General features: G+C 35.7%; 1 protein-coding gene across 1 annotated transcript; it reads right to left on the bottom strand.

The window, feature by feature from the left end:
- Window positions 1-4,560: 4,560 nt before the first annotated feature.
- LOC129277434 (xenotropic and polytropic retrovirus receptor 1 homolog) lies at window positions 4,561-33,598 on the bottom strand. The gene is made up of 16 exons (XM_054913613.2): window positions 33,551-33,598; window positions 30,855-30,956; window positions 25,613-25,854; window positions 24,526-24,675; window positions 22,626-22,706; window positions 21,774-21,852; window positions 20,972-21,159; window positions 17,224-17,403; window positions 16,014-16,164; window positions 14,220-14,417; window positions 13,453-13,625; window positions 12,309-12,448; window positions 11,392-11,512; window positions 10,854-10,942; window positions 5,925-10,598; window positions 4,561-5,764 (listed from the first exon to the last, which is right to left on the bottom strand). The coding sequence occupies exons 1-15, from the start codon at window positions 33,588-33,590 to the stop codon at window positions 10,370-10,372; spliced, it is 2,163 nt and encodes a 720-aa protein (XP_054769588.2). The 5' UTR covers window positions 33,591-33,598; the 3' UTR covers window positions 4,561-5,764; window positions 5,925-10,369.
- Between the last annotated feature and the right edge of the window lie 27,350 nt (window positions 33,599-60,948).

Genomic DNA, 60,948 nt, shown 5'->3' with positions numbered 1-60,948 from the left:
GGAATTATTATTATTATTATTATTATTTATTCGGCAATTCACACAAAATATAACAATGTAAATATGAGTACACAAACAATTATAAATGCAAAATCTTACTGGCGGTCCTCTGAATGCATCAGTTGGCTGCCGGGGAAGAGGAAAGCAAACTTAATCACTGTAACCGTAATGGTCCCTCTTCCCGACCAACTGGTGCACATAGAAGACCTGTAAGATATAGCATGAAGGTAAATAAAATGTAAAATGTAAAACATTTCATAAACATTAGAGCAAGAGGAAAGTATTGTGATGGAACAAGTGTGGGTGGGTGTGTGTTTGAGAGGAGAGATGGGGAAGGAACTGGAGTGAGAGGAAAATATTGTGATGGAACAAGTGTGGGTGTATGTGTGTGTGTTTGAGAGGAGAGATGGGGAAGGAACCGAAGTGACAGGAAATGTTGTAATGGAACAAGGGTGTGTGTGTGTGTGTTTGAGAGGAGAGATGGGGAAGGAACTTGAGAGAGGAAAACCTTTTGATGGAACAAGTGTGTGTGTGTGTTTGAGAGGAGAGATGGGGAAGGAACTGGAGTGAGAGGAAAATATTGTGATTGAACAAGTGTGGGTGTGTGTTTGAGAGGAGAGATGGGGAAGGAACCGGAGAGGTAAATATTTTGATTGAACAAGTGTGGGTGGGTTTGTGTGTTTGAGAGGAGAGATGGGGAAGGAACCGGAGAGGTAAATATTGTGATTGAACAAGTGTGGGTGGGTGAGTGTTTGAGAGGAGAGATGGGGAAGGAACCGAAGTGAGAGGAAATATTGTAATGGAACACGTGTGGGTAGGTGAGTGTTTGAGAGGAGAGATGGGGAAGGAACCGAAGTGAGAGAAAAATATTGTGATTGAACAAGTGTGGGTGTGTGTGTGTTTGAGAAGAGATATGGGGATGGAACCGGAGTGAGAGGAAAATATTGTGATTGAACAAGTGTGGGTGTGTGTGTGTTTGAGAAGAGATATGGGGATGGAACCGGAGTGAGAGGAAAATATTGTGATTGAACAAGTGTGGGTGTGTGTGTGTTTGAGAAGAGATATGGGGATGGAACCGGAGTGAGAGGAAAATATTGTGATTGAACAAGTGTGGGTGTGTGTTTGAGAGGAGAGATAGGGGAAAGAACTGGAGAGGAAATATTGTGATGTAACAAGGGTGTGTGTGTGTTTGAGAGGAGAGATGGGGAAGGGAACTTGAGTGAGAGGAAAATATTGTGATTGAAAAAGTGTGGGTGTGTGTTTGAGAGGAGAGATAGGGGAAAGAACTGGAGAGGAAATATTGTGATGTAACAAGGGTGCGTGTGTGTTTGAGAGGAGAGATGGGGAAGGAACTTGAGTGAGAGGAAAATATTGTGATGGACCAAGTGTGTGTGTGTTTGAGAGGAGAGATGGGGAAGGAACCGGAGTGAGAGGAAAATATTGTGATGGAACAAGGGTGTGTGTGTGTGTTTGAGAGGAGAGATGGGGAAGGGAACTTGAGTGAGAGGAAAATATTGTGATGGAACAAGTGTGGGTGTGTGTTGTTTGAGAGGAGAGATGGGGGAAGGAACTGGAGAGGAAAAAATTGTGATGGAACAAGTTTAAGTGGGTGTGCGTGTGTTTGAGAGCAAAGATGGGGGAAGGAATTAGAGCAAGAGGAAAGTATTGTGATGGAACAAGTGTGGGTGGGTCGTTGTTTGAGAGAGAGGAGGGAGGGATTGAAATGAGCGGAAAATGTAAATATCACTGAAGGTGATTAATAACCCGGCCCTATGGCGTTACCTTGGCAATGGACTTTCGAACGCAATTTGAAAATGAATCTTGCATGTTCTTGCCCCAAAATGAGTATTTGTGCCAACTTTCATGAGCAATGGCTAAAAACTGGGGAAGTACTAGTAGTTTGATCAACAAAAAATTTTCCTGGATTTTTTTGCAAAAATATGTGGCTACCATGGCAATGCCATTTCAGACAAATGCAACAAGAGTGTTTCTAAGGCGAGCACATAATACGCCCGCCTGTAACAAGGAAAATGGAGTTATTGGTCAAGAAAAATTGAAGGTGGCGACTTCACCTTTGACCTTCCTACCTCAAAATCAATAGAATTGCTGGAATCTAGGCTAGTATCATACACACCAAATTATATGATCCTAGGTTAAGTTCAACTAAAGTTATCGCATTTACAACGACTTCATAAGGTTAAGATGAAAACATGTCAGTGTGACCTTGACCTTTGGATCTCAAAATCAATACGCTTCCTGGGATCCATGCTAGTATCATACACACCAAATTATATGAGCCTAGGTTAAGTTAAACTTAAGTTATCGTGTTTACAAGGACTTCAGAAGGGTAAGACAGAGCTGCCAACCTCCATTTACCAAAAAACATACTGATCCATAATTAAAATCATATTTTGAAGGAAAAAAAACACATTTTGGTACAAAAATTGATAAATTACACATATGAAGCATGCTAATCAAATTTAACAAAAAACATATTTTGCAATAAAAAATCATATTTTGTCACTTTTGCATATGAAAAAAAACATATTAGTTGGCAGTTTTGGTAAGATGAAAACATGTCACTGTGACCTTGACGTTTTGACCTCAAATTCAATAGGCTTCCTGGGATCCATACTATATCATACACACCAAATTATATGAGCCTAGGTTAAGTCAAACTGAAGTTATCGCATTTACAAATAAAAGTTAACGGATGGACAGACAGACAGACAGACACCAAGCGTGATACCATAATACTTTGCGTCTAGGACGGGCATATAAAAAAATGTGTCTTGCACATCTTTATCTAAAAACCGATGTGTGTGCCGAATTTCATGAGAATTGGATGAAAACTGATGAAGTAGTTCGAATTGCAATGTTTTTTACCTAAATTTTGCCATAAATATATTGTTACCATGGCAACACAATATCTGACACATAAAAAATTGAGTCTTGTAAAGACCTGAAATACATCAACCTCCACAAAGAAATAATGGGGAAAATGCAAAGAAATTTTCAAAATACTTCTTTTATTCTTGAAAATAAGTTGAAGGCATTTTGTATCTCTGCATCTTCCAGCAATAACACATGTATATCGAATCATGCCAATTAATATCAATATAAAAACAATATATTATTGATAAAAACCTCATTGCATACAATCTAAAATTTGTAACATGTACTAATAAATGAGATCCACATATCTTTACAACAGTTAGAGATATCGGTATTTAGATACAAATTTGCAGAGGCTTTCAAAAGATATGATTCAGCCCCAAGAACCAAATCCTAACTGAAAGATAAAAAAAGTACCAAATCCTATCAGGCAATCAATCAAAATTATAAAATGAATAAAATAAACTAGACATTTAATTGGTTTATTTTGATATAGCTCCTGCATATCTGTTGACCAGCAAACTAATGGAAATATATCACATTTCATAAATGATTTTTGGAAACAATTCTTGAAAAGTCAAATAGTTTCAGTTTGGACCTACAACGAAAGAAAAATACAATATCCTACTTTTCTCATGAACAAGAAAACTTAGGTAAAGAGGGCAGGTCCAATACATCCTAAACTTGTTCAATAAAGTAATAGCACACATTATACTATACAACTAAAGTTACAACAAAAAATACACGCAATATACCTATGTAGAGAATTGATTACATTTTAATTCTTCACCTTTATGCACATTTCTTAAAGTATATACCATTCCTCTGTACCTCTGAATAAGTAACTAGATAGAACCTTAAACTGCATATCATTATTATTACTATACCTGTTAATAGGTACAGAGGCCCATAAAAAACATCTTGATGTTAATGGTAAAGTTTGGTTAGGGTAATGTGATTGCAGAAAAAGAAAGGTTTCAAAATCATATTGAAACAGATATTAATGCAGCAAATAATTTCCATTAGCTGTAAGGTCAATCAACTTACAAAATCTGCTAAAAATTGGATAGAAAATTGCACTAAATTTACCATAAACTTTTTTATTTTTTTCTTCAGGAAGTATCGTAAAAAATACTATTCATTGCAGATCAGAAATTACATTCTTGCAAGAGCAAAAAAAAAGCAAACTCATCTCTAAAATCTTCATGCTGCATGATATCAGCAATGCATGTAGTTGCTGAAACCAAGACAGGATTGCATTTAGTGGAAAAATACCCTTTGTCCATTTTCTATAATTTGATTAATTAAGTTTAACAAAAAGTTTGAAAGTGTTAAATCAACATGTAAAATAAATGCACGCACATTTTTAGTTGAGGAAATTTAAGATAAAGAAAAAGAATTGCAATGCAATGAAAGCACAATAGTATTATACAAACAAAATAAATACCAAAACAAATGTTTGTGTGTATCATCATATCAGGTACTATATAGCATTGTCGAAAATTTTCTCCCATTTTAGAAATCATCAATAATAGATTGATCAATGACAATAATAGTATAATCTTTTAGTGTCGGTTTCCACAAAACCTGAGGCTCATATGGGGCTTGTTCCAAAATAAAGTTTTTTCAGGCTCTTTCTGATGTTGTGATTTTTATTTGTTTGAAGTACATAAAATCAATACAGCCAGTGTACATCAAACAAATTGAAGTTTAATTTGCCATTTTCTTTCATTCAAAAAGTCAACATCACTTCTTTTATTAGGAGACTGAGGGAGAAAAATATATTTTACAGGAAGCTGTGAAAATAACAAAATACCAATAGAAAATTCTGTGTAATAAATGATGTAAAAGGTTCTGTATTTTTTGGCAAATTAAATTGAAAATCTTTAGAAGTCAACAATTACAAAAGCTGCACTACACAAGCAGTTCATCAGATGATATTCTGTAACAAGAAAAGTGATTCATATCAACAAATTTTAAGCTTCAATCATTTATTAGAGAAAATAAACTGCTGTATGATTAATTTTTCCTGACATTGATGCATATGGAGAAATTCTTCAATGTTACATAATACCTCTTACACAGTTGCATGTCATGTGCTGGAATGTTGGAAGTTTTATTTCTTTATCTATACCAAAATAAATATTGCAATGCAGTTATACGTTTGTTTCATTCTGCATTATTTGAGTCTCACACATTGCAAAAATTGTCAGTCTAAAGGCAAACTTTTACTTGGAAAAAGAGAAAAACACATTTTAGAGTTTGGTCATACTTGAGAAATAAACTGACAGAATTTTTATTTGTGTAAAATTTGAATTAAGCAGAGACAACAGTACATTACCTTTACTACAGAACTAACTCAAAAACTAATGCAATCTCAGTCTGAATCTAAAGGGACTCAAAACCAATTTGAAATGGGCTAAAAAAGTCTTACCGTGACTCAAAACAGGCCAAAATGACTCGAATATGATCCAAGTCTAACCTATTATGTAATACATGTGCACAATAGCAGTATAACGGAAGAGTGAACTGTGACATGACATTTGCTCCTGCGACAACTGCTTTGGGCTTAATTTTGTCAAAGATGTACAGTAGGATTGGGGTTGCAATAGGGTTTTATGCTAGGTTTGGGGTATAGTGCTAAACCCCTAATTGAAGTTGGTCAGTCAACTGGTGTGTGGAATTTAGAGCAGAGCAATTGTCGCCAGAGCAAATGTTATGGAGCCCTGTGAACACCCATAGCCCTACAAAGTGGTTTTACATTAAAAAAATCTTTGGTAATTCTGAATAAGTGGATATAAAATACATTAGGATACTTCAAGATTGGTGTTGACCTTATGGAGTTGATATTAGGCTGATTTTACATCAACTTATACCTTGGTCACATTTGTTCTACGGCGGCCGTACGGCGTGTTGAAAACAGCCGTTTTAACATTTGTTTGTACCAGCTACATATAGGTGGTTTTAGTAAAAATAAATAAAACGGCTGTATTCGACTCGCCGTACGGCCGCCGTAGAGCAAATGTGACCGTGGTATTAGTTCCACATAAAACAAGTTGGTCAGGGGTGATTCTCACCAGGTATTGAGCTACTAAAACGGTTACTTGCACATGTATCTCAATTGATTTGGAAAAGAGCTAAATGAGCTGTTTTCTTTTCATTTGACTGGACAATGTATCAAGCAATATTCTGTCTGAATCAGAGTTTTTTTTATCTCAAAACATAAATTCACTTCATTGTGTCACACAAAAACTATCCCATTGGACAGAGTCACTGTAGCCAGGAGAGCATTTCATGAAAAATTAAAGTCAGTGATCTTCACTGACAACTGTTATTACCTACTGAAATCTGTGTCATTGATTGGCTAAGAACAAATTAATCAGTGACAATCACAGACAAGAAGCTCCATGAAACACTCTCCCAAACATTTACCACTGAGATTCAGTATTATCTCCCAGCAGCAATTATGCAAAATATAACAACATTTTTAGATGCAGTTCTACAAGCAAAGTTGTACCATATGCAGCAGGGAGATACATTTTGCACTGAAAAAAGACGGACATTGGTTTAGTGCTGTTGAGGTACTCAAGTTAACATTACTATTAAGTTACTTTAACACATCTTAAAAGACATGCTTCACATGTGTATGTGTGTGTTAGAGGGGGGGGGGGGGACGAGGGGAACTCGTTTTGTACAATGAGGTAGCTAGCTTGCAACAAGTAAACACAGAGGCTATCTACATGTAAGTTACTAATTATTTGAACAAAACAAATAAGCTGCACTGGAATTTGATTGAGGTTTACATCCCATGATATAACTTTTCTCTGGTATGCAATTACAAAAAAGAATTGCATACAGTCTACCATAACATAATTAAGCTACAAGGAACATTTTCAAATATTGTAGTGACTGTCTAAGAAACATTTTCAAATGTTCTATTGACCATCTAGCAAAGAAACAAAATCAGAGGGATGTTTAGGCAATATCATTAATCATGAAGAATTACAGTGCCCTTGACTGCATAATGCTTTTGAGAACCAGTAATTATGAAAAAAATAATTCACTGCCAAAATGCCAAAACACATCTGGCCTTTTTTCAGAAAAAGAAAATAATCAGTTACATGTTTTTTTTTTTTATACATAAAATGGCTGTTCATGCAATAAGGAAATTTTCAAAGTCTACTCCATATAACACTCTCTAACTTGGCAGTAATTATGCTGGTACCCATTTCTCAAGAAAAGTTGCAAAAATAAATTATGAGATAATTGCTTTATAAAAATCTTCTTTCTTGAAACTATAAATTAAAAGTCTATGATATTCAAAATCTGGGAAGGGCATTATGACAGTTGACATTTTCATGGATTATTCTTTTTTCTACTATTATTGGTGTGGTGAAGATGATTTGTCATGCAGCTCAAGATGTGCATGTGGTGTTTTTAGGTTTCCCTGGACCACAGTAGCTGTTTCAAGATAATATGGAACACTAAGGCCAGACTGAGCCACAGAGCATAATAAGGAAACAGATTTAGTTCATTAAAAACAAAAACAATCTTTTATCGCAGGGATGTAATCTCTGAGGGAACTCCATTACATTCCAAAAATTCATGAAAATTGAGCAAAATCATTATGGACATCTTAAATAATTAAAATAACAGCTTGATTTATGTATCCATTTTTCATACGATACAGATAATTACCTGGCTTTACACTAAGCTGCTGGTTGATTCCGGCGCCCGGTGCATTCAGTAAGGAGGTATTAAAAAATATATAAAATTGTTACAATTCTGGTAAAAAGGGTAACTTTGTGAAGCTGGTGGCATTGTTAATAGCTCTGCAACTCACAGGGAGCTTACAACTTTTTTCATAAATTTCTTGGATCTGGCAGGCACTCTAAATATTAAATACAACTGTAATTATATCAAAAAAATTTGTCTTTATATTTATGTTTCATCAACCATTACATACATTACAACATGGAAGAACAGGCACATTTGCTTTGACAATATTCCTTGGAAAATTATCAACTGAAGCTGCCTAATAATAATCACACACAACTTCACAAAAACACAGAAAAATCACACAATTAACATAAAATACCCATTCACCATTACGGATAGTGTTTGCTGTTTAAATTTGCTTAAAACATTTCAATCTTTTTCTTATTCTATAACTTGAGCACCATTTGAAAATTCTATTTACAGATTTTACAGTTATAAAATTATGAACATAGGATATTTCACACAGTTGTGGCTACTAGAAATAATTCTGATAAAATTCACGGACAACAAAAATCTTTACATACTTCTCGGTCAAGACTCAAGACTATTAGAACCTCGCTTTCATGACTTCGTACCCAACATTTAGTTTAGAAATAATGTTACCCATTAACAGGTCCCTATATCTTAAAATATTCACCTCTGATCATGGTGCAAATATGCAATTTTCATTCAGAGGCTGAAAAAATCTCAGCAAAATGCTTATTTCAATTTGGCATTTCTTTACATTTTTTTACGTACATTGTTTTGGGGGCCCCGTCTTACGAAGAGTTATGATTGATCCAATCAACCACGACTATAGAAAGCCAGCAACGTCAACATCCAAAATACATGTTTGTTCAAAATATTTCCTAGACATCATGTAAATTCATACAATCAGTTTTGGGGGCAATTCAATATGCTTCTCTTTGTTTTCAAAGGACATTGTGCAAACTTCCTGAGGAAAAATTATGACATTGATGGATTTCCATATACTTGAGGATGATCAGATAAATCATTACTCTTTGTAAGACGGGGCCCAGGCTCCCAAAAGCAGCCATGTTAGAGGACAAACAATTACACCTGTGCATTAAAACTGTGATAAAATCATCATTTAAATGGTTTAATACACAGGAGTCAATGTTATATTCCTTCATTTTAAACCATCATGAGGTCATCTGGGAACCCTCTATTTATAAAAAGTGGAACTGATTATTACCAACTTTTTGAAACACTTGTTCTGGAAGGTTTATCCAAATCATTATCTAACTGATTAATGCTTCACTCAATCATCAGTGATGATGAGAAACTTACAACATCACCGACATCATCAATTGAACTGTGCTTTACCCTAATCCATAGGATCTAAAATATCATTGCATTAAATGTTCCAATCCCAACAAGGCAGTTTGCACTTGCTCATCTGAGCTTCTCACTGAGAAGGATGTATACTCATTGATGTCCCACAGGGATGCTTATTTGCACCTTTGCTTATCAGAGCCAATTGGTTGATAACGCATTATGAGGTATACATGCAAACCAGGTTTTATGGTTTATGTGTTGTTTCAACACTTAATCATGAATACATTTATTAAAAATCCTAGTCAAGGGGTTATCATATGCCTTAAAGGAAATACTGACATAGCAACATGGTTAATTTACTCTTTGAATTATGGTTCTTTCTTTCATTAAAAACCCCAACCGTTCTCTTCCCAATTCACATCCTTACTAAGCTTTAACCCTGAACAAGTCAATAAAAGAGCTCAAAGTAGTTTACAGCATGAATGCATAATATTCAGTTCCTGTTGAGCAGCTAAGGTGTACCTAAGCATCCCTGTGGGATATCCTTAAATCAACTATTGCATAGAATATGACACATAATATGACTCATTGGACCTTCCTTACCAACTCCATGCCCACCTTCATCCCCATGATCTCACATTGCACAATATCAATTACGAAAGTGATTCAATAACCTGAGGGTACTGTTTCCAGCCTTATTAAAGCTGCCGTTAAAAAAGAATGAGTGAGTGTTATCCAGTGTGTAGTGTTTGTAATAAGGTATTTTCACCAGTAATGATTGCTTTATCAAAAGTATTGGATTACATATCTGATTTTAAAAATTCAAGTTATGGGTGAGGTTAAGGTATAAGAGTGTGTTTGGTCGAAGACTTGTACTTGGTTAGGCCTGGGGTAACGTTTTTTTATTCATTATATTGAGTAGATGGACCTTATGGATAGAATTGGTCTCCATCATTTTTGCTATGATACCGGTCCCAACACATCCCAAGTAGTAATAGAGTACCAATTTTATGATGTCACAGGTCTTGTTTTGCATTTCAGCATTTTGACACCATATCTCAGCAGAGCATGATGAAAAACATCCCAAATGTGGTGGGAATTGGTCCTTCAGGGCAAAATATGTGGCCGTGTAAAGACTACTTAGTTCTATTGATGAATATCAGCGTGAATTTGCCGGGTTCCAAACAGTTGTCACCCAGGTGAATTCACAAAGATTTAAATGGGGTCTATGGGTATTCATTTGGCAAATACATACCTTGTACTACCAAGCTTTTCCATCATGCTCTCCCAAAATATGGTCATAAAAATGCTGAAGTGAGCAAAGATAAAGTAAATTTGATAGAGTGAGAGTCAGCTTGCCACATAAAGCATAAAATCCCAAAACATGTCACATAAATCCTAAATTCAGCAAAGCAAATCATACAAGCATATCCCTGTGGTTAGTATTCTCACTGCTATTTTCATCATCGTCATCATTACTGCCCTCTTCGTACAAACCAACCTGGGCTATACTGGTCTTCGATGCTCGGCTGTCGTTGTCACCTATCTGGAAACGAACAACAGAGGGCCGCTTTGGAATGCACTCGGGACTGGATGAAAGGAGGGGCACTGAAAGACCGACGTGATTGTTCTCCACTCCGTCACAACTAGAGACAAAATATAAAACAAAAAAATAGATTATTCAAATAACAAATCATCTCTCAAACGTCTGACAGGTGGTGTAGAACATCTGACTTTCCCCATCACGGCAATAGCACATGTAGAATCTACAAACTCATTTACATGTACATCAAATTACATATTCACTGCACCATTCAAAGAAGACAACCTCGTTGCCAATTTGAAGTAAAACAAATGTTCAAATAAAAACTGGAAACAAAAATCAATGGTTTAGGACTCACCTTCTTACACTTATTCTCCTGCGTACCTCGCTGGGAGGTTTGTGTTTGCATAGAGGCACAAATTCTTCATTATCCATCATCTCCTCAACCTGTATACCAAAGAAAAGAAACAAAAACAAAAACGTAAAATACTACATTGATTTCTGTTCAGGTACCCATTCAACACAGAACATCACAAATACATGTGTATGATTTTTGTTTACAAAAAGCTGCTGAAAAAAGACTGAGTACCTACTAAAGACATGTACATTAAAGCAACACTTATCCTACTCCACACATGTTTTAAAGGATGCCACGATGGATTGATCTGTGTCATGCATTATTTGGGTAATACAAAATGTATTACATAACATTGATCACATTTTTCTTCAATATACATGTTGAAAAAATGTAATTTATTCTAAGTCATAAATAGTTGCACGACATGGGGAGGGGGTGCTGTGATTTTAACAACCCTATTTCAAAGTCCAGAGACTAATCCACTGGGCCACAACACTCCACATATCATATGCTAACAATGGGAGTTTGTTAAACATACCTTCATGGGGTTGTTCTCATCTTCCTTCGCTGGTTTGATTGAGATATCCCGAACTGCTCTGAACTGACCACAGTTGTTGAGATGCTCGTTTTCCAACCGGAAGAAGTTCCATATAAATCTCCTACATATAAAGAAAAGATCAAAAGGCATTAAAAAAACATTATAAAAATGCTATAAAATCAATAAATTTGGGCATTGTACCCTATATGATATAACATGTTTGTTACTGGAAATGGTATTTTCATCTTTGATTCACATACAAATAGCTTTTATCTGCTAAATTCAACTTTCTAACTGTAGGATCAGTAACCAATAAACTTTTAGCCTTTGATGATCAATCAATCATGCAGGGGTGTGAGTGGTCACAAATAAAAAGATCTGAAAAAAGCTGAAGAGTGTTGAAAAAGTCTGAAATAGAAAGAGCTCCCATACTATTTGTACAGAGGAAGGCCAAAAATAAGCTGAAATTAAGCTGAAAATCAAAACAAAAAAATCTGAAATCAGATAAAAATCTGAACTCTCACACCCCTGATCATGACAAGATATATTGTTGAAAAAAATATATATATTTACAGTATATGTTTACATTTATATATGGGGAAAAAAGGAATTGCATTAATGAGAAATTGAAATAGGCGAGAAACAGAAATGAATTCTAGTTCAAAATTGAATTTTCTTATCAGATTTTGACTTAAATTGTGGATGAATATAGCTATGAAGAAAATTATACAAATATATTACAACCAAAGTATAATTCAATTCTAAAAATTTCACATTAAAGCCAAATTAGACCACAAATCACATAAAATATGAAGAAATAATACATTTTCACATGGAAGTCCATCATATAAACAATATATGCAACAACTAGCTCTCTTGTGAGTTGAGAAACATCTTGATTAACACCATCATCATACCTTATAACTTCTAAGAAACATAAAATGGTGGAAATGATGAGTCCATTACGACCTCGGCCGATGTCCATCTGACCCATCGTATTATTGACAGACCAGATGAAGCGAAGCACCAAGTCTTCTACCATTGCAAAATAATACACCTACAAAGATCAGAGAAGGAAATGCTTACGTTCCAACACACAATAATTCTTAACGATATTAATTGATTAATATTTGGTATACAGTACATGTAGTATTTCCAATTAATGTGATCTGACAAATAGAGTGATAGGCATTATTTACCAAACACAATATACACATGATATGCATTATTTACCAAACACAACAGGGAATATTCATACGCCCCCCTCCCCCTGCCCTTGATTTTGTGACTACAAAAACATAATTGGTGGTATTTTGATAGCCATGGTTTAGTTAAACCTGGATTAACGTAAACCACACTTTTATGGACTGCCAGTTGTCAACTCATTCACCAATTAAAAATTATTTTTAAACAGAAGTAAAAAATTTAATTGAGTTATGAAATGGGAAGAATAGGACAATAAAAAATGTAAATTTTCATGAATTGATACATTATAGTTGCCATAAATATAGAAGAAATATTATGAAGCCCAGTATTCTATAAAAGTGTGGTTTAATTTTCTAGTTTAGACAATGGTTCAGCCTAGGTATAATCATCAGAATACCAATGAATAAAACTTGAATTAGTAAACATATTGACTTTGTGAATTGTTTTGTTGTTTGGCTATTAAAAAAATGTTCAGGTCAGCTCATACGAAGCTGTATTTCAGAATTGAATATGGCAATGTTAACAACCACAAACTTTCTAAAAACAGTCACCTAATTTCTGGGCCCTGTTGCATGCAAGTTACCATTATTGGAACTTTGCCATGCAATGGTAACTTGCATGGAATCCTTGATTCTGATTTGCTGTTGATCAGCGTTACCACGGTAGTTACCATTGGATGACAAAGTTACCATAAAAATAACGTTTATGCAACAAGGCCCTGTAGAGAAATCTCTCTAAGCCAAGGAAGGTTGCCACTCATGTCATGACTCTAAAATCAAGATTCCTTAGCTTTCTTACAAACATTTTATCATGACATATTATAAAAGCCCGGCAACAATCTGTAGCTTGCCTCACCTTTTCTGGATAAACAATTTCATCCCTAAGTAATTTATTGTAGGATTTCTTCTCTAAGAGCCCCCAGTCCATTTTGATATCCCACGTAAGGGTGTAACAGGAGCTACAGAAAGCACTGAAGATCCATAAACAGTATAATGGATCCTGGTAAAAATGCTCATGTAGTTCTTGATCTGGAAATCAAGGAAAAACAAGAAGCAAAATGACATTTATTGTTCTATTTAAATAAGGCAATAAGGTCTACAAATTTTCAAGCAAATTCAAATATTGGCAAGAAAATTATCATTATTGATCATCCTTGTTTTTTTCAAGTCACAAAAAGGACAATGATATCATAATAATTTCAATATGAATGATTAAAAATATTATTAGTCTTCACTTATCCATAGGTAAAAAATGTATTGTTAAGGTACCGCTGGTAAGTATGAAGTCGTAATTTACTTTGACAGAATTTGGCATATTCTTGTCCCACATGGTAACTTTCATGATATCAGATCTATTTTGACATCGATTGAAACTATCTTTCCCTTTCACGAAAGAAGAGAATGTTCTTCTTTTTTTTAATAGTTTCTAACAAAACAAATGCAGTGTTTAAGACAACATGGAAAATAAATTGCTATTTGATGGATCAAAACAATGAAAAGTGTGAAATTTCAGCAACTTTTGAATTTTTTGTTTGTTTATACAGTGAGACAGTTGTAAAAATAAAATGTTGAAGCAGTGGTTTGAACAGTGTTTGAGAGTATTGACTCAGCCCTCATACTGACCCCGTCTTATATGCACTAGCGCTGAGAAGAGGACCACGAAAAATGTGGTTGAATATTTCCCTGCGTTGACGAGGTGGGGGAATGCTTTCTTGGAGTCACGGTAACGGCGTAAACACTGCGCGAACCGGAACCACGCAGGAAGGCACGCCACTACTGCCCGTATTGCGTGAGAGTAGGAAGATAAACAGGATAATTTACCTGCAAGATAAAGAAACAGAAAAACTACATATTGCTACCAGCATTTAAGAGTGGATATAATCATAACAAGAGATGAAAATAAAAAAAGTTTGATACCTACTGTAAGTTGGGTAGCCGAAGCGAACAAGACTTTGAAAGAAATTCTTCAAAATCAAGCTAAACTGTGATCAGATCATCAAAGATCTAGCTCTCCCGGGTTCTGACATAGTTTACATTGCCAAAGATAATGAAATGATGAGTGTATACAGTAGCTGAAAATTGGGTGACACGACATCTGCTCCTGCGACAATTGCTCCGGTCTTAATATCTCAGAAGGCATAGGATTAGAGTTAGGATTGTGATAGAGTTTTTGGTTCAGAATATTGTAATGATTACGATTAGGGTTTATTTAGTTTTGGACGTTAGGTTTTATGTTTTGCTTAATGTGTAGATTTTCCATTGGAGCAATTGTCGCCGGAGCAAATGTCATGGAACCGAAAATTGATCTAAGTTTAAAGGGGGAGCGAACTGACAAACACTGTGTGTGTGGTCTCTCATTGACTATGTGTTATGAATAACTAGTCTAATAAAATATACATTTTGAGATAATCAATTAAACAGAAAATGAATTCGCCTATAATTTTATTCATTCAGAGAAACTAAAATGTTTTTGAGAGGAAAGTACTTGTTTTTATACTTGGTAACACAATTAGTGTGGTATGAAGGTAATGAGTGGTGAATTAGTGTGTTATCATTCAAGTGTGCTGATATTACAAGACTACACAGCTCAGAATGCATTATGCTGGCCTGGGGCCCGTTGCAGAAAGTGTTGCGATCAAACGCAACAAAAAAAATCCTGCGCAACTTGATTTTCAGCCAATGAAGCACCCGTATTTGGGACTTGCGCTTGATATTTTGACTCTTTCTGCAACAGGCCCCTGATGTGAGTAGTAGAGGACTTGAGAAGGGGCTATTATAAGACTGCTAGTCGTTGCTGCTTTAAAATATCAAAAACAGTTAGGCACATGAGGAAATGTGCATGAATTTCAGCATGGATAAATGCTTGACTAATGACAGAGTGGCTCACTTATCTTGGTACATGTATTTACTGTACAAAACAATCATTTACTTTCCACAAAATCATTTTGCATATGTATACAGACAAACACCTGCTGATCATTTAGTTGGATTCTGTCACAGTGGCTTTTAAGATTGTGGAATTATTTAATAATGATGAAAATTATGAAGGAACTTCTTAGTTTATTTTTCAAATATTATTGAGTTCCAAAAAAACTATAACCAAATACATTTTTTATTCAGCACTCCAAAGATGGTATCATCCTATTAGGGCCCTGCTGCATAAAAATTACAAGAAAATGCTAAATTTTAGGAAATGGAGCCGCTGGAATTAATTATAAATATACAGGCTCTTATAATCAATACTATATAATACTCAATAATTTGATCTATCTGTGTGTGTTTTTGGTTTTGCTTTTTAATTGTGGTTTTTTCTTCTTTCTCTTTTTATTTTGCTGTTGTTGCTGTTGTGCTTTTATAATTTCTCCCCTTTGAAAAACAAAAGGGAGCAGAAAATTGCAACGGATTGATGATACTTACATTGCCCATCACCAACCCAGCTGACTTCACAAGAATAGTAACATATAAGAAACTCCATGTCTAAAAGCACACACGTGAGACTATTAAGCTGATCGGCTAGCCAGAAGTCTGCAAAGCCTACAGCATGGAATGGAGCTATTGCTATATGACCCTAGATATAAGAAGGGGGAGATAGTTAAGGAGACAGGAAGACCAGGGAAGAGGGAGTGGGAAAGGGGGGAGAGCAGGGATCAAGAAGAGAGGAGAGGAGAAAGACAGAGAAGAAGAAAACAAAAATAGAATATAACAATAAAATTATAAATAAAGTTATACTTAAATTGTACAATTATTATTGTTTTACTCGTTTTTGCTTTCTTTCTATCTTAAACTTTAATTGCAGAAACCCGGAATATAAACAAATCACTCATTTCAACTAAACATATACAAGAAACGCATAATAGTACAGAACATCAAGTAGTGACTGTGAGAATGCATCTTGCAATGATATCCATTGCTGTTTATTCAGTGTGTGATTTCAAGTTCAGTGTTTTTGTTGAAGGGGAATTCAGGAGACCATTTCATGATAATTGGTCACAACTGCCAAATAATCATTATCTGACAGATTCCATAACTGTCAGGCACCTGTTTTTTTTTCAACCCATTAAAATGGATAGTTGTTGGAATTGACTATTTCTTAAAGTATGGTTGTTGATGAAATACCCACAGATTGAATTTCCAACTTCTACTGTGATTTTAGAAAAATGACTTATCACACTACAGAATGTTCAACACCTAGTGAAAATTCATCCTAGGACTTGCTTCATTTTAAGTTTGGTGCAGTGCAGATACTGAAAATTATCCTGACACCAAAATTTGTAATCACCCCAATAAATAACTGAAACATAGTAATAATTTAAAATGTGAAGTTAGGGGTACACTGTAGTAGAGAATCAAACAGAAGACGGGAGAGAGCTGAAATTAGCCACACACACAGATATGTCACTAACATTTTGGGGGCTAGAAGTGAGGGAAAGGGGGAAATGAAAGACAAGAAAAATATAAAGGGTAGGAGAGAATAAAACCAAAAAAAAGATGATGTATTCACAGAGATTTGACTAACAGGGTGGGAAAAGAGAAAGAAGGTAAAAGAGAGGTGATGGAAATGGAGGTGCAGAAGAGAATCTACATGTAACAATAAAAGTGAAAAAGGGTTAGAATTGGCAGAACTCACTAGAATTCTAAGGAGCCAAAACCGTGCCCTGTAGTTGAGCGTCCTGGTGGGGTTGATAAGAAATAGTAGCATGGAACCTGCCAGGATGAGTGGGTTGATGTATGGAGGGATGCTGGTCATGCCGCAGCAGATGAATGCTAAGATACTGATGATCCAAAACACCAGGAATAGAAGAGCAACCTAAAACATAATCAGATGTGACACACTGACGTATTAGACTCATTACTGTCAAATGATAAAACCATCACTGACAACTGATACAAAAGTAAAAAATCATATTAGTGGTCCCTTTTTAACAGAAAATAAGAGCTGAAAAAGATGACATAAAAAGTAAGAGTTTCTTCTGACATGTATGTCCGGCAAAAAGATGCATATTCTGTCACAAACACTAATACTCCCAAGGGAGCGGATGAAGTACATATTGGGTGGGAATGGATGAAATCCGAGGCCTGTTACATAACACTTTTGTCATTAAAAAAACAACTCTGGCAAACAAAATTAAACAGAGACAAACTGATGGTGAGACAAATTAAATATTTGATTTACAGGTCTTATATATAATAATTGTAAGGATTCAGAAAGGCTTTCATAACGATTACATTGAAGAATCATCAGGAAGTAAGACCTGATAGATGTGGGGGGATAAAAACAACCAGATGTAACAAGAAACTCAATGGGCACTAGTGTATTCCATTAGTAAGCCCCTTTAATTTCATTTAAAAATAAAATGTTGGTACTTCCAATTCAATGTCCAATACATGTTGTGCAAAATCAAGCAAGCTTAACCCCCCCCCTAAACAAAATTGAAAATGCCAAACTGCAATCCCTCTAAGCCCCCCCCCCCCCCACACACACACTCACACACTCACTTGGAGAAACTTCAAGGTTTATTAAATGAATGAAAGATTGTGTATTTCAACTTTACACCACAATAGCAACAAGACACAAAGATCATCGCAAGTGTGAATGAACTCTTCAAAACATTATGTCAACTGAGCAAACACAGTAACAATCAAATCTACGATTAGGCGATAAGGTCTATTTGCACAACATAAAAAAGAACAATAACGCGTCTGGTGAATGACCTGCTATATTTGCGTAACAAAAATGATTGGCAGGTGTCTGTCATATCAGCAACCAGACAATTCATCAAGGATCATAGTCTGATTAATTACGAAATCAATCATATCTCTGTGCTTGATCTTATCTAACATTGTAACTTTAGAAAGGATAAACAACATTATATATGATTGACATGTGCTTGGGTTTTCACAGTTGCCTGTTAAGGCCTATTTAAAGTTTTGGTGAATCCCCTTGAAGTGCATGTCACCATTCCAAATCACTACTAGACGTTATGTGTATGTGTGTATGCCCCGCAACATATGAGAATTTAATTTTGTTTGGGTGCCCAATCAAAATAAAATATTTACATGTTTTTTTTTCCTTTTTGATACAGTATATTTTTTTTGAACATGGAATGGTTGAAAAGTTCAGGATATGATAATTGTATCTTTTTATATCAAATATTTCAATTGCTTTGATAAGTGATTACAAGGCCCTTTATTTAAAAAACATTACCAAGAGAAGGTGTCATATTGTCCAAATTCAGACGTAAGGTAATAAACTGATATATTGACTAACATTTTTTTTTGGGGGGGGGGGTTATTTTTGAAGTTTTTATTAATTTTCATAATTTCATGACATAACAAAAATAATACAAAATCACAAGATTGTGCTACATTGAAGAACAACAATCAAAGGTAAATCACTACAATCAAAAGTAAATCAAACAAACAAACAAAAAACTGATACAGAATATTAGAGACTCAAAGATAACTCTGGTGGTTTTGATTTAATATAAATTACAAGAATTACAATATATTCTCAACAGGGGACAATTTCATATAGTGTATACTTTCTTTCTGCCATTGTTTCACAATAACCAATTCAATACGTCTGATACTGGAAAAAATGCTCAACTAAAGTAACCAATTAATTTTTGCATCTCTGGATATAAATGTATCTCTTGAATAAAATGATTAGGTGATTTAATAACATTTTATGTGGTCCTTTCCAATCTTTTATGAATCCAAACATCATCCTTTTTCCAGTAATCTTCATATTTAACTAGCAAATTTACACAAATCTTATTTACAAAAGCTAGCATTAAGTCTTAAGTTTAGTAACCTTAGAATCATAGAAAAGATATCACCAAAACTTACTTTTGTCACAAGAGAACATTGTTTATATCTGTGTATATGTGAGGGAGGTTTCAACTGAATAAAGTAGTAGGGGAAGGCGGGGTAAGTTGAGCATAGGGGCAAGTTGAGCCACCGCCCCCAGGCCAATAATGAATGAGTCAGACATTATGGTGGTGTCATGTATTGATGACCCATTACATAACCATTAACCCCACCACATTGTTTTCAACTTTGAAACAAAAAGTATATTTTTAGAGGGAAAAATACAGATTTCAGCCAAAAAAGTAAAAAAGGGTGTGATATAGATAAGTGTTTTTTACACACACACTTCTTTACATATAACAAAGCATAAGAACAACATTGTCAGTCCAGGTATGGATCTTCATTCTTGTCACAGTCTTTTACATGGTGGATACATAAGAAATGTGTGGATGCGAAATTATCGCATTAAGTTTGGACTGGGGTAAGTTGAGCCAGCAAACATGGGGCAAGTTGAGCCATGGTAATTCTTATGGTAATGTAAATAAAAACACAATCAAACCTTAAAAAGCCATCGATATGCAGGCAGAAAAGAGCAAATTCACATGACAGTTCTTTTACTTTTAGAGAATGTTGGTATTTTTAGAGAATTAGCAAGTGAAAAGACTTTAAATAAAAAATTGACATGCTGGTTCTTCCCGCATACATTTTGTACATAGTTTTTGTGGCTCAACTTACCCTCGAAGGTGGCACAACTTACCCCATAGATGGGGCAAGTTGTGCCACTTGACATCGTTTTTTTCAAAGGTCACAACGACTTTCAGTGTGGGGGTAGAAAGTTGTATATAGGTGAAAAAGATTTTCCAAGAATCATATTTAAAGGCAAGGTACTTATTTATACAATATTATTAGTCATATCAATTCTATCATGCAAAATGCAAAAAGTGTCACAACTTACCCCGCCTTCCCCTACTACTATATCCAAACTTTGATCCTTGAATAATACCATTAATGTATATCAATATTTGGCAAACCAAATAATCATAAATACCACATCTTAATTGCATTTGTACAAATAAGATGAACGTTTAATTTGCATGCTTTTAGGCAAAGTAAATATTTCCAGTGACAATAACGAGAGACTCTCGATCATATAAACTATTTTAAAATACACTCTGTACATATTCAACACTGCCAATTACATACAAGTAACTTATATACAAGTTCAGTGACATACCCACATGAGTTTTATTCAAATACATACAACCAGGGGATTTTGTCTCTTATCACAAACTTCGGTGGAGGGGGAACACCACTTTCTCAAAAAATAAGTTTTCATTTATGAAAACAGGCAGAGGGGGTAGGCCTACATGTACAGCGGGTGATTTCAACTTCAGTGTTAGGTTAATTTTAATGCAAGTGATAATTTTTATAAACTCAGAATAGGTTTCAGAGGCAGTTGAAGCAATCCAAGTTGTGCTTTGACACCAAAACCAAACTTGAACTCACCTAATGGATCAACATTTAACTCCTCAATTTTTTTTTAAACCTTACTAAATGTATCTCACCTCTAAGAGCTGCTCATGAGAGAGATTATTCCGAGGGTCCAACTCGAAGATGAGCACATGGTTGACCCCGACCTTCCTCCAGCCGTAAGTGTTGATACCGAGAAGGAAGATCATGAGGATAATGAGGAACATTCCACGGTACATCCTGACCGCCGGCATGTTGTCGACTTTGCTCTCAATGAGGAGGCCTAAAAGATGATGATAAATGTTTTTTATTCATGTGACTGGTTGTTCGTTCATTTTGTTCTAGATATCCTTCGTAATATTTCTGCAATCAGTGTTCATTTTTATTTAATGTAACTTTTACATGAATGTTGATGTTTGGCATCATGGATAATCTGCTCTTTGTAATAGACAGTTGTATTGTCAATTCTATCCTCTCTCACGGTAGATCATCCAGATATGACTGCAAATGTGCTTTCACAATATCTTAAATTTTGATGAATCTTGTTATGTTATATACTGTACGTGGTAGCCCTTGGTTTTGTCTAAATGTATGTATATTACTACTTTTTAAATCAATGGGATTTATGAAAAATAAGACCTTTTTTCTTCTTTTTAGCAGAAAAATAGGGAGATTTTAATCACTGACAAGAAAGGCAGTGTTTTCCTTAGGAGTGTGTGCTAATATTATTAAGAAAGATGAGAAATAATAAAAACAAAATCTTTGTATTGTCAAAAATATATTGTATCCGCTAAATTCAGAATCATTTGGAGGTCTGGGCAATGTTTTATCACTATGCTAATTTTGCAATCTCTTTCCAGATTTCCTACGGCCCTTTTTTTCCTGAGGTATACTGACCTGCAACAGCAGCAACAAAGCACAGAACAGTGAAGATACCCAGGAACAAACCAACTCTGAAAGTGGTCCAATTTATATTCTGCAAAAATAAAAAGAAAACTGTTGAGGCTACAAAAAACCAGATGGGTTGTGGCAAACTAATGCAAATTTGATACTAAAATAATGGATATGTGAGTCGTAAGTGATGCCTTCATCATCGCAAGAATGAGAATATGTTACACTTCTAGCTCCTAAAATTTGCAAATAAGCGTTATGACCTCTGTGACCTTCGGTAATGTGACCCCAAATCTAATCATATCATAATCATTCCCATATGGGTCAAGTTTGAAATGATCCCTCTAACAGGTCTCCAATTATTGCGAGAAAGTGATTGTATCCACTTCGTACAGTGCTCAAAACACTAATTGTCATTATTACTTTGACTTTTCGATTGACCATAATCTGGTACATACAGTTTTAAACTAAAGTACAATGTGGACAAGTTTCTTGCTGGACGAAACTAAAGTCATAGTTGGGATGCAAACCCACAAACCCTATTGAAAGACATGTTTATGAGGTTGTTCAGAGACAATGGACAACCCAAAATATATTTTTCCCATCAAACTTTAGAGCAGAAGTATGAATTGATTAAATGATTGGTGAGTTTTTAATGACACTATCAACACATGTGTGTCATATAGTAAAACAGTTGTTCTGAGAAGAATTACATTATACACTAAAACTTTCCTCTTTTTTTTATTATTATTACAAATATCAGCCATATCAAAATGACAAATAATTTAACATATTAACTCGTTCATGGGGATGACTTCCTTCTCTTTACGAAAGGTGGACATACTGGTATGATTTTACCTTTGCTCCGAGTGGTGGCACCCTTAATTTGCTCATAGCCTTCTGTCTGTTACCTGCCTCAAGTTCATTGATGTATAACGTCTGGAAAATTAAGTGGGGAAAAGTCTTTGAGTCACAGCAACCCTATAAAAAAAGTTTTCCTTCTTCTTTGCGACAATTTAATTACCATAAAAGTTTGTAAGGGTATTGTAATGTTAGAAACTATAACATTTTAAAGATCAAATGCCAAATGATCCCAAACATTCCCAAAAAAAATTTAAGTGGTACATTTATGTTGATCAAAAGTGTTATAAATTTAAAGCTTTGTTCAAACATGGCACGAAGATCTGAGGAAATAAGCTCAAGAGCGTTTGCAGCGTTTAGACTCCCACATTAAGTGCATCAACACTGCAATGAAGAATGTTTTGTTAAAAATTGTCGAAGCAAAGTTTGAAATGACATTTTGAACTAAATTTTCATATTGATAAATCAATAGCTTTTTACAGCCTGGAATTCAACAATTGCAAATATTTTTAAAGCTCATCCAACTGCAACCCCATTTTTTACTTGAACTGTATTTTTGCATCAGTAAAATCATCTTATTTGAAGTTCAGAGTAATACTTTAAAAATTCTGTCTCTTTGCAAGCTGTTTTTGGGAGTAAAATCCAAATCAGCTTTAATTTTCAAGCAATGGCAAAATTGTTCAAATGTCAGAACAAGTTAGAATTGAATTCTATTCTATTCCTATAGGGAGGCTTGCTAATAGCCAGAAATTTTTATTTTACCGGTAATATTCATATTAAAATAAAGATTTTTTAGGTTGGGATGTTCAAAATCAGATTGCAAACGTATTGTACAGTGTGTGCTTGGCTTTGCTATTTGTTATGTACTTTGTCCAATATAGCTCACAAAGTACACAGAGAGTAGTTACATACAATATAGTCTCTGGACAGGACGAATAGAAGGTACATGTAAACACTAAAAAATTTTCAGGTTATCAAAGGCCCCGTTTTCAAAGGAGATTAAGATAAGGACAGCTTATTTTGTTTGTTAGCACAGGCAAACGAACTGGTTAATGAGAGGAATTAGCAATATAGGGACATCATCTGTCCAACCTTGCCCTCATGCTTACAGAAGATGCCCTCACACAAAGTTTAGCAATCAATGGTATTGCTCATTTTTTACGACTGATTGCACACAATGATTAATGTAATCCATTGTTAATTTCAGCCCTTATATCAAACATTACACTTAAATGCTTTTCACACTGCACATATTTTCCTTAACCCCGGGGAAATTGGTGGAGGGGGGGGGGTTCTTAGCCCCACCAATTTCCCGGGGTTAAGCTTCGCCCACTTTGATTTCACACTACGTTTTAGCAAAGTGGGCTAGCACAGTAAATAGTACGGTACTATCTGGCCCTGCAAAAAAGCAGGGTTAGCTGGCTTATTGCGGTGATAAGAGATGCAGTGTGAAACGAAACCGGGCTAAGGAAATGTGAGGCTAAGCATTAGCCAATCACAGAAGTCGAAACTGCACTTTTATCACGCTCTGTGTGGCAAAATCATCAATATTCATGAGCTGTGCGATAGTCCGGGGTTAAGGCGTCAAATAGTATGGGGTTAAGAAAGACAGTGTGAATCCAAAAAAGATACTATGGGGTTAAGGATAGTCCGGGGTTAAGGATAGTATGGGGTTAAGGAAATGAAGTGTGAAAAGCATATGTGTTAATGGACCTCTGTTTCATAGATGATATTGTTGATTTGTTTAGCAGTGTAGAATTGTGAATGTTGTACTCTGTTGAGGTGGAAGTTCACACCACTCCTCTTCCTTAGCATCTTGTCATTATCAATTACTTAAAATCAAACCTTAGATCAAACGCTATTAAACCTTTCGTTTAAAGGGCCCTGGACTACATACCTCTGTTTCATAGATGATATTATTGATTTGTTTGGCAGTGTGGAATGGTGAGTGTTGTACTCTGTTGAGGTGGAAGTTCTCACCACTCTTGTTTTTGAGCATCTTGTCATGTTTCTTGAGGATCTTACGGAAACCTGTGAAGTTGAGTTCCTGCATGGAATACAATCAAAGAAGAAATATAAAATATATATCATGAGTTACCTTAACTCCTTGGAGAATGAGCCAGCACATATGCGGGTTTGAGTCTATGGAAAACTTGTGTTATAGCAAAATCATTCAGTCTTCAACAGGATAATACAGGGGGAAAAAAACACATCCTCATTCCACATAGATTTGAATGAAATAAAATGCACACTTATGCATATTTTGTGTTTTTCAGCAAAATAACTCAACAATAAATGAATGAATTGAATTGAATTGAACACTCATTGAAAGAAATACATATAAATCTAAAGCAATAGACAAAGTTCAATGAATTCTCAAGTTTCGCAAACTTTCACAAAAATTCATAACACATACATGTAGTGAGCAAGTGTAACTCTCTAATTTTGTTTCAAAAAGATCATCTATTAAGGCCACCGCACACCTTACGACTGTTCGCGATCCAATTTTGGAACAAATCGCATTTTGCTTATTTTCTGAAAATGTGAATGGGACATATCATTTTATTTGAGGTTGAAATCAATTGAAAGAATACTAATATAACCATTTTGAAAGATTGCAAGCTTTTATTTTTTAGTAAAGGCCAAATTAGTTTCAAATCGTGGTCAATCGTACGACTGCTATGACGTCATTACGACTAGATATTGAATTCGCTTTTATTCTAAAGAGGATGATAGCATAGTCACAGATTTGAACATAGGTATTCGTACGATGATTTAGAACATTACACAGTAAGATATTCCAAGTCTCAATATTAGCATCAAATTCTACTACATTTTATTCTGAAATCGAGTCGCCGACCAGTCGTAAGGTGTGCGGTGGCCTTTAGAAATTAATAACAATTTCCATTCCAAGTGACAAATCATTATGCCCCAATATATCATCTTTCCAATAACAAATCCTTTACTGAGCTATTTTACAATACCTGGTAGTTCTGTAGGAGTATGAGGCTAAGGTAGAACTCTGTGAAAGCCAGCTTCAGATCTGTTATCTTACGCTTATGGGACTTGATGACCCTGGTTTCACTGTCCAGTTGCTCAGGGATGAAGAAGGAGCTCCGCCGTCGGAGGGAGGCCCGTCGGAGATCCTTGGCACTGGGTTTGCTGTCCACCTGGCGGAGCTCGTCGCATAGTTGGGCAAAGTTGCGCGATGCCTCAGCTGCTTTTTCTATTAAAAAAAGGAAATGAAAATATGTTTTGATATTGTGATGGAGATCCCATTATGAACACTGTACATTGTACGTGTACAAATTTCATTTATTGCATCCATTTCGTTCCTGCAAACTTTCATTCATTCATTAGCTTTTCATGTTTACATATTGTACACTGTGAAAGGCCTAATAAATATATATACCGGTACATGTAAATGACAAAATGTTCACTGGAATTCATGTAAGAACCAACCAGCAACTGGCAAGATGAAGCATTCACCTTCCAGAAAGAACTTTATTGCCTCCCCCCTTTAAAAAAAAAAAAAATAAATAAAAATTATTAATAATAATAATTATAATAATAGTAATTTTAATAACAATAACAATAGTAATAATAATAGACAAATGAATTAATTAATGAATAGTTGAATACATGTAAATACAATCAGAACCACACACAAAAAAACATACACCCCTGTATGCAAGAACTGATCAACATAGCCAAGATACATTCAATAATAAGGCCCGTATTCTGAAGTCGGGTTTAACTTAAACTCAGGTTTAAAGTTGTGGTTTAAGTATGGACAGCCAATTGTTACATAAATCACTAACGGTAGAGATATCATATTTCAGCTCATTTGGCTCTCAAATCATTCATAATTGTCTAGGAGGTATATAGATTATTGTCTTCACCATCGATGAATCAGGAAAGAGCACAGTAAACATAAGAAACGTACAACTTAATAAAAAAATGATACTTTTGGCTTCCCATACTTAAACCGCAACTTTAAACCTGAGTCTAAGTTAAACCTGACTTCAGAATACGGGCCATTGAGTTTGTTTTTGAAAAAAAATGTTTCTAGAAAGGAATTTTAGAAAGATACATGTACATGTCGCTTTAAGGTGAGGATAAATGTTGTCTTGAAATTGAAATTACAGTATTGCATGATTAATGGAGATGAATTATCAGAAAGTGGATATTTTTGTAATGAAATACACAGTAAATATTGGAAAAATCTATTATCATAACTAGGAAATATTTTAGTTCTTCTGACATTTTTAGTACTGCGGTGCTCAAAAAGTTTACTAGTGAACCCCACCAGAATATGAATATATTTAAATAAAGTTTTATCATGTTTTAGTTATTTAATTGTGAAGTCTGGTGATAAAATATCATATTCAATAAAGTTTGTTTCTCTGGGCTTGCCGAACATTGGTTGTTGTCTACATTCAACACTCAGCATGAAGGAATGCATTTTGTGGTGAGGTTCGCAGAATTTTGAGCACAACTGCAACATGTAGTTCACAATGCAACATTGTATTAAGTTTCACTCATTCATAATTGATTGATTAATTACTGCTGAAATTGAGTGTTCACTGTTCAATCATTGATTGCAACTTGTGCATCTTTGATGCCGGCATTATCCAGTACATGAGGTGACCATGTGAATTTCACTCGGAAACAAATTAATGCAATCATTTTCTCTGTTAAAGACAAAAAGAGGAAACTCAAAATTCATCATTGTTATACCCTGAACGTTATTTACATGCACTTTCAAACTTCCTTTTCTATCTAAATATTGAGTGACATTCAGACCACTTAAACCTACTGTACTCACAATAATAAAATACAAGAATTTGCCTGAACTATACATTAAGGTAACCCCCCCCCCAAAAAAAAAAATATATATATATATACCTGTATATACATCCATATATAAAAAATAAAAAAATTATGAGAATTTAATGTGAATGAAAATCGTATCTTTTCATATAAAAAATCATATACTGTATAATGAAAGGTACGTACATGGAGGCTATATTTGCAAGCAAAGTTTGCCTGCATAAATTGCAATCTTTATTCATTTGATTGATTATTACAACATATACACGTACATCTATGTTTGTTTGATAGTAAACACATCATTCAAGGAAAGCTTTATTTGACTTGTTGCTAGACTATAATATTTGATAAAAAGGTACATGTATCTCTCTGTAAAATGCAGCATTATTCAAATACTACAATTTATCATGTAAGCTGTCACTAAAATGTATAAAGTGAACACAATACATGTGCACAAAAGTTTGGCCTAAATTATTACTGTAAACATTCGTTTCCTACATGTTAAGGTGTGAATGATCTTTCTGCTTCATACTATAAGTATAGATCTGTTTTCAATCAAATTTCCCTAGTGTTCATGAACCATTAATGGCATAACAACACTGTCAGGTTCTCACAGTAGTATTAATTGTCAAGTGATGATATACAATTGTGTGTACACGTCTCTCATTCTATTCTGTCTGATACGTACATGTATCAACTGACAGAATCATAACAAGGGGTAGATTGCATGAAAGGTTGTTGGCCTGACTTGACTCAGCCTACATACTGTACAAGCTCAACAGTGAGTCACAAATTTGAGGGGGAAGGATATGGTGTAGGAGTTTGGGGGCCCATGGATCCCCCCAAAATTTCACACCTAAGAAAAAAGGGGGGGGGGGAAATAGAAATGAAAACGAAAGAAAAGGACAAAGTGTGAAATATGAAACTATTTTGAAAATATGTCAAAATATATTTTTGAGATGAGATTTTTGTAATAAAAAATGTCAAAAATTTGGGCTCATTCTCTTCACTCATTCGCAGCTTTTTATAAATTTTACCCTAAGTCTTAGTCCATGTCTTGCCCCTTTAAAGTTTTTTGTCTCATTACACTACTGGTATATAGAGTAAAGAGCAAACAAGAACAAAATGACCAAGACAAGCCAGTATTAAAGCTTTGACCTTTTTATAATGAAAATCTACTTTTGTGGTAGATTTTGAAATATTTTTATTCACTATTTCCTTTTATTATTTTTATCTCTCTCTCTCTCTCTCTTTCTTCTTTCCCTTTACATGACCTTCTTTTTTCCTCTTTTTTTAAGGGGGGGGGGGGGGGGTGGGCAATGCTCAAGCTACCCTCTAATAGTGTATGTCTGTATAATAAGTGAAGAATTATAAAACACTTCACAGAACACAAAAAGATCAATACACTTTACAATTTCAGTAATGTACATGTATGTAGAGAATCTTCCATGTACACTGTAGTGGAACAGTGTTATCTGACAAAAAAAACACTGTTATTTTAGTACAGGTGTATCTACTGTATGAATATTCAATTTTGAAATTAAATTTTCACCACTGCTGTATGTGCACAGTGATTCTTCTCAGTATATTCAAATAATGTTTTTGATACAGTATGAAGCTCAATTTTTTCATTCATTTCTTTATTCATATATATATATTTTTTTTTAAATTATATTTCTGTTTATATATTCATTAATTTAATCATTTACTTATTTATTTATTTATTCATTCATTTATGTATTTACTGATTTTATTTATCTATTTATTTACTTTATTTTTATTTATGTATTTTTAGGGGGGAGGGATAGGTGTCTCTCTAATTCGTACTATGAACCCCTCCCCTGCCCCCTCCCTGCCTATTTACATGTACATGTACCTACCCATACTGTAGCATGTATTCTTGAGGTTAATCAAATTAGAGTAAATCTGGTGTGTGATAATAAAATGTGCTCAGCCCACGATGTAATTCAAACCTATTTTGTTATGATATGATTAATTCCATTGCCATGGTAATGGACCTTCGAGATCCTTCATAATATTTAGACACACACGAACTCCATTTGTGTCATAATATGGTAGTGAGATGGCTGCTTCGAAATATTTTTGGCAACATGATTTTTGTTAATGTTAAACATCAAAAACAAACATTTGAGTGAAATACAAACATTTGAGCATTATTAACTTTTGAGTGAAATAATTTGTTATGAAAGAAAAAATCTCACCTAGTTGACAGCTAATTTCACACTACTCCTTGTTACAGTAGTGTAATATTGACTTTATATTACACAGTATGTATGTACTTATGAGCAACATACAACATGGTCAATTACTATAAATTAAGATTGCCTTTAATGAACATGTAAAGCATGATCCTCATTTCTCAATCAATGATTGGAGGGTTTTATCTTCCAAAAATGCCAACAAATCAAACAATTTAATCTTGACCCAGACAGAAAACCCAACACATGGTACAATTGTAGGCAACGCATTTGCAATCTTAATGAATTGACAATTTGTATGTTGAAGTTTCTGTGTAATCCTAATATTAATATCTAAAGCATTTTGAGGTGCCGATTATCTAGTTGCCTATTCAATGGCAATTTTAAATTAAGTTCCATCTGGGTCTTGAAGGCGATGGAATCTCTCAAATTATATCATCACTTGGGCTCTATGAATAAAGATATATTCTGAGTAATGCTACTTCACATACTTTATTAGTTTCTGGCTTGTGTCTTCACTCTTGACCCAAATAGAGCACAAGGAACGTTTCCTGCAATGACTTGTCACTAATAAATAGCTCAAGGAAACATTGTACATGATTGGCTGAAAGCAAAGTTTTGTCACCAACAGTGTGCACAACAAGGAGATTGTATGTTGAGTCATAATACAACACAATATTTTTTTCAAAACTTTTCATGCACCCTGCTATGGCAGCACTATCGTACCTACGGGGGGGGGGGGGGGGGGGGGGCAGAGGGGGCAGTCTGCCCCCCCTGACGAGCGACAACCCATGCAAAGGACGTATCCCTGCCCCCCCTGACGAGCTTGAAGACCTTTATTGTCCCCCTGACGAGATTTTTTTTTTTTTTTTTTTTGCTTGTCAAATTTTTTTCTGGTACGAAATCCTTCATTTGTGATTGAAGACCTTTTTTTTTCTTTTTTTTTTTCTTGTCAAATTTTGGCGGACGGTTTTGCCCCCCCCCTGTGAAAAATCCTAGGTACGCCACTGTATGGCAGTCATAATGCCTGCAGTATGAAAGTTTTGCACCAAGATGACAAGAAGATTTCATCAAGTTGAATTTCCCCTTTTTTTTGGAGGGGAGGGAGACAAAAAAAAATTACGAATCTTGTCTTGTCTTTTCTTTTCTTTTTTTTTATTTACTCTGGACTTACCTGAGAAAAAAGTATTGATTTTAGAGAGCTCCTTCTCACAGAATTGAAAGTACTTCTCTTCAAACTGGACAAAGTGACGATCCACCTGAGCCTCCCCCGATACTGATTTTAAAGATTGAAATGAAATGAGATCAAATGAGATTAATAACCGATGTATATAATAAAGAATTTTGGGGATATATAGAAGATGTTGATGATGATTGCTATGAGGAAGGTGATGACATTAATGGGAAGGGTAATACATACATGTACATGATGATGGTAACAACAATGTTGATGACAATATTGATGATGATGATGATAATGATGATTAAGATGATGATGATGATAATGATGATGATAATTATGATGATGATGATGATTATGATAATTATGATGATGATGATGATGATGATGATGACAATATTGATGATGATGATTATGATGATGATGATTGCATGTGGTGGTGGTGATTATGATGATGATGATAATATTGATGATGATGATGATGCTGATGATGACAATATTGATGATAATCGTGATGATGATGATGATGATAATGATGATAATGACAATATTGATGATGATGATGATGATGGTAATTATGATGATGATAGTCATCATCAACATCCTCCTAATCATCATCATCAAACATGGTCACAACAAGCAGACTATTTGACTTTCATGAATAGAAAATTTAGCAATACAGATTGGGGAAACAATGTCATATCAATTGAGTAAAAGTATTCAAATTGTTGAAAATTGTTTCCTAATATTCAATTCAGTCTCTAAAATAAAAGTTTAAAAACAAACACTCCATGAGAAAGGATTTTATGAAAACTTATTTAAAACCATTATTCCTGCATATGTTCATGCGCAGTTATAGGTCTCTTCCTCTTTTTTCTGTAAGCTCTATCATTTCATGTACATCTTCTTTTCTCCCCCTTACCTTTCCTACGAGGAATTACAAATCACCTTTGTCATTTCCTGGGGAGGAATTGCCAAATTTCCTGAAATTGTTATTATGGGAGACACATGTCCAGGTATTATGGAGATGATTTAATGTTTATACAGGTATTCCATGACATTCAAGCAACAGGGAACAATTCCCTGATACAGCGTTATCTCAGTGCACACTATTCAGCAACTTTTTTTAAAACCTAACAGGTACCGACCATGCCAACTTTGTAACTGTTGGCTAATTTTGTAGAGGAAAGAGTCAAACAAGTATTTTCATACTTGCATTATGCATTGCACCATTCCTGCTTGAAAAACTTGAAACAATTTGGAAAGATCTATTTTGTAATGCTTTTAATGCATGTATTTCACATTGTAACAACTAAAAGGAAACGATGTTTAGATTTTTATACCAATATTTCACTCATTTTTATCAAAATTTCTGTATGTGGTGGAAGACATTTATATCATTTTACAAAACTATGTCATCTTTTATATTTTAAGTAAATGTTTTCAGGTTTGAGCAGGATGGATTCTTGGGACGAGCAATCACTCACCGCCCCCCCCCCCCCCGCATACTTTTTTTTTTATCCGTATGCTTAATGAGTACAAGGTGCCAGGGGTGACTGCTGGGTGGGTGAGTTCAGTTGTTTGACTTAGTGTCTTTATGGTCGTTGGATGAATGAGGAGCGTGGTATGAATGTGAGTGTGTTTTGTTTTGAAAGTGATTGTTAGCCGGCCCTATTAATGCATAGCTCCGGTGAAGTTAGCTGACCCTACAAAGTTCCACCTGAGCGATGGATTTGAATAACCAATTCCATTGCTCAGGTTGAATGGTGTTGTGGGATTAGCAATCCTTGGCTGGAGCTGTGCATTGGACTTGACTGCTCGCTCGTCCCCAGACACCCTCCTGTCTTTCGTTTTTGTTCCTGTTTAAAACTAAGTTTTTTATTGTTTGAATTAAGATGTTTATCAATAAGCATCCTTCCACCACCACATGTGTTTATATTTTTTTATTACTTCATCTTTTCCTTTTAGTATACATAATATATTAAGTTGCATTATATTTTCGTCATCATTTCAAGTTTGATGTTTTTAAATCTGTACACTCTATGTATATATATGCCTGTAAATTGTACGCAATTCAGCCTTTTGGCTGCAAAGTGCAATAATTTCAATAAAACCTTTTCAATTTCAATGATTTTTTTTTTAGAAAAGAAAAGTATAGAATTACTATTAAGCACTGCAAACTAGTTAAAAAATTGATATTAAAACCAATCAAAAATGTGGGTCATTATTACAGTTTATATGGTATGTTTCATTTAATAGTACTCAATGCCATGGTGTTGGTCTGACTTGTAAATTTAAAACACATTTACAAGTATTTCATTTCCTCCACATCATATCCGTTATACAAGGGGTGGAGAGTTACAAAAAAATTAAACGGCTTTAATATAAAGTTTGAAATTAGGCATCAGCAGGGCTTGACATTAGCAGGGCAAAGTGGCCCTGGGCAACCACAAATGAGACTCTGGCCACCAAAATTCTGTAAAAGCCCACACATATTTGGTGGCCCTGTTTGGCTACCAAAGTTTTGATAAATTGTAATGTTTTCTATTGTTTTACTGCAACCAAATTTGCTTTGTGGGCCACCAAAATTATAAAATTGATGATTTTGGTTGACTGATAGGGCCACCAAGAAAAAAGTTAGTGTGGAGCCTTGGACTATCAGTGAGGTGTTTTAAAGACTAGATACTTACTATCTGCTTCTGGGGCTGCTCTCTGGGCATCGTACAGCATGTTCTTGAGTTCCTATTCAAGACACGCAGAGAAAAAAGAGTTAAAAGTTACACTGAAGCTTTAGGTATACTTATATTACATTATTTCTTTAGTGATGTCTTTTGCCAATTTAAATTTTATCCACTTACATGTACATTACATACAGTGTAGACAGTAAATTGATCAAATAATTGAACGTATCTTTTCATTCATTAATTCTATTTCATATTTTTATTTCAAACAATGAAATATGGATTTTCTTCATTTTTTTCATTTTAACTTTAAGTACAATGTAGTTCTAGTACTCAATCATTATATTTTATTGACTACTACATATATACTTATTTCCAACCTGTATAGATTATTCATTTATACAGTATGTAGGCCTAGATCTATCAATATCTAATAATTCTATAGATGTACTTACTCATTGTTTATTTCATTCATTATTCTTCATCTACATAATTCATTCCTCCATTCATTTATTCATTGAATTGTTTTCAAAGAAATTTTTTTTGCACTCTGATCAAATATTCTATGTTATTTTTTTCCATTTTTCTTATAAATCATCGACTCATTCTTTGCAGTAAGAACCAACCAATGACCCAAATAATATATTACAGTGTGTAAATAAATTATCATACTGCGTCACCACAAAATGTGGACAGTTTATAAAATGGGCAAATTTCAATCATTCCAACACAAAAGGGGGGATTCCTTGACCAATGAATAATCCCTGAAGAATCTATAAAGGCTTTGATCTTGGACAAATAAACACAGAATGGCATCACACGTGCAGATCATGTGACTCCCATGCCCTGTTCCATCCACTGGTTATTTGACAGCGCCCTGCAAATATTGGAGCAACCACTTTTCTCCAGAAGATGACCTTGCTAAGATACAAGGTGAATTTCTTTAGACAGCTCTACCCACACTCTCCCTTTTTATGAAGTGTGTTGATACTTTCAATAATGGAAGGGAGGAGCTGAAAGAAACACATGTATTTTATATGTGTAAATGGACCAATATAGTTATACTGATGAATCGAAATAATTCTTAATGAATTTGACATTCTTCATAAAATAGGGAATGACAGGTGCATGAACACTCGTTATTCTTTTACAGTATGAACACAAACACCAATACCAGACTTGAAATCTGAATCAGTCAATGAGCAAGGCAGAAAGTGCAAGGGGAAACTGATGTCATCAAATGAAGATGCAGACAGATCACGTGAAGAGAGAGTGTGTTCATACTGAATTTTACAAAGTAGAATCATTAGCAAACACTTGTGAAATCTGGTTGAAGATAAACTTTAGAATACAGACATATTAATGTGAATGGGTGCAACATCAGCAAAAAATTACCTCCTCTGCATTCTCTTCAAAATGCTTTTCAGTGTACTGAAAATTTACACATTTTATTTTTTTTAAACATATAAACAATTTGATTTCTCCATATATTTGACCATGCACATAAAGGCACGTGCCTATACAGTAGGTTACATGTACTTTAGGTCATTGCAAACGATTTGGCTTTTTGGACAGACTATACCCCAACAGCACATAACAGAATGTCTACATGTATATGGTTTCACACAGGTTGGAGTCGTGATTCTACCTCGCTCCCACTCTTATCGTATCATGACGAACTTCAGCATAATCCTTCCTTACTAATTCCTCCCATTACCTCATTCAGAATGTCTTAAAGAAAAATTCACCCTAATGAAAATTTCATTGTAAAAATACCAGAATATTAATGAAAAAAACATTGGTAAAGGTTTGAGAAACGCATCCATCAAAGATTTTAAAAGTTATTACAGGGAATCAGGGATGGTTATTATAATCTAAAGCTTTTGATTTAACGTCATATATCACATTTACAAGGACTTCAGAAGGGTAAGATGAAAACTTGTCACTGTGATCTTGGCCTTTGACCTTTTGACATCAAAAATCAATAGGCTTGCTGGGATCCATGCTAGTATCATACACACCAAATTATATGAGCCTAGGTTATGTTAAACTGAAGTTACATGTATTGCGTTTATAAAGAATTTTGATTTGATGGCATATAAGAGCAGCTGCCTGCTGCCCCGTTTGTTATAAAATGCATAAATTTCATTCTTCTTATGGTTCATGATGACTTGAAATTTGTTTATTTCAGGAACGGGTGTGAAATGATTTGTCTGTTGATATACTGAAGGTACAATAAAAAATCATTTTCAATTTTCAGATGTAAAATAAGGAAGTTATGACATTTTTTACTTTGCTTAATTTTACAAAACAGCAATATGTACATCCTGGTCAGTATATGAGGGGACTGATGATGTCACTCACTATTTCTGTACTTTATTATATGAAATATTCTAATTTCATCCTCATTTTCATGTGAAACATTTTTTTATTCCTCTCTGAACATGTGGAAATTCCATTGTTTTCAACATTTGATGCATCAGTCAAGTCGGTCCTTGCCAAATCTGTAAAAATTGAAATATTGTACAATTCAAACAATAAACAAGTGGAACGCCTCTGGCAGTCTCGCCTGCATTACGCGATTTAATATAGCAGCAGTGCTAACTTTGAAAACTACTATAAGATAATCATTCACATAAACACTATTCATATAATGACATAATACCACGTTCATTGACCATAGATGACATTTGAACGGTGACTTAAGACTTGTCAACAGAACTACACCCATGTCCACATTTCATTCACTCTATCCATAAACTTTCAAAGTTATGATGGCAATTCAACAATTACCCCAACATGGCCTAAGTTTATTGACCTTAACTGACCTTTGACCTTGGTTTTGTGACCTGAAACTCACAGGGGATGTTCAGTGATACTTGATTACTCTTATATCCCAAGTTTTATGAAATAGATACATAAACTTTAGAGTTACTGTACATGTAGGATGGTAATTCAACAAATACCCCCAACACAGCCAAAGTTCATTGACCTTAAATGACCTTTGACCATGGTCATGTGACCTGAAACTCGTACAGGATGTTCAGTGATATTCGATTACTCTTATGTCCAAGTTTTATGAACTACATGTAGATCCATAAACCTTCAGAGTTAGAATGGTAATTTAACAAAGACCCCCAACACGGCAAAAGTTCATTGACCTTAAATTACCATTGACCATGGTCATGTGACCTGAAACTCGCACAGGATATTCAGTGGTACTTGATTAACCTACTGTCTAAGTTTCATGAACTAGATCCATAAATTTTCAAAGTTATGAAGGTAATTCAACAAATACCCCCAACTTGGCCAAAGTTCATTGACCCTAAATGACCTTTGACCTTGGTCATGTGACCTGAAACTCGAGCAGGATGTTCACTAATACTTGATTAACCTTATGCCCAAGTTTCATGAACTAGGTCCATATACTTTCTAAGTTATGATGTCATTTCAATAACTTAACCTTCGGTTAAGATTTGATGTTGATGCCGCCGCCGTCGCCGTCGGAAAAGCTCTGCTATGCATGCGAGACAAAAAACAAAAGAAATAGTGAGTGAGGGACATTATCAACTCTCTAATTTGCATGTCCACTTAGTTGTGGATATTAAACTGTTTTGCAAAAAATAAGCGAAACTTAAGATATATACTGTACATGTATACATATATCATAAATTTCTACATTTTACATCTTATTTTAAATGATATTTCAGTATTATGCTTTGATTTTTCTCCATAGATTCAAATGATCATTTTATTCAGGGGTGGACTTGACCTTTAAGACCAATTTCTTGAATTACATACGTATGTGTAGCCTGGGTCTGTGTGTGCAGACTGGAGGGGGGCAGGGCAGGTTATGTGTGATTGAAAAGAATGCCATTCATGCTTTATTGAATGATTTCGCATGAAATGATTGGTAATTGGTGGACCTATCTGTTAATTGGAAAAATGGCAATTGACAGTCGTGTTCACATGAAAGTCTTACTTGCTTTAAATTGGTCGACCTACATAATTTTAATTGGAAGTGGGAATTGACAGTCCTGTTCATGAGGAAGCCTTACTTGCCTTTAGTTGGTCGACCTGCATAACTGTTAATTGGAAGTGTGTATCGACAGCCGCGTTCACAAGGAAGCCTTTAACTTTATATCTTTTTCAACTCAATAACAAAAAAATGTGGTCTTAACCCTTTTCATGCTGATGTTGTAGTTTTGCACATGTTCATAAATTTAAATTTAACAATCGTAATAATTAGTTTTCCTTCCCCCTGCTGGATACCTTCACACATGTATCAGAGAAGTTAAGATATTTCTTGGATCTAGTAACGATCAGTATCAATGATGCAATTTGGATTTCTCGAAAAAATAACTAGCTAAATAAATAAATAAATAACAATAATTCAGCATGAAAAGAGTTTAAGTGAGTGACTTACATGTACATGTATATTGCTCAAGAAAATTTGCATTTTTACATACATGTACAGTGTGTATTTTTGATAGGGCAAGCTAAATCAATCCTGTATACCCAGTAGGCCTAATTCTTTGTTTTTAGCACACTATTCTTTTTTTTTTCTTCATGTTCATCTCTGCATGTACCATATTGATTGATTTATAGCTCATTATATGTTACTTTTTGACAAAGTTTTTTACAACTTAGACTTTAGTTTATCAGTATGCACTACATAGCTTTTGTGCAATGGAGGCTTGTATGAGGATCAGATGTTTTGGATTCCAATGGGGGCCATTGCAATGGAGAAAATTTCCATGTTGTGAATGTCACATACTTGTAACAAGGCAAACTGGAGAGCATCAATGTTACAGGAGAATGAAACCATCAAAACAAAATAGCTTTACACGTCCAAGTGTGAAAATAAAACAAGTGGAACGCCTACATGTAGTTACATGTATCTGGAAGTCCTAACTACATTGTACATAACGCAATATAAGTACATGTACATGCAATTAACAATATTTCAAAATGAGTGTGGGGGAGGAAGCAAATATTCATTTTATTTTATTTGCCTAGTGGCTTGAAAATGAATTCATCCATTTACCAATACCTGATAAACATTTATAGTCCATGGTCTTGTGAAGTTTGCAAAGTTCTTGAAAATTCAAAATATCTGCCATGGTTAAGTTTTTTACACAACATGGTCAAAGTTCATTGACCCTAGATGACCTTTGACCTTGATTGTGTATTCTGCAACTCACTTTACATAATGTACATGTAGATGGTCTGTGATATATTTCAAAGATTTGATGACATTTAACAAGTGGAATGCCTCTGGCGGTCTCACCTGCATCACGCGATTCAATATAGCAGCAGTGCTGACTTTGAAAACTACTATAAATTATTCACAAAAAGCACTAATTCATATGATGATACAATAATACGTTCATTGATATTTGATCTTGATCATGTGACCTAAAACTTGTCAGTGATACTTGATTACCCCTATATCCACATTTTATATACTATATCTATAGACTTTGAAAGTTATGAGAGTGATCTAATAATTACCTCTAAAATGGCCAAAGTTCAATGACCTTTGACTTTCGTCATGTGACCTGAAACTCGCATGAGATATTCAGTGATACTTGATGACTCTTATGTCCATGTTTCATGAATCAGATCCATAAACTTTTGAAGTTATGATGGTAATTCAACAGATACCCCCATTATGGCCAAAGTTCATTGACCTTTGACGTTGGTCATGTGACCTGAAATTCGCACAGGATGTTCAGTGATACTTGATTACCGGTACTCATATGTCCAAGTTTTATGAACTAGACCAATAAACTTTCAAAGTTTTGACGGTAAATCAACAAATACCCCAACTTGGCCAAAGTTCATTGACCCTAAATGACCTTTGACCTTTAATCATGTGACCTAAAACTTGCACAGGATGTTTAGTGATACTTGATTACTATTATGCCCAAGTTTCATGAATCAGATCCATAAACTTTCAAAGTTATGATGGTAATTCAACAGATACCCCCAATTTGGCCAAATTTCATTGACCCTAAATGACCTTTGACCTTGGTCATGTGACATGAAACTCAAGCAGGACGTTCAGTAATACATGATTAACCTTATGTCTACGTTAAATGAACTAGGTTCATATATTTTCTAAGTTATGATGACAATTTAAAAACTTAACCTTAGGTTAAGATTTTGATGTGGATTCCCCCAACATGGTCTAAGTTCATTGACCCTAAATGACCTTTGACCTTGGTCATGTGACCTGAAACTAAGGCAAGATGTTCAGTAGTACTTGATTAACCTTATGGCCAAGTTTCATGAACTAGGTCCATATACTTTCTAAGTTATGCTGTCATTTCAAAAACTTAACCTTCGGTTAAGATTTGGTGTTGACGCCGCCTCCGTCGGAAAAGCGGCGCCTACATGTACATGTATAGTCTCACTCTGCTTCGCAGGTGAGACAAAAACTTAACCTTTGATAATATTTCAATGTTGATACACCATCATGGTATAAGTTCATTGACCTTAAAATGGCCTTTGACTTTGATCATGTGACCAGAAACATAGACGATAGACGATCAGTGATACATGATTATCTGTACACTGTATGTCCAAGTTTCATAAAATAGACTTAACCCTGGTCAAAATACCAATGTTGACGACCCCGTCAACGGCAGTGCTACAGTAGTCTCGCTCTGATATGCAGACAAGACAAAAAAGGGCACAAAATATCATTCAAAACTTTAATAGGGCATTGGGTGATTTCAAGTACGGTGTTGAAATTTGGCGTTGGTGTTGTAATACACCAGTCACAACACCGTACTTGAAATGATGCTGGTGTTGGGATTGACCTCAGAAAATATGACGTATTTCCGGCAGTTCGTGTTCAGCGCTGGTGTTGAATGTCATCTGCTGAACCGAGCTTCACAGCTGGTGTTGACAATCTACATGTACATGTACGTGCAATTTCCCCATTCACCAAAACCAAACCCCAGGGATTGGGAAAATCGTGATTTAAAGTTCGGTGTTGATGATTTGAAGCCCACGAACAGGATGAAACATCCCTGTAAAATCCCTGAGCTTTTGCAGTTAAGATGAGCGCAAATCATTAGTGTTTTATACATTTTTAAGGAAAATATCTTGCAGCGATTTTAACCTTTGCATTCTGTAGGATAAGTTTTTATTGCAATTTCTCCTCAATTTCACTTTTATCGTAGAGAATTTCTCGCATAAAGTTGAGGTGATCATCAGTGCAGAGGTTTGACATCATAGCTATCAATAATGCAATTGCTATCACTCCTCTGAACCCAGCTTGTTGTTGGAGCTCGGTTCAGCAGCCTTTTCACACTCTTAACACGAACACCAAACTTGAAATCACCCATTGTGTTCAATCAAAAGGCATCCAAGGTCATGGGATTGGATGGCTTTGGATTAATTTTACAAGTACATGTATGTGTGTACGGCGACTGTCAATATATCACCCGGGCATGAAAAACAATACCTTATTTCGTGTTAGAGAATGCTGTCCTCCTTGTTTTATGGCAGTAATACCCATACATTTCAAATGAATACAAATATTTGAAATACATGTACGTGTGCAATCTGAGTTTGAATCCATAGTTGCATAGTTTCTGTTCATACTTTCTGACAGAACTATTAATTTTTGGCATTGTTCACAAAGGTGAATCAAGGATAGATCAAAGTCAACAACTCAGGAAGAGTTGAGAGATATTGTATGCAAATTACATACAATGCTAAATGCTGTACAAGTAGCTTGGAACCCTGGGATTTTTTTTTAAGGTTTGTTATGATCCTGTTAATGCACACAGAGCTGCCTCACTGGACAAACCAAATCAGATTTAATAGCTCCCTGGGTATTCACAAAACAGGAATTGTCCTGAACAACAATAGGGGTGATCTACAGGCTACGGGTCACCAAATCAGAAGATGAGGCAGAAACCAAGTCCTGGCACATAATAGAAAAGTACAATCGGTTATAGAATAAGAAAGTTATGGAAGTGTGAAGTCTAGTTGTACTTTCTATGGGGATCCTCAAATTGGCAAACATTCTTCAAAATGGCTAATTTTGTGGACAACCCTCCATTTGTTTTGTACACAAATTTTCATTTCCCCTTAATTTATATTTAACATTATCTCCTCCTGGCCGTGACATATATGTGGTGAAAAATTATATTTTCTCATAACATACAGTAATGCTCAGAGGGAGGCGAGATGTACTTCAACTTGACGATGCATTTATCAATGTTCTTCTTTTCTCGTTGTTGTTGCCAATATTGGATCTTGTCTATTATCATTGTTGCCGATATAATAGTACAAGTAAATATTTGTTGCACTAAAAGTATTTGAGGATGGGGTTGTTGTTTTGTTATAGTTTTATTGTTATCTTTCATTTTTTATTTCTATTCTTTAATATCATATTTTATCTTATTTCATTCTATCATTCTCTACTGTAGGCCTACTGAAATCTAGCAGCCCACATTTTTACCATTTCCATTGATCTACAATTTTTGGTGGTATCTAGATGCCATGCGATGCAGGCATACTCAAATAGGCAACAAAGTCAGTTTTGACTACACTGTATTGTAGCCTTGCTTTTCTTGTTTGCTTTCCATTTTCACTATTAATTGATCAATGGGTCTTACTAAAGGTATGTCGTGCACCACCTCACCTGCCCTACGTATTTTAAACATTATCCTGACAAGCCCGATTGAAGCACATTCTAAGGGTGTCTCAGGAATCAGGATTACAAGTACTTGATACTTGATGTAGTATTCCCTTTGGCAGTAGTCACTATTTGGCAGCGAATGCAGAAGCTATGCTGGAATGATACCGATGATGAAGTATTCCCTTTATCTCTCAAAGTCAAACGTGAGCAGGGGGTGCTCTACAGGTGTATCTGATACCTCTTAGAACCTCATTAGAAATTCAGAATGATAATTACAAAAGCAGAACAAATTTGAACGTTGTATTTTTATCCACTTATTTTGGGGTCTCACCAAGGTGCGATAGAGACAGTCTTTTACAATTTCAGAGCTGTGTTTGAAGTTTTTTCTGATGAAGTTTAAAACCCTTGTACAGATGGATAGGTCTACTCTTGGCAGTGTCTGTTTATCCCATTTTAGATTATTTTTTATGTGGATCGATGGATTCCCAAATACTGAGGACTGCTGACCTCTTGAAGTTCTTCAACTAGGACTGCATTCTTTGTATGGCCTGGATCTTGCTTCTTAGATATCCTCAAAAGAATTGATGGAAAATGCTTTGTTTGCAATGCAGAGCTATCCACGCAACTGGAATCTCTTTTCTCGCACGATATTCCTCTGGCTTAAATTTTCATTAGTGGACACTTTTTAAGATGACATCAATGATCCCTAACATGGCAATACGGCTTTATTTATTTTAGTCAAATATGGAAATTCATAATTTTCAAATTACAATAATCCATTTACCCCACATGGCCACATTTCCCTACTTTTCAAGACCAAATATCTGCCACTTTCAAATAGATGAAAGCAAAACAAAATAAATATAAAATCAATCACATTCATCTAATAAATCAGAAATAAATGAAATCTCACTTGTAGTTTCCTTCAGAAACATCCCTGATGAAATAAGTATCACTAGTAAAGTGTATTTACCTGCCAAAATGGGAATCAGTGTGTAAAAATTCTTAGAATTTGAGTTGGCAGTTGTATATGCAGGTCTGATTCCCATTTCTACGAGTATGTTGCCCAGGGTGACCATAATTTGAGCAAATTTTAAAAATTATCATGAAGTTGATTTTCAATCAGAAATTTCTCACAGTTCACACAAATTTAATCAAAAACCATAAATACCAGACTGAAGGCAATCCCAAAGTCAAATTCAGTTGACGAAATTACAAAGTAGGGCAAGGGTTTCTCTGGTATCGCGATCTCAAAACTCCATGGCAATCGACTAGTGCGCGCTTGGCTGAAAAAGTGTCATAGAAAAGTGTGACCTTATTTGCACACGATCGTTTTGCAAAGCTTCAGAAACGAAATCAAGCAGACAAAGGTAAGATAATTATATCAGATGGAGGTTAAAATGCGCATGCCATAAATTTGGTAATTTCTTTACCGGTACTTACATGTCAGTAGAGGCGCACGGCCAATATGGTAGACTCTCTCCAATAGGGGAGACAATCTCCCACATTGGAGACTTGCTTTGCAAAAGGACAATGAACAACACCAACAAAAGCATGATTTTTTTCCACCCAAATTTGTCTCACTGAGGTCAGAAGCCCATTTGTTTTGTGTGTGATTGACAACAAAAATCCTTATCAAAACAAAAGTAGACGGTGAATTTTTAAAGTAGACGGTGAAAAGGGGTAATTTTTCATGAGGAATCTGCTTATCACATTTTTATTTGCCGCCAAGTTAATCCTTTTGCAGCAAATGTAAACAAAGGAAATTGGACTCCAAAACTGGAGACTGTCTCTGAAATTGGATACCCAAATTCTTAACAAAAGTCTCTGATATTGGAGATAATCTCCCACATTGGAGACAGTCTCCAATATTGGCCGTGCGCCTCTACTGCATGTATATATTTGACGACCTGCTCTGCTCACTCCTAGTACCAATGAGGTCCAAACATTAACATGTATGGACCTCATAGGCGACATTACCCAAATTATGGGTTGGACAATGCTGTTCTGATTTCCAACCCAAGACTTTGGTAAATGTACGCATTAATACAAGTTGCAGTGTTAAGATATAACTTTTATTTGGTCGCATTTAATTGAGTAAGTTCTAAAAATAGTTGAAAATAAAATGGATTATTGTTAAACTTACATTTCAGGCCCTTTTTGTTGATTTTCGGTGAGCATTCCACACACCTGCGACGAGTGATCAACTCCGAAGTGATACGCGTACTGGTCAGCTGATCGGTCAGGTGATCGGTTGGTTATCTTTTTGTCAGACGTTCATAATTTATGTTAAGCGTATCAATCTTCAGTATCTTGATTTCAAAGCATTAGTATTGCAGAGAAAAGTCATTATTGATTGGAATCAGTGGCGGGGGGGGGGGGGGGAGGGGGGGGGGGTTGGGGTGAGCATTTCTGCCCGTTCCCCCTTTTGAGATTTATAGTAAACATTTTGTAATTAAATATGTTGTTAATACTAGTTATGTGCCCCCCCCCCCCCCCCCCTCATGAGAATCACGTACAGCATTATTTGTAATGGGGATATTTCGTTCATATTCTTTTCTCTTTTTGGCCTTTTTTTTTTATTGCCAAATTAAAAATTTTACTGGGAACAAATTAACAATATGACTTTCTATACATCACATTTAGGGACAAACTTTTTTATGGGGGTGGGGGTTGGGGGCTTGCCAAATATAATCAATGGTGGAAAAAATGACCTTCTTTTTAGTGACAACTTTATAAAAAAATTGTCAAATTTTACGCGAGACAAAATGACCTTCGATCATGTGGACAAAATGACTTTCCCTTTTCTTATTTTTGTGGGGGGGGGGGGGGGGGGCTTGCCGAATATTACGCGGACAAAATGACTTTCATTTTGAGTGACCATTTTTTTTTAACTTGTCAAACTTTACGCGAGACAATATAATGACCGTTTTTTTTTTTTTAGTAAGAACCTTTTTTGGGAGTTGTCAAATTTTACTTGAGAAAATTCACCCGCCCCCCCCCCCCTACTTAATTTGGAAAATCTTGGATGCGCCTCTATATAGTTTGAATCATAATGAAGATTAAGATCATGCGTATATATAGCTTACATCCACGGCAGAGGCGTAAACCGCCGGGGGCATGCAGGCTGGCCCTTGATCCCCGGTCCAGTGGATTTCACCAAAAAAAAAACGGGATAAGAGAAAAGGAATGAAGGAAGGAAAAGAAAGAAAGAAAGAAAGAAAGAAAGACAGAAAGAGAAAGGGAAGAGAAATAAAAGGCCATAAAAAAGCAAAAGGAAAGAAAAATGCATGCGAGAATAATTCCGAATGTTATGTCAAAATCTATTGCAAAATTGATATTTGTAATAAAAGTGACAAAGGTTTTGCTCGCTCGCCTCTTCATCTGGTAGGCGCGTAGCTAGGGGCGATGCTCCCCGAAAAGGTCCCTAACCCCCAAAAAAAATAAGGAGGGAATAGAGAAAATAAAAAGCGAAATGAGAAAAGGGGGATGTATATAACTTAGTTTATAATTGTTTTTCCTTTTTTTTTGGGGGGGAAGGGGTCAAAACATTAACGTTATGTTTTTCTATAAATAGGTCTAATTGCTAAATATCCAGAGCAGTGTTGTAGTGCCTTGATGCTCGGCCTTGGCCTTAAGGCGCCTTAAGGCCTACTTTTTCAAAGCCTTGGCCTTGAACATTCAAGCCTTGGCCTTGAGAGGGCCTTGGCCTTGGCCTTGAGGATTTTGAGCCTTGAAATTTCAAGGCATTTTCAAGGCATTTTCAAGGCTTTTTCAAGGCATTTTTTTTGGTACTTTCATTTGTTTTTTAAATAAGTAATTATAAATGTTACTATGATATTTGTAATTGTTCTGTATATTTAATGGCACTACTTCCAGTCAGCAGTAGTAAGTGTACTAGCAGTGCCATAAATTGTGATTATCACCATCATCAAGAATTATCATCATATTCATGTATGTGACAAAGAAAACAGTAATGATGAAAAAGAGCATTATTTATTGGTACCGTGTTGTAATCATGACTAATGATGATAATGATAGTAATAATCATTATGATAAAGATTACAGTGATTTGATGACAGGAATAATTCTGACAGATCTGACAGCAAATTTTGACAACAATTTTCATAAAGAATAATAACAAGGACTTTCATTGTATTATTTCCTTTGGCCAAGAAGAATGTTTTAAGTATTAATGATATTCTGAAAAGATTTGGTAAACTTGAACACAATCTTCAATTTTGTCATATCCAAATGGGTTATGTCAATGGCATGATGAACCAAAAGTTTTGAGAGGCCAAGCATGGCATATATATAGAGCAAAATTTCTGCCAAAAAAAAGTTGAAAGCAATTGAAGTGAGCGAGCAAAATTTTTTACCCTCTTACTATAAGAAAAGCTAATTTTTGTGATAGATTGTGACAATATGTTAAGAAAATAATATCACATTTACTCCTTTAATCCATATTTTATTGTTCGAAATAGACACCAGAAATGAAATACTCCTAAAATTTGTTTTGCTCAATTGATCGTGGGCCCGGCAGCCGCTGTGCAGCGCCAGATCGACGAGGCTCTATCTCTTTAATTATTGAACGCCAAACAGGGTAGCAGCAACTCCCATCTTTAAACGTCTTTTGGTCTGACGCGGCCGGGGTTTGAACCCCCGACCTCGCGGTTGTGAGACGGACGCTCTACCAACTGAGCCAACACACCGGTTACCTTTCCTTTTTTTCCTTTTCTAAATTTATTCTTGGTGGTGGAACTTCTCTCTCTTTTTTGAGGGGGGAAGAGGGGGTTCTGATATTTGTAAAGAGGTGAGAAAGGGGAATATAACTTTATTTTGTTAGTATTCTTTATTCCGGTTTTTTGAGGTAAAATAAGTGTAAAAGATGCAAGAAATGAAAATTGAAATTTAAAAAGGGATTGTGAGCAGGAAAAAAAACATGAAAACGGACACGAGTCCTAAAACTGACTCATTTCCAGGTCAGCATTTGAAAATTTCAACTTGTGCTCTCTTGCCCCCCCCCCCCCCTAAAAAAAAAATCCTTGTAGGAAAAAATGCACCTTTTCCAAAATCGGAAATAATCTTTTTTCCAAATGAAATGTGCCCTTTTAAAATAAAATACCTTTTTTTTAAATAGTAAATTATAATAAATTTTAGGTTCGAAAATCGCCAAATTTTGGATCGCGCTTGCATCATTTATTGTTTAGTACAGTATTAATCCTATTCATGGTTACAAAATTTTTTAGAATTTTCAGGTTAGAATATCACAAATTTTTGGTTCGCGTTCTGCACTTGCATCAATTATTGTTAGGTACATGTAAGGTACTCAATATGTTCCTGTTTACAAAAAAATGTTTAGAATATCCAATTTTCAGGTTGGAATATCACAAATGTTTGAGCTCGCGCTCTGCGCTCGCATTATTTGATCGGTGAGTTATGTATCATATTTATGAGTCACTAAACATGCTAAATGCAGTCCTTAACAGCTTACTTTGCAGACCTGTCAGTATATTAAAAATTTCAGCTCGCGCTTAATTATTAGTTAGATGCACATCTTTTTCATGATTACAAAAACAGCCCGGAATATTTGATTTTTATGTCTCAATGTCAAACAGTTTTTGCTTATGATTCGCGCTGGCAACATCTCGCAAGGATGTCCTTTTAAAAGTGATTAGCCCTGTAATTGACCAAACATCAAGTTTTTCAACTTCAAAATTGAATTTTTTAAGACCAATAAATCCAAATATCTGTCTTATCAATGAGAAATCACTAAAAAGGCTTTGGTCAACTTAATTTCCACAATATACACAACTACTTCACGTAGTTGATAATCTCATTTTGAAAACATCTGTTTGCACCAAATGCCAATTTTAAAATATAAGTACCCTTTTTGGTTTTGACCCCCCCCCCCAAACAAAATACGTTCTGCCGCCCCTGTCCCAGGGAGTGGAGAAAGACATACGTTGAGAACGGGCATGCCATGATCAGATGACCGTGGTAATAATAATTATTGCAATGTAAATCACATAAAAAAATAATAAATTATAATAATAATTTAATAATAAAATAATAATTATATGTACAAAGGTAACTATATTATTATTATAAATTAATGTCTAAATCTACCATGAAATTATTTTTGTTTTTCATGTACAAAAGTCAAAATTTTTGCTCGCTCAGTTCGCTCGCTATCACCTATTAAAGTTTGAAATGCCTTAGCCTTGGCCTTGGCCTTGAGGTTTTCAGGCCTTGGCCTTGGCCTTGGGTTTCCATGCCTTGGCCTCAGCCTTGGGTATTGAAGCCTTGGCCTTGGGTATTAAAGCCTTGGCCTTGGCCTTGGCCTTGGAGGTTTATGCCTTGACTACAACACTGATCCAGAGTTATCGAGACCCACCTGCTGATATTGCACTGGGGGTACACGATGGAAGGGTTAGGCCTAGGGGCCCCCGAAAGTTCTACAACCAAGATAAAAAAGAAATGAAGGGAATTAATGAAAAGAAAAGGAAAAGTGTAAGTTAAGATATCTATCTCAAATTTAGATTTGCACGAAAAGTTTTTTTCTCGCTTGCTTCACTCGCTTGGAACATATAAAGCAACTTTATTCCCACGCGCCATGTATGCCTACATTGGCCCTCGTTCTTTCTTTTATTTTATTTTTTTTACTCATCACGCTACCGTACTGCCACACACGGGTTTGCCCTAATGATCGTGGACAATCATAAAAAATATCATTTTCATACCATGTGACTGGGAAATTTTTGGCTCCACCCCCCCCCCCCCCTCTCGATCCCTGTATCGATTTTGACTTGACCTGATGGAATTTGCTTCATTCAATATAAAATCATAACGGATAGAACGCCTTGAATACAGGCCAAACAGCCTAACGACATTGCCGTGTCACGTGACAACCAGTATTAAACGAGAATGTGCACAACCCTATGGCGACAAAATTTGCCGCAAAAGTTGAGCAAGTTCTGGACAAAAAGGCTTCAATACCCCAAGAAAAGACCAGGCGAGTACTATTTATACATTTTTTTCAATTTAGTAATATCTAGAGTCTAATTTAAGAATAGATTTCGTCATGGTGCTCCATGGTAAGATCTAGTAATTTAAGTCCAACATCTAATTCGCGTGCACTCACTTTTTTAACACAGGAATTAATAGCCTTGGTGCTTAGAGCACTCACACAACATGCGAGGTTAGTATACTAACCTCGCACAACACATGTGATTTCATAGTGCATTTTGACGTTTTCATTCATCACACGAATGTGAGGGACTAAACTACGCCAAGCCTTTCAATATTTGTCCACTATGTTAATATTGATCGTATGATTTAAGTATATTTGAAAAAGGAATTATAAATTATTTATTAAGGTGTTTTTATCGCTTACCTCCAAATCTCAACCAGGATACTTCGTTCGATCCATCCTTGGTCATCCTCATACTGCGGTGGAAATTACGCAAACAACAATCGAAATGCGAAATTTTCCTATCGAACATTCTCGATTCAAGTCGTAGGGGAGGGAGAAAGGAAAGAAAAAAAGGGAAAGGAAAAAGCGAGAAAGGGAATGGAGGGGGCGGGAAAGGAAAGGAGAGACAATGAAAGACAGATCAGGGGAGGGGGAAAGGTAAAGGAGAGAGAGGGAAAAGGAGACCATAAAATAGAAAGAAAACAAAAGAAAGGAAGAGGGGAAGGGAGAGGGAAAGAAAAATGGAAAGAGCGAGAAAAGAGTAGGGGAGGGAGAAAGGAAAGAAAAGAAGAGAAAGGAAAAAGCGAGAAAGGGAATGGAGGGGGCGGGAAAGGGAAGGAGAGACAAGAAAAGACAGATCAGGGGAGGGTGAAAGGTAAAGGAGAGAGAGGGAAAAGGAGACCATAAAATAGAAAGAAAACAAAAGAAAGGAAGAGGGGAAGGGAGAGGGAAAGAAAAATGGAAAGAGCGAGAAAAGAGTAGGGGAGGGAGAAAGGAAATAAAAGAAGGGAAAGGAAAAGCGAAAAAGGGAAGGGAAAGGGAGAGAAGAAAAGAAGGGAGAACGAAAATGGGGAAAGGGAGAAGGAGAGGGGATGATAAAGGGGATAGGAAAATGTCAAGTTTGAAGATCTGAATATTAACACTAAAACAAAATTAGACTCCCATGTTTTATTTATAAAAATACCATCTTTTTCATGATTATAAAGGTTCAACGTCCCTGTTCTAGGTCTAAACTTCAACATAAATCTACTGGCGCTTCGCGCTTGAATTCTGGAGGTCATTCCTCTTTTAAAAGTATAGGTAATCTGTCGGACTTTTCAAATCCCAAATTTAAATCTTAATCGCAAATGCCCTCGCATTATTTTTCATTTAGATACAGTCCTGTCATCAATATCAAAAACTCTAAGTGCGAGCTTCGCGCTGGCATCATTTTTGTAATTGACATTTATGATGTTGTTCATATTTAAAAAATGTCCATTTGTTGAGGTTTAAATGTCCAAAAGTTCAGCGCTCGCATAATTTGTAAGGTAAATAGGCCTACCCTTTTAATTGTTATACAAAGGTGCTTATACAACGTCCAGAATGCAGTTCGGAATATTGAAAATAACTATTGGTCCCGCTATTTCTGCCCGTGCGACAAGCATTTATCATTTTGAATCATGAGATTCACCTTTAAAATATGATGAAAAAGTATCGTTAAGACTGAATTAAGAAAAAAAGAAGCTCACGTTTCACGCTCGCATTTTGATCCGTTAGCTTGTGATAATAATGGTGACTTCGTTAATATATCTTAGCGGACATGTCCACCTTTTGGTGCTTCAAGAAAAATAAACACAACACACAAATAATAATAGAAAACGAACAAGAATAGAATAGATAGTTACCTATCCCACTCATGAATTCTTATTTAACAGTCCCCAAAACGTCTTTTTTTCGTGTTAGCTTATTTCATATACATATAGGCCTATATATATATATATATAGGTCTCCTCATCATGGTTATAAAAAGTGCTCAGAATGTTTTATTTTCAAGTCCTTGTATCAGAATTTTCAGCTCGGGCAGCTCTATCGCATTTTGATTACTATCCTGTTGATTTATTTACTTGAACAAAATATTTAAAATGTCCAGCTTTTAGAACAGATATCAAAAAAAGGTATTCACCTTTGATCATAGATGAGGAAGAAGAAAAAAGTGCAAAAAAATAGGAAACAAACTAACGAATTAATGTGACATAATTTTTCTTCATTTCAAGGCGACTCTTTACATTTCATCATCGCTGATGGCGCTACAATAGAAAATACCGCTTGACAGCAAAAAAAAAAAACAGAAAGAGGAAAATAATGCTGAGCATCTAAAATGCAGCTAGCAGTACAAGCTGCAGAACCGTAAACAAACATCTTGTGAATAATATCGCGCGCCCTCTTTAAGCAAAAGTTTACAACCACGATGACCCTGCGGTATCTACGTGAAGATCACGAGAAAATGCTTTTTTTTTCTTAAAAACACACCAAAGAGAAGACAAGAAACGATCCATATGGTTCGGTAAGTGTCATAGCACAATTAGAAACATTATTTTAAAAGGAATGGCATAGTCAATTTAGTAAAAAGGGTGTGAAAAATTTGCGTGCACCATGTGCATATGAATCCTTCGCACGCGAGATGCATTGATCCCATGAGTGTGCTTAGAGTGGCTCTGCTTGCAAACTGGCGATTTCTTGATGCTTGTCGAGAAGATTGTATTTTCTCGGAGCAGACGCCAAGGTAGTAAAATTTGCCAATGTTTAGCCAATATTTTCTCAAATTGACAAATCATGGAGCCATCGGGGATTTTTTTTGGGGGGGGGTAAAATAATGGCGGCAGCATGATCGCGAGCCGTCATGTACGAGGAGAAATAGAAAATAAAAATGTTTAAAAATTCCTCAAAACAGATGGCTACCAGCTGTCTACTGTCTCGTATACCGCATGCCCACATGGTGAATTGTTGTCTGTTGACAGAATTTCGAAAGTCGAATTCGAAACCACTTTTTCATCAGTGACGAAACCACAAAATTATGATCATGTGGGACCGTACATGGCAAATTAGGATTCTAGCGACGCAACTCACCTCATATCGGATGTACTGTTTCCGCCATTCTGGAGTAATATGGGCCGTGAGATGCTCCGAAAATCTCATCTTCGCTTCTCTAGTCTAGGGGGTCACAAATACCGACGAAATGACTTTCCAGTGAGTCTATCCTGTATCCATCAAACAAGATCGGTAAAAATTACTTCCAAAAAAGAAAACAAACGACCATCGAATTGTTTCGCGCGGGTTGCATGTTGGCGCTCGCCGGAAATACGAATCAGCTGATTCGTGTCTTCTGCTAGATACGATTGCTACATGATGACAGATGTCAAACTTGACTTCTTCTTCTGCCCAGACTCCCCTACAATAATATGAAATGTTACCCAAAAAAGGGAGAGGGGAAAATTGAGTTTTGTTGTGTGATTTCTCAATGAGTTCTCCTTGGTTTTCTCAGCCAGATTTTTCCCCCTTTTTTTGGGGGGGGGGGGGTTCTGTTCTGTTTTGTTTATTTTGTTTCTTTATTGAAGTCACGATCGCCGCGGGGACATGCTCGTAGCGATCGAGGGGAAGCGGGAAAAGGAGAGCTGAAGCAGAAGGATTAAATCAAGTTCGAGCGATAGGCCTATAGTTTGTATCAGTATTTTCTTTTCTTTTCCTTTATTCTTCTTCATTCCCTTATTTCCTTTTTAATTTCATTTTCTCAATCATTCTTTCAATGAAAGGGAAGCACGAAATAAAACAGTGGCGTAGCTAGGATTTTTTCCCCTGGGGCACTGGGGGTCCTTGCTTTTTAATGGGGGGAACAATTTTTCCCTGTGTGTATACAGGGTACGTGTCAAAGGGGCGTATCCAGCTTTCGCCAATAGGGGTGGAGCCCAAAATTATTTTCACCCATATGTTCCCAATCGGCCGCTCAAAGTTTGTTTTTGTTTGTTTGAAGGGGTAGTCCTCATAGTCAATTCTTAGCTTTATTCTTATAAAACAACATGAATATGAAATAATCTTATAAGCCCTATATAAAATTGCGAGCATGAAGCGCGAGCTATTTTTTTTTCTTTGGGGGGGGGTACTTTCATGTATTTTGTCCTGAAAATTTAACATTCTGGGCAATGTTTGTGATCCTGAACAAGAAGCGTACATGTAACTCGCTAGTTACTGCAAAGCGCGAGCAGAAATTTTTGATAAACGTTCTGGCCTAATCGAAACTCGGACCAGTTAAAAATTGTTTGCAGTTACCCATAAAGACGAAACATATTTCAAAAATTAAATAATCGAGCGCAAAGCGCGAGATGAAAACTGTTGACATCGACCTAAAAAGAGGGGGGGGGGTAATTCTATGCACTTTTTGTAATCATGACATGAACGGGATAGGTATTTAACTAAAAAAAAGTGATGCGAGCGGAAGAAAATTATGTTTTTAGACCTAACAAGTGGAATGCCTCTGGCCGTCTCACCTGCATCACGCGATTCAATATAGCAGCAGTGCTGATTTTGAAAACTACTATAACTCGCACAAGATGTTCAGTGATACTTGGTTACTCTTATTTCCACGTTTTATGAACTAGACCAATACACTTATAGAGATATGATGGCAATTCAACAAATACCCCCAACGTGGCCAAAGTTCTTTGACCTTACATGACCTTTGACCTTGATCATGTGACCTGAAACTCGCACAGGATGTTCAGTGATACTTGATTACTATTATGTCCAAGTTTTATGAACTAGACCAACACACTTTCAAATTTATGGCTGTACATGTAATTCAACAAATACCCCAATTTGGCCAAAGTTCATTGACCCTAAATGACCTTTGACCTTAATCATGTGACCTGAAACTTGCACAGGATGTTCAGTAATACTGTATTACTATTATGTCCAAGTTTCATGAATCAGATCCATAAACTTTCAAAGTTATGATGGTAATTCAACAGATACCCCCAATTCGGCCAAAGTTCATTGACCCTAAATGACCTTTGACCTTGGTCATGTGATGTGAAACTCAAGCAGGATGTTCAGTGATACTTGATTTACCTTATGTATAAGTTTCATGAACTAGGTCCATATATTTTCTAAGTTATGATGACATTTCAAAAACTTAACCTTAGGTTAAGATTTTGATGTTGATTCCCCCAACATGGTCTAAGTTCATTGACCCTAAATGACCTTTTACCTTGGTCATGTGACATGAAACTCAGGCAGGATGTTCAGTAATACTTGATTAACCTTATGGCCAAGTTTCATGAACTAGGTCCATATACTTTCTAAGTTATGCTGTCATTTCAAAAACTTAACCTCAGGTTAAGATTTGGTGTTGACGCCGCCGCCGCCGCCGTCGGAAAAGCGGCGCCTATAGTCTCACTCTGCTATGCAGGTGAGACAAAAATGGGGACACTCTATTCATGTCTTGTAAATCATGAATAGGATGGGTTATTGGGTATCTTCCTAATAATGCAAAAACTATTGATATTCTGATCTTAAACTGGATAATTTAAGCACGTTTTAAATAAAGAACAAGCTGCCTAAATGAACATGCGTGCGTGCGTATGTTTTAGATTTAGACCAAGAATCTGGGCATTCTGAATAGGCACTGGCGTAAATCTGTGTTGATGGGTGGGGGGGATGACTGAAATATTTTGGCATTTTTTGCAATCATGTTTTTAGATATGCAAGGAATTTGTCCACAGTATCGACCGTGGGTCACGGCATGGGGGGGGGGCACCAGCAAATTTTTTGAATGAGTGACCTAATAGAGACATTTTAAGGACAATGTCATTAAACGGATATATATCTCACTGATCAAATAATGCAAGCGCGAAGCGCGAGCTGAAATTTGTTTATATTCACACCTAAAAAGGGACATTATAATCAAATTTGTGTAATCATGATAGGTACCTGTCTCGCTTAACAATGCGAGCGCGAAGCGCGAGCTGAAAACTTAGACAATTCAGACCTGAAGTGGGACATTCTAAGGTTTCTTTGTAGGAATTAACTAGGACCATACGTATTTCATTAACCAAATGATGCGAGCGCGAAGCGCGAGCTGAAAATTGTTGATATTCAGATTAAGGACTGATTTTAGGAATTCATGAAGAGCAGACATATCTCACCAATCCACTAATGCGAACGTAATCACGGACAGGAAATGTTTCATATATACGAAGACCTTAACATGGGGCAATCACTTTTGAGTCATGAAAAAGAAGCATATGTCACTACATAAAATAATGATAACTCAAGTGCTAGGAAATATATTTGGTTTATATTGACTTGAAAACGGGATGTTTGAGTACAACAGGATTATATATCTCGTTAAACAGACAATACGAGCACCAGGAACAATGAAGACGTAGGCCCTGGGCAAATTATGTTTCATAAAGTTATGATGAAAATGTTTCTTATGTAATGTAACTTAACATAGTTATAATATAATATAACATTCTAATGAATAATATTTTCTTCTTTCCCACTACGTTTCTCTTCCTTTCTCCCTCTTTTCTCCTTTTCCCCCTTTCCCCGTTTTTTTTTTGTCAGCCGATGGGGGGGGGGGGGGATGTGCCCCCCATGTCCCCCGTAGTTACGCCACTGTATGTCCATATGGCAAATACCCCTCCAATATTATTATCTTTTTTACCCCATGATGGTTTAATGGTTTTATTAGAGATTACATTTAACAAATTTTTGACTTTCCATCTTAATCCCTTCCCAAAGACCCCAACATTGATGAATTTGGAAGAAACGGGGGTTTCTCTTCAATGTTATAATAAGGACATAAGTATTTCGTTTGGAAATGGTGAATTGGCTCTTTATTTGCATTTTATGATTCAATAATATTATTTTATTTGTTAAGCGGTATTTTTGGAAGAATTTTCACCAATAAAACAATTATCTCTTGTGATTTTTTTTCATTTCTTTCGTAAAAAGTGGGGGGGATGTTTGTACAGGCCATCCCCCCCTCCTCGAAAAGTGGGGGGATATATCCCCCCCATCCCCCCCGGGATTTACGCCAGTGTGAATAGGCCTACATTTTTTATCATGAAGATCAATAATGAAAATTTTGTTAAGTGACACGAAAGGGTTTTGTTTTTGCAAGACTTTCCCTGACCTTATTTTATTCAGTCATCTTCCTCCTCTTATTTTCCTCTTCTTATATATTCACTCGTCTTCACCCTCTTCTTTTTTTATTCTATCTTTTCCTTTTTCTTTCTTTCTCCCTTTTTTTTTTTTTTTGCTCCGCCACTTTTTTTCAGGGGGGCACCTGGGAGGCCTACCAAATCTCAGGGGGGGCATGTACCCCCGGACGCCCCCCCCCCCTAGCTACGTCCCTGTTTATAAGTCTCATCTTCCTCTTTTTTTTGGGGGGGGGGGTTCTTATAATACACTGTTACTTTAATACCTATGAAATTATTTGTCACTTTGATTGTATAATAAAAAACACCACACAGACTACAGTGTGTTTATTTTCAGTGCCTTGAAGCAGCACTTTTCACGGGAAGAAGAAGCTATTATTTCAAGTTCTCGAGTTGGTTTTCCTTACCTTATATAACAGGGATGAATTGATAAAATACTAGTAGTCAACGAGCTACAAATCTTAAGTTTAAGACTGCCCTCTCTGATTGCTCATGACAGAGGTGTCGGAACGTATTTTCGTTCGGGGGGGGCAAAGCCAAAAAGGCCACTTTATAAAAGATGTCGAAATTTATATTTTTTTGTGCAAACTGTTATTGTCACTATCATCTGCGTGAAGTAGTTGTGTTTGCAGTATTTAAGTTGAGCAAAGCCATTTTGAAGTGATTTCTGATTGATGAGATATATATTTAGGCTCACCCGCGAGCGAGCGGTTTGGAAAAAATAAAATCTCAAGTAGTAAATCTCGCTCTTTGTCATTTATGTTCAAAAGACATTCTTGCAAAATGTTGCAAGCGCCAATCGCGAGCTCAAACCTTTCGACATTTTATGTAATAAGACATGAAAATTAAAAATTCCGAGCAGTTTTTGTGATTCTGAAAAAGATTGTAGACCTATCTAACTAAATAATCAACGCGAGCTGAAATTTTTGATATACTGACTAGAAAAGTAACTTGTGTTAAGAACAACATTTTAGTAACACATGAATGTAATATCTCACCAATCGCGAAGCGCGAGCTGAAAATTTTGGATATTCCAACATGAAAACTGGCAATTCTAAGTATTTTGTGTAACCAGGAACAGAATGAGTACTTTGTTAAACAATCATTGATGCGAGCGCGAAACGTAAGCCAACAATTTTGTGATATATTCCAACCTGAAAGCATTCTTTTTACGATGAACAAGAAGAGTAGAATACCTTTATACTCAACAATAATAATGATGCGAGAGCGAAGTGAAAACACAAAAAAGGCGATTTTCCAACCTTAAATATATTATATTTTATCTAGAATTTTTTTAAATGACTCATTTCATTTTTTAAGGCATTTCCTAATTTGAGCATTTTTGTAACCAGGAACAGAATGAGTACCTATTATGCGAGCGCGGAGCACGAACCAACAATTTTGTGATTTCTAACCTAAAATGTATGTATACTTCAAAAAGGGTATTTCATTTTCATGATTTTGAAAAGGGCACATTTCATTTTGAAAAAAAGGCAATTTCCATTAGTGCCGCCGCCCCTGGATCATGAGTCTGGGCATGAGGTTAGCTGCGCAAATGAATTAAAATGAACGGTGTTTTCAAGTCTTGTTTTCACAAGCTGATGTGCAATTGGCTAGACTGTTATCAACTGCAGAGTAATGTAGTACATACCTCATTAATCAAATAATACAAGAGCGAAGCGCAATTTAGGCATAAAAGTGGGACGTATAGGGCCTAATCATGAGCATGATGCGCCCGATTGATGAGGCGCCCGGATGTTGAGTATTTTAACTTAATATTTTATGCGACTCCAAAGAGCGAATTAAAAATATTTGATATACTGTTCGTTCCTGAACAGATTTCCCTCGAAAATCTGTAAATGTAGAACATCTCTGTAATCGAAAACTAGAAAACTTACCACTGTTTTGATTTGTTCGCTTTGTTCTTTTTCTTCTCTCTCTCTCTCTCTCCCTCTCTCTCTCCTTCTTTTTCCTTCTTATGCATTGTTTATCGGGGATGGGAGGTGAAGCGTGGCTGAGTGTGTGGTTTTGTGTGTGTTTGTGTTTTTTTTTAATTATTATAACTTCCTCAATCTATTTTTATTAAATGGTATTGTAAAGAAACACAAATAATGTTCAACTTGAGATTTATCTATAAGTGTGATTGTGTTTTATAGTTTATAGAGAATTCTAGAACATGTAGAATATTCTATTTTGTATTCTATTCCCTTTGTGAGTATACATTTTTAAAGAAATATGTTCAAATTGATTCTAAATTTACTTTCGGTATAATCCATTTCAAATGTTTATGTATGAATTGTGATTCAATTATGTTAATGATTTCATGTTATTCATTATTTTCACATATTATATTATAATGGGGAAGAAATAAAATACGATTTTAAAACAAAAAGTCACGTTCCACGCCACATGATAATTACAAGAAGGCGTATTGGTGGACCCAGGGGGAGAAGCAGCACCCCCCCCCCCCCCCATCGGTGGCTAAAATTGAAGAAAAAGTAGAAAATAGAAGAAAAAAGGGAAGGAGATAGGGGGACAGATAAGAGGAAAAAAAAGAAAGTGAATGAAATAAGGGGAGGGGAATGTTATTGGTATATATAAAAACTGTCAGGTCGTTATCTAAAAATTAAGTTTTGTTAGATGAGATAATGATCTGCTCAAGAGGGCAACGTTGGACTCTACATAATATGCCGTTTTCATGTTGGTTTGCACAAAATTCTTCCCGTGATTCCAGGTTTCATTGACTGCTTTTAGCGAGATAGCATGCTGTTCATGATCACAAAAAGTGCTGACTATAAAAAAAAAAAATCAGCTATTAGCGTTGCGCGCTTTTTGCATTTATGAGGTAATAAGCTCTTAATGAATTATAATAAACAGTTCTTAAAAAATTAGGTACCCTGTTCAGGAACGATCAGTACGTATATTGAATATTTTCTATTCGCTCTTTGGATTCACATAAATTGTTTAGTTAAATTCTCCTCGTCATCCGTAGCAAGACCCTTGAACGGATAAGATCTTTCCTGACCCAGAGATATCAAAGAACAGTAGTGAATGGTAAAACATCAAGCTGGTTACCAGTCCTAAGCGGTATTCCGCAGGGAACAGTGCTCGAGCCCCACCTCTTCATTTTGTACATATACGACCTCTCGGAAGCAGTTGATCACAGCACGGCAAGACTCTTCGCAGACGACTGCATACTCTACCGAGCAATATCCAACCCCTCCGATGAAGAATCACTACAAAAAGACTTGGACAATTTGGTCACATGGGGAAACACATGGGGGATGAAATTCAACGCATCCAAATGCACTGTCATGAGGATCTCCAGAAAGCGAGTACCAGGACATACCAATTACTCACTCCTTGGTCAACAACTGCAGGAAGTAAATCGCCATCAATACCTAGGAATATAGAAAACAACCTAAAATGGGATAAACAGTCACAACAGGCAACCGCCAAAGGTACGAGTGAGGGCTTTAAACTTCTTTAGAAGGAACTTCTATCACTGCTCTAAAACATTGAAGGGACGTCTGTACCACACACTTGTTAGACCCCTAACGGAATATTCTTCGATAGTATGGCACCCAGGCACAGTCAAGAACACCAAATTGCATGCTCATGATTAGGCCCTATGTCCCGTTTTTTAAGGTCTAAATCGCGCTTCGCTCTTGTATTATTTGATTAATTAGGTATGTGTCCTCTTAATGAGTCACTGCAAACATCTATTAACGTGTTCCGTTTTATGTAAGTATATAATATTCCAACTCGCGCTTCGCGCTAAAGTTATTATTTTTTAATTGAGATTCACATCTTCATCACGATTAAAAAAACTGCTCAGAATGTCACTTTCCCAAATACATGAAATGTAAAAATGAGCTAACGCTTCGCGCTCGAATTGTTCATTTAGCTATTTTCGGACAAAGCTAAGACGTACTTGAAACCTCAGTCTTTAGCTAGGACTACCCCTCAAAAACAAAAATAGAATAGGAAAAGGGAGAAAAGAGGAAATACATGAGAGGGAAGAGAGAGAGATAGTCAACAAGGCAGATAAAAATTGAAGAAAAATCAGTCCTTGTGCCTAAAATTCAATATTCTGAACAGCCCAGAAAAATAGCATTTATCATTTCAAAGAGCCAACAGCTGCATTCATGAAAGTAAAAATAATATAACTAGTGAAGAAGTTCCATGTCAGTTCAGTATAGCTCATCCATTGCGATAAAATCGTGTACATCCAATCGGCGTCAGTTTACTCAGTGTAATTGTATAACATATTCATGTTTCTTTCAACATGTTCAACCGATGTGGTGAGGAATTCCCTTGTTGATGCAAAAGCCGCTGAGCGCTCCCCCCCCCCCCCGACCCAACTTTCAAAACCGTTCCGCAGTCCATGCATTCATAATTGTCTGTAGTAACCAACCCTGTACGTCCGACTCCAAAGCAGGTCAGATGTGACTCATAAACAGTGATGTACATATGGGGGACTCTTGCCCTCCCCCCAAAAAAAAAAATTAATAAATAAAATTAAATAAATAGATAAATAAATGAATAAGTAAATAAATGAATAAATAAATAA

This window comes from Lytechinus pictus, chromosome 15 (genome assembly GCF_037042905.1).
Source record: "Lytechinus pictus isolate F3 Inbred chromosome 15, Lp3.0, whole genome shotgun sequence".
NCBI lineage: Eukaryota > Metazoa > Echinodermata > Echinoidea > Temnopleuroida > Toxopneustidae > Lytechinus > Lytechinus pictus.
Note: the sequence above shows the minus strand (reverse complement) of the source record. Positions and strands in the feature narration are given on the sequence as shown.

Excerpts from the sequence above, each read along its gene's own strand:
- LOC129277434 (XM_054913613.2), bottom strand. The coding sequence starts at position 33,590 with ATGCTGTACGATGCCCAGAGAGCAGCCCCAGAAGCAGATA. Across the intron at positions 25,855-30,854 it reads AATCAATACTTTTTTCTCAG|AAAAAGCAGCTGAGGCATCG; the intron begins GTAAGTCCAGAG and ends TTTTTTTAATAG. Across the intron at positions 10,943-11,391 it reads ATGAGAACAACCCCATGAAG|GTTGAGGAGATGATGGATAA; the intron begins GTATGTTTAACA and ends TTTGGTATACAG.